A 72,047-nucleotide genomic window follows, 5' to 3' on the forward strand; every position below is an offset into this window, starting at 1 on the left:
TTTCACCATCTGGTTTCATATTATCATAAATATTAAGAAAGAAATCACACATACTCTCTATCCAGATATAATTAATAATAGTGTGCGCGTATGATGGATACATAATTTCTAGCTTATAACCAATTATAACTAAGTTTCAAAATCATACAATTTCATCAATGCAAGGTGAAGATAACGAATAGTGATCAATTTCAACTCCTAAAAGCAATACAAAATAGATAGTTGGGCAAACACGGATCCCCAGACACACCAGAGGTGGGATCTGGTGCCTAGGAGGAGTAAGCATCCCCTGTCGACCGCTCACACCCTCCGTGAACCCTATATCCTGATCAGGTAAACGGAGTTATGACGACACATCAACACCAAGACTTATTTGGCAGTTTTTGTCATGGCTTTATATATATAGAGCAAATTCTTGACAATAACAACGATACCACGAGTTATGGCAAATGAGTATACAAGGTGAATCAATGACAAATATAAACACCAATAATGTACAACGACAATGAGCTACACCGACTTTGTCAACAGTGTATGGCATAGCAATATCAATGAAAATGAGAAAATGACAGAAGCCCAATTATTGGCCCCAGACCCTGGAAATCTAGGACAGGCTTCAAAGTTCAAAATTCGGCCACATGTCGACGAGTACCTGCAGTGAAGCAAGGTGCGCGTAGACATCAGCCACATGCTGCAAATTTTGGCCCCTGCCATGACGAACTGCCCAGTATGGATCAACTGACCTCAATTAACTGCTCGAGGCGGAAAGTGCTGAACCCCCTCCCTAATAATAGTGAAAAGCCCCCCCCCCCCCTGAATGGTGTTCAGGAATATAGTTTGACCAACGTCAGTTAAGTGTACCCCGTCTCGAAACAAGACCAGGGAACATGATTTGAGATCAGGGTACGAAATATAACCCCCACCCCGTTGAATGATAAATGCACTCATTGCACTATTTATTCTCTTGCGCGACATTTCTGCTGCACTTAATAAGTACGAGGCAAGATTTCAGACCAAATGAATCTGCAATTTGGCAATAATTGATAAAGTGTATATATAGTTTGCTTCATAAATCTTTGCAATTGTTTAAGTGACATGGTCCCGATGCTATTACCACCGCAATGTAACATCAAAACATCGGGAGGACCAAATTGAACAACTAGCCTTTGTATCTTAGATTCCATATGCTCCCAGGTCATGCCCCTCTGACCAAACCATCTAATGGCAATGTTCTTGGATAGTAGGTTGAGGTGCTGATTACCAAAATAGGGTTTAGTGTAGTTGCATGCATGATATATCAAAGATGATCCGACTATCCATACGACTGTGTGGATACCTGCAAACTTAACGTACTGTTAGTGACCAGTATAATATTGCAAGCACCAAGCCTATAATGACAATTCATACACGAATATACGATTTAACTGCGTTAGACTTCCATCTACCCTTAATTTTGATATGTTCTTCTGGGACCCCCGAGAGATGCATATGGGTTGCACCCCCTATTCTAAATGAATGGGATTTAAATGTAGATGTGTCGACTTCAATGAACCGTAATGCTTTGTGCAAGATTGAAGTAAACTGATAAGAAGTGAGTGGCTTACCGTTTAGGTGGAGTAATAAAGGGCCAGGTGATGTTGGTCTAGAGTGCAGATAATGTTGTAACGATTGAAATAGTGTAGAGGTTTCATGATTGAGATCTATCTGAACAATGGAACCCACTGCACACTGATCAGTCTTCGAACCCCTAATACGCAGTTTAATTTGGTTCTTATAGAACCCAAGATCATGAAAGGAAATTGCGTATGAAGTGTTTGTAGAGACTGTTAGCTCGCTAACTCTAAGTAATGCAAAGAAGGCCAAATGAAAAGCAACAGTAAACAAAGTTGCCTCGTAATAATTTTTACAGACTGAAGGAAGTGCCAATGTAACCCGATTTAATAGGGGCAACGAAATAGGTGCCCTTGTGTCCTTTAATGGGTTTAAACGATGCATGCCTTCTAACATCTTCTTAACAATGAAAACTTTAGTTGTGTCTTCTTTACCTTGAATTTGCAAATGGTAACTTAGCCCGCTTAAGTAGCATTTTGCTGTGGAAAATGATATGTTCTTTGCTGATAGATAAGCTAAGTAATATACAATTTGGTCCACAGAAGGTGGCCAAAAGGATGGAAGGTTGTACTTAGACCGAAATTCTGTAAATGAGTGTAGAGCCCTGCTATAAGTAGACGCGGTGTTTTTGGAAACTGCAGCTGCTAAAAGTGCATCTATTCGATACTCAAGACTTGCCATATTGCTGGAGGTATCCGTGACGGATATTTCTCTGCCTGTGGGGCAAGGGATTTGAAGCGGTCCCACTGAAAGCGAGAAATAGCATCAGCAATGGAATTCCGACATCCAGGAATATGAACCGCTTTTATTTGTATATTGTGTCTTAAGCAGAGCAGCACTAATGGGCGTACTAACTGCATGACCCTTTCCGATTTGCTCGATTGTGAATTTAAGATGTGGACCAAAGCCAAATTGTCTGTATGTAGTAACAATTTCTTAGACTCAAAGCTACCCGCCCATACCCAGAATGCACACAGAATAGGAACTAACTCGAGGAATGTTATGTCTCGGAGAACCTGAGAATCCCAGGTACTAGGCCACTTAATAACAAGCCAACTGTTGTTGTAAAATGCACCGCCTCCGCAAGATGCACAGCTATCCGTAAGTAGGTTTAACGCAGTATTTGATGACCATAGGAGATCTGGAAATGGAGCACGGCCATTGAAGTTTTCAAGGAAGTCTAACCAAACCCTTGCATCTTGTTTCATGCCTATTGTGACACGAAGTCGAAAGTGTGGTTTACGGATACCAATGGTAGAATTATAAAATCGACGGTTGAATGCCCGACTACCTGGGACTGCCTTTGCAAAAAAAATTAAAGAACCACACAAAGACTGCATTTGTGTAAGTGTGACCTTCTTGGACGACGATAAATAGACCAAGGCTTGTTTGAGCTCAATGCACTTCTGTTCAGGGATGAAGATTGTTTGGCTAATTGTGTCAATGCCCAAACCTAGAAATGTAAGTTTGGTAGTTGGACCCTCAGTTTTTTTGTCAATGATTGGAACCCCGATTGCTCTACAAGTTTGTCTGAAAACTAGAGAGAGGTTATAACAATGATCAGACAATGGCTTACCAACAAACAAGAAATCGTCGAGGTAATGAATAATATTACTGTTGTGTGATTGGGTAGCTCCTATCCAATGTAGTAATGAGGAAAACTTCTCAAAAGTAGCGCAAGCAATAGAGCAACCGAATGGCATGCATTTATCAATGAAGAATTGATCACCTACACAAATACCCAACAAAGAAAAATCAGTAGGATGTACTGGTAACAACCTAAAAGCACTAGATAAATCCATTTTGCACAATAGTGCCCCCTTCCCTAACCTTTGAATCATTTGGATTGCCTGATCAAATGATGCGTAAGCAACTGAACACAATTTCGGGTCGATAAACTCGTTTACACTATTTCCAATTGGAGCAGATAAGTTGGTGATTAGTCGCCAACTCCCATCTTTTTTAGGCAAAACCCCAACTGGGTTGCACCTTAAATTTGACAAAGGGCGATGGTGAAAAGGACCAGCCATACAACCTAAACTAATTTCTTTATGAATTATCTGGAGTAATTCAACCTGATGCTGAGTTGCAGATTTCAAATTTTTTGCCGAAACCAAGAGTTTTAATCCTGTGTAATTTAAACTGAAACCGTGTCTAAAACCATTCACAACGTGCTGGACTAACTGAGTATCAGGATGATCACGGAGGTAATTTTTCAAAATGGAATGATTAATGGGTGTTGAACCTAGGTCCCATATTTCTTTGACGTTGATGGGAATTGGATTGTGCTCGGGGGTTGAAGGGACGAAAATTGTGCTGACTTAACGGTTCCCTGGGTTGCGGGTTGGATGTTGGGTTTGGGGTGTTAGCCTGAGGAGATGGATTACTTTGATTGACCCAACAATGTAATCTAGGATGCGACTTATCACAATACATGCACAAGTGGAGGTAATTACAGGGCTGACGAAGGCATGAACCCTTAAAGTTAAAGTCGAAACATTTATGGGTCGGTTGAGTGGGGGGGGGGGGGGGGGGTAATTGGCTTTGGTTAGAAATAAACAAGAGCCATAGCTCAGCATCAACGGAACCCCAGGAAATGTTAGGATTCTTTGACAGGCGTAGTCTGAATTGCCTATCATATTCGATCCACCCACTAACTGATCTGTTTGCTGCCAGTCTAACTATGTGCATATACTTGAGTATGCCCTGGAGATCAACAGGGTGCCTCGTTAAGTATATACTTGCGAAGATTAAAAATGCATCTGTCCAAGTATGTATTGATGTAATTCGTTTAGGTGGATTTTTTGGTTGAATGACAAGCTGGCCGTTGACAACTGAAACCCGTTGTTCCTTGTAAATTTCAAATTCAGACTGTATTAACTTAGATAATTCAATGTAATCTCGGTTCCAAATTTTTTCCTTGATTGTTTGTTCAATGTGAACGGCCAACTCGTCGCCAACACTAACTAGTGGTGCTATGGCAGGCTCATGATAAGAGTGCATGGTATTGGTAACATTTTCACCTGAAATTTGTTCTCCCCTGTTTTCATTAATCGGGAAGTTAGCCATAACCTGTTGATGAGGGTCCACAACTGGCGGAGTGCTTAGAGGGATAACTGGCAGGCTAGGCTGAGTAGGGAGGTCAATGGCCATGTGAGATGTCACCGTTGTAGGTCTGGCAGAGGCGTGAGCCGTCGTCGTCCTGGATGCGGCTCCTCTTGTCCCAGCCGCTGGACCAATATATGGAGCGTTCCTGGTCCTCCGTTTAACTCGGAGCATGATGAACTACAGTATACCTACAAGTGAGACCGTTGTTGGTGTCTACAAGGATACGCCTTAGAGATTGCCTGCAGATTCGGAATGTTAAACACGTCTTAATCGCAGCAGCTACAAGTTGGAAAAGGAAGCTTCCTCGTTACGCATGCTCTTATAAGCATGTACTGAAGACGTGCATGTCATTCTCATTACACGAGAGTTATCTTTCTTTGTATATGTTGATGATGAGTTGCTGGTCGGCATAAAAGGAGTGAACTCTAAGGAGTTAACTCTGATTATCTGTAGTCAAAGTCAGTGTGCCAAGAACGGCTTAACAATCGGTATGAAACACGTCAGACAGCATTTGACCCAATGCGAGGTTGTATTGACGAACTAAATCTTTATAACGACCATATAATTTACGAAATGCTGAATTCAATCTCGACTGTTGAAACCCCTGTACCATCAACTTGTTTGTCAGTAACTTACCTCGATTTAAAAAACTGACTATACACAGAACAAGCTCTTGCATATCGAATCAATACATTCTCCTGATCAGGATATGGGGCTCACGGCGGGTGTGACCGGTCAACAGGGGATGCTTACTCCTCCTAGGCACCTGATCCCACCTCTGGTGTGTCCAGGGGTCCGTGTTTGCCCAACTATCTATTTTGTATTGCTTGTAGGAGTTATGAGATTGATCACTGTTCGTTATCTTCACCTTGCATATTAGAGTTTGATAATTATATTGTTTATCTAAAACTATATTCTCGGATTTCAGAGCCTGCTAACTCACAACAACTGTCAAATATATGCAGTATTTCCTGTCCCAAACATTGTAAGAAATCACTTTCAAAAATCTTCAACAACTTACCAATATTACATGATGCTCAGGAACAACAGATAAGAATGAAATCTTAATATTGCTAATGTTTTATAACCTTTTGCAAGATTTTTTTCCAATGCACACCTCAGTCATATGATGTACGCTTAAAAAAGGTTTTAATAGTTTAAATATATACCATCACATTTCATATTATCAATTCACTATCACCACTCAAATTCAAAGGTGACCAGTCTAAATTATATCACACGTACATCATGCATACATCAAATTCGCAGATTGACTATAACTATCATTATAGATATAATGAACTATGCAATTAACGTACACTGTACAGTATTTACAAATCAACTTATTCCAAAATGCTTAAATGAACATTTTAACATTTATATTATGGTTGCAATCATATGTCCATAACTATCAAAATCTATCCTTAGGTAACTCAGTGAATTTGCATATAACAAGCCTTTAAACAACTATGATATACTTAGTCTATTGGTATGTTGATATACAACTATTATAATGAATTTCAAATGAAAGTCAGCCCAATTACACAACATTTCAACAGTAAATTTCCAAATAAAACACGGTACAATTAAACATAGAAAAAACATACAGCACGTTTAACCTACACCAATACCCCTGTATCAGTTCTTGCACAGCAAAAATACACTACAATTCACAATATCACTTACAATATATGTGTGTTATATAACAATAAACGTTATGATAAACAAGATACAATTTACAAATAACAATTCACGAGATTTTTGTCACTATAATATTGAACGTTTTCTTACATTCAAAATCTACAACACATTTCAAAAGCAAATGGTGAACAAACACATAAACATTTTTTATTGGTTTTTGTACACATAATAAAGTGCATGAAGATATAGGGCTCACGACGGGTGTGACCAGTCGACAGGGACTACTTACACCTCCTTGGTACATGATCCCACCACTGGTGTATAGAAGGGTCGGTGTTTGCCCAACTGTCTATTTTATATTGCTTGTAGGAGTCAAGAGATTGATCACTGTTCGTTATCTTCACCTTGCATATTTGTGTGTTTCATAAAATAATCGCATTTGTGATATTGCAGCGGGCAAATTCAAAGGTTTCTTAGTGCATCTTGCAGTATAAACATAATACTTCAGAAATAAAATGACAGTGTTTTGTATATCACTATTGTTTTCAATACATGCTAAAATAAAGGATTTCTTTGTAGTTGTTATCTATCGCTCAGTCTTATCTTCTAAATTTTTTTTATTGAATTTTGCTAAAAATAGTTGTAAACAATCACATTCCCATAAAATATGTTTGATTGTTTCCTCCTCAGAGTGAAAAAAGTTGCAATATTAAGAATCTATTCTTTTTATTTTGAACAATAATGAATTTGTTGCTAAAATTTTGTTTATAATTCTGTACTGAAAGCAATGGAGCCTACAGTCTTTTGTCACTCTGAAGGGTATTTTGTGGATCATTTTCCATTCCATACCGTCTACATCTGGAAACTCACTCCAGTTCCTTTTGCAAGCTGTTACTGAGTTATTTTTATTAAGAATTTCATAGAAAAAATTGAATTTGTAACATTTCAAAATTGTGTAAGTATTTGTCATAATTAATGGACTTGTGAGCTTCATGATCTTGTTTTCCAGGGTCTGAATTTTTCATCCATGCTCTTACTGCATGGATAATGCTGTTGTATTCTAAAACAAATTATCCTAGTGTTTGTATAAATATCACAAAAATGATTAAGACTAAAAAGTAAACCATCTTCATTAATATTATCATTAATTAGTCTGATGTTGGTGTCAAACATTTGTTTATTAAAAAAGGGTTTTCCACCAATATGAATCTGTGGATTATAAAACAGAGGTGAATCAACAGCAACAGTAGACTAATCAATAAGACTTTGTAATGTAATGTAGGACTTGAATACATCAATCCTAAAAAAGTGGTGATGTATTCAACCCCACAGTTAATGAATTTGTTCAATTGAAAATTGGGAATAAACAGTCCAATACCTCTGCTGGAGAAAATTAGATGTCTTACCCAAAATAATTTCATAGAAGCTATAAAGGACGTTAGATTTACCATTTCAATCCTCCCTCCTCATATTTTTTAACTATTACTTCTTTTTGTACTCTGCGAGTTAAATTATTCCATATGAAAGAGAAACATATATATATATATATATATATATATATATATATATATATATATATATATATGTATATAATATATTTTATATATATAATAAAATATCTAATTTTATTAGAATTTATCATTCTAATTTATATATAGAATATAATTTCTAAATTTTAAATTTAAAAAAGCTTCTAAAATATAGAATTTAGATTTATATCTAAATCTATATATTTAGATATAATATATAATATATATATATATATATATATATATATATATATATATATATATATATATATATATATATATATATATTTAGATATTATATATATATATATACATATATATATTTAAATTTTATAATATATCTCGGAGGTCTTTGGGATTGACATATACATTTTAAATATATGCTACATTTCAAAATATTTAGTCTCTTCTTTACCGTCATCATCTTCTGAATATTTAAACCCAGGCTCCTTTTCAAGTCTTTCCATTAAACTTGGTGGTTTCTCCCTTTTGGGTGCCTCTGGCAACTTGTGTTTTATGAAATCATATGAACTCTCGAACTGGTTATGATTATGCGATGATGAATCCTTGGATGGGTACGTGTCAAACAATGGAAGTTGGCTATGTGAACTGAAGGATGGGCTAAGCAATGATGTACATGTTGGCCTCAGTACAGACAGTGACGACAATAATGTTGATGTGGGGAAACTAGTGGGCCCTTTCTCTTTTAATCGTTTCCTGTACTCCAAGAAACTAACCTTTTTTGTTGGATTAGGGGCTGGTTGTGTCTCAAACTCCATCGTGTTGGTTCCCTGTGTTGGTTCCCAGTCTGCTGGAGAGGCAAACGTCTCTGAAGGAGTAGTATTTGTGATGGAGTCTGAATCTGAATTATCATCTTCATTATGAACTTCTTACCCCATATTCTCATGTGAGGATGTCGAGGACAGTCCTTCAGATTGCCTGACCACAGGAAAACTGCCACATCGTTTGGACGACACTACATTATCCACCAAAGCTTGACCGATATCTGACACATTCTCAAGTTCTGCTTCCATTGTGATTGCAAATATATCTGACATAGAGCTGACTACCATATCATTCTCCAAGACTGAATTCTCCAAAATGATTACAGCTGAGGAGGTGACACTCCCTCCCTCTGACACATGCGTGAATTCTACGACAGAAACTTCCCGCCGTGACTCCCTGCTACTGCTGCTACTCACTCCTCCATATGCTGTTCTGCTGCCTGCTTGATCACTACTGCTATCCACACTACTATCTACACCAGCTGTACTCTCTCCTACTGCGGACACTTCCTGTTAAGAATCACTCCCTGCGGGAAGATCGTCTACTTCCATATATGTCTCCTGTGTCTGTGACGACAAAGTGCCTGTTCTGCTATCCACACATTGCAGCTCTACTAAACTAATGTAATTTTAGATTGCGATGTCATGGAAGACGTACTACATGAATCCACCGTAACACTGTTGTTATAGGAGTATGTCCTTGAGAACGTACCACTACCATAGGAATCTGAACGGGACGTACTGTCACACACATTTCTCAGTTCTTGGTATTTCCTTTGATCCTCAGTACTGTCAACTTCAACTTGGTCCACCTCCGTATTCACAGAAACACTTTGATCCTCCTCCTCAACTTCCTATAATACTGTCTCAGACTATCTCGGCTGCTGTTGTCCACTTGAAATGCTCTCGTTCTCCTCTACAACATTAAGTCCTACTGGTCTCTGAATTGAATTGTAGAGTCTAGTTTATCTACTTCCCTCTGTACACCACCGTTTATATTTAGATCCTCCTCCGATCGTTTGGTTGCTTCACATGTGTGATTCCTGTTACTTTGGTCACTACTAGAAGTCCTGTCCTTCTGACACTGTTTTTGTAATGCTTTCATATATCTCAAGGTCTCTAGTTGTTTGATTAATGTAAGATATTTGAGAATGTGCCTCAGCATCACTGCTATTGTCATCAGTATCACACTCCGAATGAAGACTGTCATGCTACGAGTAATTATATACAGCTGAGTCTGGGTCACAGTCACTTTAGATTTGAGTATGGCTTGAGCCATGGACTGTTGATTGTAAAAAATGTCCATGATCAAAAGTGTCAAGTTCATCAAAGGAAATGATGGTATATATGTTTTCTCTTATATTGCATCGTTATCATCTGAATCATGTATCAGTTGCTGTTGTGGTGGTTGCTGAGGTTGTTGTGATTGTTGTTATATTTTCTGAGGTTGTTGATATGCTTGTTGTATTTGGTGATGTTGTTGTTGTGCCTGTTGTATTTGCCGAGGTTGTTGTGCTTGTTTTGCAAGTTGCTGAGATTGCAACTGTTGTGGTATTTGCTGTGGGGTTGATTGATGTGATGCTGGTTGCTGCTGAAGTGGTTGTTGAGATTGTGACTGTTGTAGTTGTAAATCCAGTTTACTATTTTGAGGATATGCACCGAGTCTTTCCTGGCCAGTCGATGGTTAGGAACCGCTATATGACCAAAGAACTTCATCAGACACATAATGAACTGGGTTCAACCCCTGAACATTCTACGGTGGTGAACCGCTTGAAGTCTGGGTTGAAACATCAAGGAAATGTGGATAGGTTCAATCTGAACATCAGACGCTGGTGGTACAAAAAAACCCTGATACCATTGGGTAGCCATATGGTTGGGGAAACATGGATATGATACCCAAGCTTTTAAGGTGACAGACAATATGGCATAATTTGAGGCGAGTAGGATGGGAATTGATCCGTTTGTGGAGGCACTTCGTTATATGACATACCCACCCATATCTGTAGGATAGTTATACATGGCACTCATTTTGATTTCTCTATCTTCCCTCACTATTATTATATTCTACTAAACATATTCTTACAAGAAAACAAGAACAGTATTTAAATACTCTTTCAAAAAATATAAATTCGACTGAAAAAAAATGTTTCGCTGCTTTAGATTAAAAAAATTGGAACACTATAATGAAATATGTTATCAAAATAACAACAAAACAGTGTATAGCTTTATCTAGGAAAATCTAAACACTAAAGAATTGAAGGGAAAATAAATTATAATATTGATATTGATATAAACTATATAAGAAAGAAACAATTCAAAGAAAAATATTGAAAAGCTGTGCTTTGCTTTATCAAGGCAAAAGCTAAACACCAAAGGAATTGATAAGAAAGATAAAAAATAATCATAAATATCAATATGGGTAAGTCAAGAAAGAAAAAGACAATGAATCAAAATTGCAAAGTAAACTTCCTAAAGAAAGCAAAATGATATATGACAAGGAAAATATATGAGTATCTTTATTCTATTGAATAAGTTTGAAAACAAATAATCAACATTCAAAGAAAGAAAAAAATGCAATTAACATTAAACTGGTACAACGTAAGCAAACAAGTGTTTTCCTAAAACGTAAATTGATATTCACGTCACAGAAAACTGTGCTGTGCCAATTTGGCGCCAATAGTCGAGCGTGAAAAAATGACGCTCGACAAGACGACAAAAATATTTCACACAATGACAAAAATAGAAACTACGTTTCAAAAATAAACGATACCACAATTTATCGAGTTAACGTATTACGAAAGGCTCAAAACCGATACAAATGACAAAATTCAAATACCAGCAATAATATTCAATGAGAAGCGAAGTAAATTATCACCACGTGCTATTTGTCAACACGTATATAAGGGTAACAACTCTAATACAACAAACAGCAAAGTGGTTGAACTGCTAGAATTTCGTACATAATCGTTTCAATATTAATGCCCAATACCAGAAACTCACTTGCAAAATGGTTCGAATGTATGAATACATCGTGAGTATTCGCTATTAACTCTCAACACGACGAATTCAATATCGTTGGAATATCGTAAATACACGTTTAAATATTAAACGCTCAACAGGCTATTCCACAAAATGACAAAAAAATATACGGTGATAATATATCACCGCGTTTGCAAATATTGCAAAATAAATGTTCACCGGCGACCGCAATATGTGTAACCGAGATATTACATGATATAAGAACACAAGGCATATAAACAATGCCCTACCTTAATTCAACAGGGCTTCAACAAATGGCATGCAACTTGAATATCAGACATAACACTTAGGAACACATCATCATAGGTTTGGAGTAAATCGTCGACTGTTGGACAGGTAGGTAGAAAGGGCTGAGTGAACTGAAGCTCCAGGTCAAGGGTTAGGGATAGGACATACCAGGTTGAACGGTCATTTACAGGAGTACATACATATAAATAAATACGTTTCACTACAATATTATACAGTATATCCAACATTTTAAATTTATGCGCACTAACACCACTGTATACATGTTATGAAATTTATAGCATTGGGCCTATATATTATAATTTTAATAGGCCTAGTGGTTTGTGAATTAAATTTACGTAAGTCTGAAAATTAACAGGGGAGCGGGGGTTACATGTACCATGGATACTTAAACTATGAATATTATTTAAAAGATAATTAAAACGTAAGGAATTTTTGCCTTTGTAATATACTTTTACTTGTATATTTCTAAACATATTTTCACTTTACCCTGTTTTTGGCTACATCTGACAAGTCTTTGTTTCCACCGTCTGTCATTACTGATGCTCAAGCGCGTGAGGTATTCCGGAATCGGAAACGATAATAGTCTCTCTTTAGATACTACATAAATAAACCACGTGAAGCCTTGCAATCACTACCTTAAGCATGAAAAACTGCAGTATATGATAAATATAATATTGCATGCCAAAATCAAATCTTTTCATATAAGCCTCGGGCCTCATATCAACTCTTGGGCTGATATTGGGGCCATGTAGGCTGATCTGACATGTGATTTGGATTTTAGCATATGTTATTCTCTCTTTATAGCATTGTCAAACTATGTTTAAAAATATCTCACGATCTATGTAGAACAGTACCAAAGGTTTACACCCCTGTAAGAATATTCCATTTACTTCTCTGTATGTTGATGTCATGCAAAATTCTTACGGTTAAAAGGATTTTAGTCGTTTTCAACATCATTTTCAACTTAATTTGGGTTTTAACGTATACATAGCATTCTGTATCTTTGGATTTAAAACATAGCAATACAATTTGATTACAATGAAATATCTGGTATCCATGGTAATTAATTTTGATTAATGGATAGAATGTTGAATGTAATGTCATGCTCATGTAGGAAGACAGTAACTGCATCCCATATCAAGCTTTGAAAAATCCACGAGATATATTGATTTTCTGTAGATGGGTTTTTACATGTTAACTTCATTTAAAACGGTAAAAGATATATGACTAGTTGTGGTAGCTGAATGGTAGAGCTTTCGCATTGTGGCTCTTAGGAGGTTGTAAGTTTCGAGTTCTGCTGTACTTCACCTACAGCTGGTGATGTCTCAATACGAGTGAAACATTTACGACGGGACCTGTTAAAACAGAAAAAAAATATCTTGCAATTTGATTGGGGGATGTTGAAATGTTAATGACAAATATTATCAGCTTAACGTTTCATACACAATGTGCAGATGTAAAACAGTAATAAAATATCATAAATATGAATTAAATAGACACACCGCCTGCTGCCCCACAACTCACAGCTGCTGAACCTACGTCAGTGGATGAAGGACAGTCCGTTACATTACGGTGTACCTTGTCTACGCTGGGTAACCCTCACATCACGTGGAGCTGGGTGTGTGGATATGACACACTGACCACTGGAGTGACCAATACAGGGATCCAGTCCGTGCTGATATTGACAGCCAACAGAAAGTACAACCAGAGAACGTGTCAGTGTAGAGCCACAAGTCCCAGACCGTCATTGTCGTATGACAGGACGTCAGCAACACAGACCATCACTGTCTACTGTAAGTAAAGTTCTAAGCGTTTATACCCACATGAAGACACAGAGATTTAAAGTTTCATTTAATTGTAAACATATTTCATTTACATTTTAGTATTATGAAATGCTATACCTTGAATTGAAGTTCATTTTGTGGAAAATATTTTGACCTTAGCTCTCATGCAGAATGGCTTGAACCAGTCCTAAAATGCGTCTGCCAACTGAATTCCAAGTGTTGATTGTTGACTATTTCCTTTAAATTCATTGTTTACTTTTACTGATTGAAAAACTATTTTAAAAGAGTGTTTTAAGGATGTACCACTCTAGATATGGACTAAATCGAAATCATTTGCACTTTCTTCACTTTGAGGTGTTCATACGGTACAACGTAAAGCAAAAAAAAAAAAAAAAAAAAAAAAAAACCGGTTGAATTTAAAACTTTTTATTTCTAATGTTTAATACAGCTGAAAGTTGAATTTAAAAATGATCATGATAAAATAAAATAATGATGAGAACTTTGACATTCATGATTGTCAAATGTGATCTACGATCTGACATGGTCATGGAAATTGAATATTGTGAGTTTTATTCCAATAGCTACGAAAACCTCATGTAAAACATCTGAAAGTAGCCGGCATTGAATGTTTTTTTTTTAAATGGTCAAGAAGCAATATATATGGTCAATGACTGATCTTGTTATAACTTATGTTGTTCGTTTGCCGCTGACATCTATGTTCAATAAAGTATCCAAATAGGAAGCTGATTGGAATATTTAGATATGATGAAAACGAACAAGATGTGTTCGTGAAACAATGGTGTGCCCATATGACGGCGAAGTTGATAATGGTCAATGTTAAAGTATTTTTCAAAACGTATTTGAAACTCAAAGGTCAAGAGTACGAGGTGAACATTTTAGTTCTCAATGAAAGTTCTTGTCACAAGGTATACGGTTATGAAATATAAAAGACACCAAAATCCAGTTAAAAGTTATGGTCGGTCTTTGGTTTTTGCGGATAAACAAAACTATATGCCCCCGAATATCACAGTTATATAATCGATGTTATGTCATCTTTTTACTGAAGTGATAAACATCGACACACATCGAAACCCCAGAACAATCTAGGTCACAGGTGTCAATCAAATACAAATAATATACAACACAATCAATTATATATATTGAGAAATGTTGACAAGGGCACTGACTTCAATATTGTCCGACAGCATTTGCCCAAATGACAGGTTTTATTGGCAAAGTAGGTCGTTATAATGACCGCAGAAATCGCGAAATGCTGGCTTCAAACGGGAATTTTGAAACACCTGTAATATCGACTATTTTCATATGTTGCAAATCGTCAAAACAAACTACCTTTTCCCATGATGCATCAAAATTCACAGAAGTTATCAAGGCCATTCATAGTGTGCTATAATCAGACGAACGATTCCAAAATCCTGAAATTTTTTTTCTCAGCACCTCTTAGAACTAAATGATTTTCGATTTCGAGATAAATGTTATCTTACTTAAGGGGACTGCCCCGTGACTCCATCATTTTTAGAAGAACTCAAATAATGTTGATGTATATTGTTTTCATGATGCTTTCATCGACAATCACTTTTATTTCATTATCTAGAAATCTAAAATTCCTTTCAGATAACAACGTCATCACATCACACATGAGTGCAGAATATGTCACCAGTGAACACGGACGACTTAAGATAAAATGTGATATGGATGGAAATCCGTTATCTACTATCACTTGGCTGTTTGTTCCAAACAACACTGTTGTAAAGAGAGACTCTAGTGTAAACAGTAGCTCACTTGACATTACATCATCAAACTGCCAAGATCACGGGGATTACAGTGTTACAGCTGTGAATGGAAAGGGTCCAGCTGCTGTCAGAACAATCCATGTAACGGTTAGATGTACGTTTTCTTTTATTACGGACCAATGTTTAACTTATGGCAGGGGGCAATGGAATTAAAAACAGGCTCCATAGCCATTGCTTGGCCTTAAAATCTTTTTTTAAACTTAAGATTCTTAATCTTTATTAAAATTCCAAGAGATGGGAGGCGGCTTGCCGAGCATCTCTTCATAATTAGAAAAGTTGTTAAGGAACGTTTGAGAAAACCGGACATTAACAGACATGTTATGGAACCTGTTACGTCCATTATACCCATGCAGTTTATTTCTTCATTTTGTTACCGCCTTTCTTTCAACTGGTATTTAAAAGTCAGCTGATTCAAACCATGCCAGTGAAACCGTAAAAGAACAACTGCGCTAGAATTATGTAGCAAACTCAATACTGATAGGAACACAGTTATTTCAATTAATTGATTCGTTCATTTGTATTATTTGATACTTTTTATGCTTATGGTTGGTGGAACTTCATACAGTTGTCTATACCTCTCAAGTCAGTAAATCAATCGAAACAGGCATGATACGTCTTGTAGAACAAATCCATTTGGAAAAGCATAATTCCCCCTTTGTACATACTGCATAGATATTATTTCTAAGCAATTCAAATTACCCGAGATTTTTTCCGATCGTGTGTTTATTTATCGAACAGGTAAACCCCGACTGCATTACATTGATTCCCAAACTCCGGACAACATTGTCATAGGATACTGCGACTCTCTTAAAATTCTCGTGAAAATTTTATTATACCCACCATCGAATCTAACGCAATGGACTTTCATAGGAAAAAACAATTTGAGTAGGGTCATTCAGAATAATACAGATGGCTACAGAATAGCAGACGCCAGGGGTGAAAATGAACAAAACATCACTCTACACAAAATTAGGATCAATACTGAAGACTTTGGAAATTACATCATAATGGTTCAGAATGATGTTGGTACTTTCTACGGGAGCTATCAAGTGGACACAGCAAGTAAGTCAATTCAAACAGTATGATATGGAATTTATGTAATTAATCCTTATTTTTAGTCACTCAAATGCCGTATTGCTGCATGTTTTGTCCGTTGAATAATTTTAGCTTCTTCTGGAATGGCTGAATCAATTAAAAAACTTTAGCATGTAACATCGATGCATATAGGTCAAGGAACACTAAATAGAATTTGATTGGTGAGGCTAAAGTCATCATCTGAGTCACTGAAATGGCGTATTGTAGTATGTTTTGTCCGTCCTTGTGCGCCGGTGTTATAGAGTAAGACCCCCCCCCCCCCCATGGTGAGGCTTCCCCCCAGAGTCAGCCTTCCCCCCGCGGAAGTCTGGCTCTAAAGTGAGCCTTTCCCCTGCTCTTGCTCTAGAATGAGCCTTCCCCCCGGAAGTCATGCTCTAGAGTGAGCCTTCCCCCCTCTAGTCTCGCTCTAGTGAGCCTTCCCCCAGCAGACTTGCTCTAGAATAAACCTTACCCCCAGGGGGAAGACTCACTCTAGAGCCATAACACTTTCTTACCTACCTACATCTCTACCTACCTACCTGAAATTGTACAAGTTTAAAAGCATAACCGATATTTGTAGGCAGATGAGAAGAAACATAAATTCGGAATTTCCTCATTTCATTTTTCAAATTTCTAAAACTCACCAAGGAATAGGTATTATGTGGGTCAAAGTTCAAGGTCTATGGGTCAAACAAAATGACTTATTAATTCCAATGTGTTTTATTCACCATTTTCTTTTCTTGCGTTTAATGAACGGCTTAAGCAAAATCATTTAATGTCTTGCTGAAAAAGGTCTTGGTATCCAAACAATCTCCATAAAGTGATAGTAGTTTACCAGGAATAAATGAAGAGGGAAGTCCTGCTAGGGGGGAAGTCTGACTCTACAACTAGTGATAGAGTAGGTCTTCCCAAGGGGAAGGCTGGCTCTATAGTGAGACTTCCCCGGGGGTTCTCCTGCTCCAGAGTGAGTCTTCTCCCAGGGGGAAGGCTCACTTTAGAGCCAGGCTTCCAGGGGAAAGTCTTATTATGGGGGAAGGCTCACTCTAGAGCCAGGCTTCCGGGGGAAAGTCTTATTATGGGGGAAGGCTCACTCTACAACACCGGCAGTATACGTCAAACAGGATGCAAAATCATGCACTTAGTTTTGTGTACATCATAATTTAAAAAAAATCTAATTTGATAAATCAAAGTCTCAGGGGTCTCAGAGTCGACTCATTCACGATTTCCAACAAGGGACGCTATATATAACACCATCTTACGGGATTTAAATTTCTTAAACTTTAAGGTGTAGTAAAGCAAAATGTACATGTATAAGTATTATGCTTAACTAGATAGCTATGGAATTTCAAGGTCACAAACTTGGAACACGATACATCGGCTTGGGGAATTTACCCATAAAAGCTTCAAAAGTTTAAACATAAAGTCCAAGATCAAAGGTCACTATCCAAGGTACCCAGCACATCTGTATGAGATGATCACTTATCGGTGCATGTCAAATATCAAAAGTCCACCAGAAAAGTAAAAAAAAACAACCCAGCACAGACATAATTTGTAGCAGGAATCGATACAAATTATTCTATTGAAGTGTTTAAATATCTTGATCGCCTCTTCCTCTGTCTTGTTTTCATGAAGTATTCTTGCAAAAATGTACCACGCAAGTATTTAAATGATGTTAACTCCTTACCTGTAGTTGTTTATTTATTTACAAAAAGCAAATGTAGAATTCATTAATTCTTTTCAGATGCATTTTTGTCAGACTTCCATTAAAATATTAATTCAAGGATCACCATATCATTTTTTCACGGAAAGCTAAATACAATATATCAAGTAATACAAAGTCCTTACTCATATAACTCTCCTTATATTCATGCGCGATTAAGATATTTTTTCGATAGACTTTATAAGTTTTTCACTATTATTGGTTGGCTTAAATTTGAAGATATCATACATAACTTAATTGACCATGTATATATATATATATATATATATATATATATATATATATATATATATATATATATAATTCAATAAAAAAAGCAGGAAAATCTACAGTTGCAAAATATATTTAAATCACTAGCGCTTTCTGGATTTTAACATCCATCCTCAGGTGAATACAAATTTTAAATAATTAATACAAAGTTGTTTATCTTAGAGACGTCTATTGTGACGTCATGACGTCATGATAGTCTTTGCGAGGAGGGAATAGATACATGACGTCATAATACAAAAGTTCGGGAAAGGTGACTTGGATAATTTTCTTTAGCAATAGTTTGGTCGTAGTTTTAGATCCATAGGTTCACTAGTAGTTATGTATGTTTGATTTTGTTCTTTTTATTTTAATGTAAATGATAACATGTCATGCAAGTCGAAAAACTTACTATACTGCATTATTTGCAACGGGTGTGGCGAGGAATATATTGGACAAACCGGATCACAACTAACAGCGAGGATGCGTGTCCATCGCCAACAAATTAACGATCCCAGTACAAGAAATACTCCATGCAGCGAACACTTTGACACCTGTGCTAGAGGCAACTACAGCGTATTTCCATTTTATAAACTTAGAACAGAATCAACGTCCATGAGACTTGCTAAAGAAAATTATTTCATTAAACTGTTTTCTCCTAAACTAAACAAACTTTAATCAATGCATATATGAAAAATTCTGATTGTTAAACCTCTTAATTCATCAACTTTTATCATGTAAATGTTCATGCTTATTTTGTCCAAGTCACCTTTCCCGAACTTTTGTATTATGACGTCATGTATCTATTGCCTCCTCGCAAAGACTATCATGACGTAATGACGTCACAATAGACGTCTCTAAGATAAACAACTTTGTATTCATTATTTAAAATTTGTATTCACCTGAGGATGGATGTTAAAATCCAGAAAACGCTAGTGATTTAAATATATTTTGCAACTGTAGATTTTCCTGCTTTTTTTATTGAATTATTTTGACTGTGTGATATCAACTCTTTCTATTTGGATTATATATATATATATATATATATATATATATATATATATATATATATATACAGTATGAAATAATATATAAAGTCTCTTTTTTGGAAGTAAAATATAGAAAAAACTCCAAACACTTTGTTGAAATATTTCGACCGTGTTACCGGTCTTCTTTAGTCGTGTTTATCTCTCATAGGAACGTAACGCACGACTACATACGCGAAAGTAATATGACGTCACAGTAAGTATTATAAACGTCAAAGTTGATATTACGCGAAAAACATTTGAGAAAGGTAAGAGTCTAATAATAAAATGAACAATACTCACCCGACCTCGTGGACACATCCTAAAATATGACTATGCGTACAATTAGATATTTGGTATTAGTAATGTAACAGAAGTTTAGAAATGTTTTGTTCACAACGCAGTCAACTACTGGCCTAAGTGAATACAAACAAGAAATATTACAGTAAGTAGTTAATCATAAATACATCAATATTGTTATAATCAGTTATTATAACACGTTCTTTGCATACAAGTCTTACAATACATTAATTATTAAAGACAAAAAATGTTCCCGTTTGTTTATTCCGTGTGGTACATAAGTATTTAAATTTTCTCTAAAGCGACGATAAATGCCATCTTTGTAAAGTTGTTTAATTCCTATTATAGAATAATCGTCAATACTATGAGAATCCGTATAGAAATGAATAGCAACAGGGTCATCAGTTTCTCGTCTAATAAATGACAAATTCAAAACATGCCTTTGGTATAAAGTTACCCCAGTTTTTCCCACATATACAATTTTGTTGCATGTTTTGCAAAACAGTCCATGAACTACATTGCTGGATTTACAATTGCTATAATTTTTGATATGATATTTGTTACCGTTGCAGTCCTCAAATTGATTGGTTTTAATGACATAATGACATAAAGTACAATTTTCTTTATTTCCTTCCGCTGAATTTGATATTTTTCTTCTATGGAACAAATTCTACGCGCACGGAGCCCAAGTCCAAAGGGAATGGATTTTTTTTGTAGATTCGGGGTGGCTAGAGGTTTTATTAAGATACATATGTTTATCAGTGGGTTTGCAGTATAATGCAGTACAAAGGATTCCGTCTGTTATTGAGATTGTTACATCAAGGAAATCGATTTTGGTGTTTGATAGACGTAAGTCAAACTGAATTTTTTTGGACGTATTTCATTCGCGGTTTTATGGAATTGTTTAAGTTCTTTTTCTGTACCCGTCCAGATGTCAAAAATATCATCAATATAACGTACATAAAATAATGGTAATTGTTTTGATTTTTCGAGAATAATCTGTTAACATCCCCCATGTAAACACAAGCGTAGTTTCGCCTAAGTTTTGATCCAATCGCGGTCCCTTCAGTCTGCATGTAATGTTTGTTATTGAAACTAAAATTATTATTGTCAAGAACAGCATCCAGCAATTTTAGTATACGTTCCGTGTCTACCTCTTCTTCATGATGCTCTTGTAATGCTATTTTAATGATATCGCGAGCATGTTTCCTAGGTATACTGGGATAAAGTGCTTTCACATCCATACAGAATAAAATAGAAAAATCTGGTAATGGTTGCATTACACTTGAAAGTTTTAAAAAAAAATCTGTAATATCCTGGACATAGCTACCAAGGGATCTATTTGCATTCTCAAGTTGCGACTCAACGTTTTCGGTTATCTTTTCTGTCGGGTGTTGTCGTCCATTTACTATAGTCCTGAGTGGATTGTTATTTTTGTGTATTTTGGGGTTAGCTTGGATTTTTCCTGATGTTGCTTCGGTGGGTAGTAGATAATGTCTTAACTCAGACGAAATGGATCTTTTTTTAAAATACATTTCATTAACTAATTCCTTTATATTGTTGGTAATTTGTTTGCTTTTATCGCACTCTAATGCGCTCTAAGATGCGCTGTTCAGCATTTCATTCTCTATTTGGTCAACGTATTTATCCGTATCTATAACCACTATCCCAGATCCCTTGTCTGCAGGTCTTATTACTATATTTTGATACGTCAGTAGTTCTTTCATAGCCCTTTCTTCGGCGCGTGTAATATTACTAAAAAATTCTACTTAAACCTCTCATAACGTCTTCTTTGACTTATCTAATGTATTCATTTATCTCTTCCTTCCTCTGGTGTCCAATTCTTTTTCAAATTATTATTTTTTAAATTTTCATCATTATTGAAAGAAGATTTATTCTTTGACTCTGTCAAACAAATATCCACTGAGACGCATCTTACTCCTCCTAGGCACCTGATCCTACCTCAGGTATATCTAGGGGTCAGTGTTTTTCCAGCTATTTTATTTTGTATTCCTTAGAGGAGTTTTGAGATTGATCATTGTTCGGTACCTTCACCTTTCATAATAAAACCAGAGTAGCTATATTTTAGTAGCATGAAGTTCGAGTTCATACATTTAGTGAGTATGGATGTTGGATAGAGGACTTACGGCGGATGGGACCGTGCACGATCAACAGTGAATGTTGATTTCGTTCCTCCTAGGCACCTGATCCCAACTCTGGTGTATCCAGGGGTCCATGTTTGCCTTACTTTTAATCTGGCATTCTTTATCGGAATTATAAGATTGATCACTGTTTGTTATCTTCACTTTTCAAGTATCTTTCAAATATAAGGTTAGCTGGATATCTAACCAGTAGTAAACTAATTGATTGCTTATTTCAACTTGAAAGGTGAAGATTTTCAATGTGTTTTACGCATTACTCATAGGCATATATACAGTGCACATAACTGATATGTATTCCTTATAGGAGTAATGAGATTGATCACTGTTCATTATCTTCACCTTTCATTATAAAGGGATGCTTACTTCTCCTAGGCGCCTTATCCCATCTCTGGTATGTTGTGTCCATCGGTCCGTGTTTGCCAAACTCTATATTTTGTATTGCTTGTACATATATATTCTGGTGCATCAAATTTGGTACCGTATAAGTTTTACATTATGACCCCTGGGTCGAGGTCTCTGCTGGTGGACTGTTAGTCCCCGAGGGTCTCTACAGCCCAGTAGCTAAGTACTTCGTTACTAGCTTGAAAATGCGGATGTATATCTAATTGCTGTTATAAAATTTAGAAATTCATTTCAAAATTAAGGATTATCTCCCTCACGCATAGCTCTTATCCTTAGACGAATTTGACTCCACTTTTTTGGCACACTGTTTTTCCATATAATAGCTTTAAAACTTCATTGTTATTTCGGATTTCAAACATTTCGGTTGAGCATCACTGAAGAGACATTATTTGTCGAAATGCGCATCTGGTGCATCAAATTTGGTACCGTATAAGTTTTACATTATATTAGTTATAAGAGTAATCACTATTCGTTATCTTCACCTTACACAGGGCAACGAGACAAACGTATAGACATTGTATTGTGCTATTGTATGTTTTCTACAACATTGCGTTTGATACTTAATCTTGAACTAGAATTCTGGACGTTAGATTTCTTTATTTCCACAAATCATATATTATTACCAGTACTATATTAATTTCAGCACCACCAGTGATACCTTCCAATGTTACGCTGGACTGTGGCAATCCCTCTTCTATAACGATATCGTGGATTTCTAACTTTAATGGTGGAGATAGTCAGACTTTTAAGATTTCCTATTCCACTGTTGGGAATTCTACCTATAAAGATCTAGATACCATCAGTGACAAAGGATATGGCAGACGTCACAGTTACACTCCCAGTATTGATTTACGGAGGAGAGTTTGGTTTACAGTTACTGCCTCCAACATGTTTGGAAAATCTAGATCAGATGCTCTATATTGCACTGTTGCAAGTAAGCTTTTTCGCTATATAGTCTTTATTGATAAGTTTACATTAATTTTATTTCGAGGTTACAAGGAAAGTTCAAATAAGCATGATGAGAGAGTTCGTAAGGTTGGCTACGGCGATCGGATCAAATCAAGGATATTCAAAGTACATGTAGGTTGTGACTACTCCTTGGCCAAGTATGCGAGTTACGGGTCGTTCATATGGAATTTTACAATCCAAGATGGCGTGTCACGGGAAGAATTGGTGAAACCTCCGTAGTACGTCGATATAACTATTGCTGAATGAATTTCCTTTCATCTACAGCTGCTGACGTCTTATTATGAGTGACATATTCGCAAATGGGAGGCAATTAACTGCTTCTTTAGTATATGGTATGTTGGGATGTATCCTTAGTGTTCTATTTTATTTGTATGAAATGCTCAGGACCTTTTTGTTGGACATTCATTGTCATGTAATGGCATACCTATTTCTTTAAAACTCAGCGGCGATGTTTCTGAAACACGCCCACCTACACCAAAAAGCATGTGGTTCTTGTTGACGTGTAAAGTGTATAACATATAGAGTGAAAACAAACAAAACAATGATCTACATACACAACACAACATATTTTGAGAGAGAGAGAGAGAGAGAGAGAGAGAGAGAGAGAGAGAGAAAGAAAGAGAGTAATGCTAAAGTATTCCGTGTTGATGTGAAAGCATTCTATATTATTCCCTGATGTTTCTGTCAGTGCTTGCGTTATTGTGAATTTTAAGTTTACTTGTAAAGCGGCAAATATTTTGATTCTGACAACGGTTTAAGTTTACAAAAAGAAAACGGTTTTCCACTGGGTTAAAATTTAGCGATTGCACCAACAAGAATCCATATGCAATGCTTTGCTGTCCAAAATACTGAGCGAGGGCTCTTTTAAAGTGGATAAATGAAGTTGTATCTTTAAAATCACGATGCATTGTTGTCACTTGTTATTCCACAGAAATAGTCGATTGATTGATTGATTGTATCTTGCTTAACGTCTCACTCGAGAATCGTGACATTAACACCTAATGCCAAGCATTTGGCGATGGAACTGTCACTATCTGTTTTTAACGACTTAGGTCTGTCGCGGTCGGGAATCGAACCCCGGCCTTCCGCATGCGGGGCGAACACTCTAACCTCTCGGCCACCGCGGAAATGGTCGAGTCATAATTCCAAAATTAACGTTCATAAGAAGACCTTAAACCTTTCATATAATAGATTGATTGAGTGAATATTGTTTAACGAGAATATTTCACTCATATGGAGACGTTACCACTGCCGGTGTTGTAGTGTGAGCCTTCCCCCATAATGAGACTTTCCCCCGGAAGCCTGGCTCTAGAGTGAGCCTTCCCCTTGGGGAAGACTCACTCTAGAGCGGTAGAACCCCCGGGGAAGTATCACTCTAGAGCCAGACTGCTTCGTGGGAAGACCTAGTCTATCACTAGTGGTAGAGTCAGACTTCCCCCATAGCAGGACCCCCCTTCATTTATTCCTGGTAAACTACTATCACTTTATGGATATTGTTTAGATACCAATACCAAGGTAGGTAGGTAATTCCCTGTCCGATAAATTATTATTTATTTCATAGTTTGCGCAGAAGGGGATGAAAGCAGGGGTGTCCCTTTAGAACGAGACTTCAAAAGTGTGGTATGTCTCTAGAGTGAGCCATCTCCCTGGGGTAAGGTTTATTCTAGAGCAAGTCTGCTGGGGGAAGGCTCATTCTAGAGCCAGACTTCCGGGGGAAGTCTGGCTCTATAGCACCGGTGAAAGGCTGCAAAATTTAGGCCTATGCTCGGCGCTTATGACCTTTGAGCAGGGACGGATCCTTATCGTGCCACATCTGCTGTAACACGGGACCTCGGTTATTGCAGTGTCATCCAAAGAACCGTCACATTTAGTCGCCTTCTACGACAAGCAAGGGGAACTGAGGACCTATTCTAACCCGGATTCCCACGGGACAATGCAATAGAAAAACAGTTGACAATTCAATTCGTCTGATTTTAGTTCTAAGTAATTTGATGTGATCATCATGTGAAAAGGCACACTCATTCATTCTTTTGAGATAGTGTTGGGTGTGGGTGTGAGTGTGCGATGGAAATAATCTTAATTTTCAACGTTCATATACATATCAGTGTATATACGCCTTGAAAATGAAGAGTGTTGGATTTTATAAACACGAAACACCATTACTATGTAAATGCTTAGGATAACCCCTTTATAATTGCAATTATTTTGTCGTTAGAATTCCCAGAATTACAGGAGAGCGTAGGGAATCAGACCGGAGCAGCTGTTGGGAGTGTCGTTGGGATCGTGGCCCTCATCATCATTATCCTAGTCCTTGTAATCTTTCTCCGCAGGCGTTATACATTCATAATAAGTAAGTATACCTATTTTAATCTGGTAGTAAATAATTTAGAGAGTTATGATGAAAATGCTCGTAAACGAATATGCACAATTACGTCAAAGACTAGACTATTTGACATCATAGACAGGGGCTTCTTCAATAAAATAGAAAAAGACCTTTGGTGATCAACCCTTCCAACAGTCTGTTGGAATTCCCATGGGCACGCATTGTGCTCCTGTTTTATTTCACCTGTTTTAAGATTCTTATAAGGCATTATTTATTCAAACCTTCTACTTGAGAGGAAAACATTCTCTTGCTGTGGCCTTATTTTGGACTCTTTAAGGGTTGTAACACCTCTTTTGGGATGGAGAAATGTATTTGCTCACAGGTGCACTTTAATTAACAACCCATCTCATATCTAATAAATTCTGGATCCGCCTCGCTCTGGGACATACTTAGGAATGAACTAGGCTATATGCCAGTCTTAAACCATTTTCTTTATGTTTCGCAAATTCTGTAGTCGTTATAATGATTTAATTCGCCAAAAATATCTATCATTGGGTCAAATTGTGGCTTATGTGTTTCATACCGCTTGTTAGGCCGCCCCTGCACACTGATTTTAACTACGGATTACTCTGTTTGTCTGATCAAGATATAGGGCTCACGGCAGGTGTGACCGGTCGGGCCGACAGGGGATGTTTACTTCTCTTAGGTACCTGATGCCATCGTGTTTGCCCAACTCTCTATTTTGTATTTTTTATAGGAGTTATGGGATTGATCACTGTTCGTTATCTTCACCTTTCATTGATATCTATTATATACGTTTTGCGAAAACGTTCAGAAACTAGAAATAATATATCGGTAAAATTTGCTTAAAGTCATTCTTTCATGAATTTACAGAAAAATATGAAAGTTGCCGCGCAAAAATATGATTTTTTTAAAACTTTGCCAAAGAAAGACAACGTAACGAAATATATGCATAGAAAGAGTTCACGAATTACATATATGTATGTTCAATCTAATATAATCAAAAAGTCATTAAATGATTAATCATCGATCGCATCCATATTTGTATAAAATTCTGATTTTGTTTTTCTTGCAGAATTGGAGAGAAAAAACACGTAAGTTCCACCGGCATATTATTACAATCATTGATCACTAATAGTCCAACTTGATTTGAATTTTTTTTTAGCTGGTATACCCAATTTCAACCAACTCAGGCGTACGAGAATTGGAACATACACAATTTCTAATGTCGATGAATAGCACGACATCATTTCGAAAAGCTATCATATACATGTATATCATTATTTTATTATTATTATTATTATAATTAAAATTGATAAAGCTCACAATTATACAAAACAAAAATGCAATTAATGGCGCTCTACATGCAAATTTGAATCAAAACATACACAAGTATAAGACATTACAATTGACTAGTTATTAACATAGCAATGTCCATGAAGGAATAATAAGTTAGTTGAAAGCACTAATATAATAAAAAGATAAAGATATCACAATCGCTGATTGTCGTAATGTGTGTAGGTAGTTCATTCTACACGGTAGATCCTGATATGGCATATGACCTTGAAGCCAATGGTTTGCGTTTGACGGCAGGGACATTTAGTGTTTTAACGTCATTGTTTGGGGAGTAAATGTTGTATGACGATGTTCGAATGCTCAGCATTTCTCTGAAGTATGCTTGGCTTTCTCTATCATTGATACACTTAAATCAACACATGCAGCATTAAACTTGATCCACAAATGAACATGTAACCAGTGTAAATGATTTAAAGGCTGTGCAGAACTGTCTGCTGACTTCCACTTTAGCACAAGTTTTGGCGCACGATTTTGTAAGAACTGCAGCCTTTTGATGGTACATTTGGGCAATCCGTATAGTACACTGTTGGTATAATCCAAATGGGTAATGACTAACGATTATACTAACTGCTTGCTCGAGTCATCAGTAAGATATTGACGAATGTGTTAATGTAATATAAATTTAAGGAAATTGTTTTACATTTTCAGTTGCAAATTTCTTAAAGGTTAAATGTTTGTCTAAATACCATCCTAGATACTTGATGCACGAAGACGTATTTACATTTTCAACAATCACATTTATTGATTTGGTAGAAGACACTGATAACATTTGTTGACTTCAAAATAGAATAATTTTCGTTTTATTTTTAAGTCATGCAGTTGTTGATATCTACCAAAACTGTCTTCAAATTTTTATAATAATAATAATGATAATAATAAATTTGTTTTGTAAAGCGTAAAATCCATTTTGCTCTAATCGCTATTTACATAGCAAGAAAATAAGTAGTATAAGAACAAATGACTAGTAGGTGAAGATAAAGAGTCCGTTATGATTGGACAACATAATAATTTTGACTTAGAGTTTATCTGCACAGATTAGTTGTAATTAATCGCATACAGATGAGTCTTTAGTTAAGATTTAAAGATACAGAGACTAGCAGCAGTTCTGATATCATATGTAGAGCATTCCACAGTTTAGGGCCAGCCACACTAAAAGCTCCAGTTTGAATCACAGATGAGGTGGTAATTGGCACTTGTAGTTGGCTCTGATCACTGGAACGCAAATTTCCGGAGGAAGAATAGGGTGTTATGAGTTCCTGCAGATAGGATGGAGCCATGTTGTTGACTGTTTTGTACACTAACACCAATCTTGAAGATGACTCTTTGCTGAACTGGCAGCTAATGGAGGGAGCGTAATACTGGTGTAATGCTGTCATGTTTGAGGGCGCCTGAGATGATTCTGGCTGCATCGTTTTGGATGGATTGGAGCCGCTGGATCTGCTTTGATGGTAAACCATAGTAGAGAGAGTTACAATAGTACAGCTTTATTGTTATGAAGGCATGGACAACACATCCCTGCGATTCCCCGTCCAGATGTCTCCTTAGCTGGCTTAGGTTCTTAAGGTGTATGAAGGCACCTCTGCTCACTGATGATATGTGTGCCTCCATGGTCATGTGACAGTCAATGGTTACACCAACGCCCTTGGCCTTAGTAACAGGAGTGATAAAGTCGTATCCTACTTGCAGTGATGGTTTGTGTAGCTTAGAGGCCATTTGTCTGGAGGATATCACTAGCACCTCAGTCTTGTCTGTGTTGATATTGAGGTGATGCTGAGCCATCCAGGTTTGAACTGACCTTAAACAAGACTCCATCTGACTGACTACAAGAGCGGCTTGTTGGACTTCAAAGCTCATATACAGTTCATTATCGTCAGCATACATGTGGTACAAGACATGGTTCTTTTTGAGAAAGGCCCCCGGGGATGCTGTGTAGATGTTGAACAGAACGGGCCCGAGCAGCGATCCCTGGGGACACTGCAAACCAACTGAGTGGCACCAGATTTCGCTCCCTTGACTTTGACAATCTGGGTCCGATTGGTAAGATAGGACGCGAACCAAATGTGCACAGTGTCCTTAATTCTAAGGTTCTTGAGTATTTGCAGCAAGCGTGAATGATCTACAGTGTCAAAGGCAGCCGATATGTCCAATTGCACTAACAAGACAGTCTTCTGCTCTCCAAGGACACAAACCACATCGCTGTGAACTCGCAGGTGCTGTCTCAGTACTATGCTCCTGACGGTAAGCACTCTGGAATGGCTCCAGTAGTTTGTTCTCCGTGATAGGCTTGTATCTGTGCTGCCACAACTTTCTCAATCAACTTGGATAGACAAGGTTAGACACCAGCCGGTAGTTCTTTGGTATGTCAGGGTCCAGTGAAACCTTTTTTAGAAATGGTGTCACAATAGCTCCTTTGAAAGATTTTGGGAAGGAACCACTATCAAGTGACTTATTTATGATAGAAGTGATGACGGGAGCAAGAGCTGTGACTTCTTGCTTCACAGGAGATGTAGGCATAGGGTTCAGTTCACAGCTCTTGTTGACAGATGACCTAATCAACTTTGTGACCTCATCCACAGTAATATGTTGGAAATGGCTAAGTTTAGTTTCATCACCGAGTGCTGGTGGGTCAACAAGTGGATTGTCACATGCAATGGAGCTTTTCATCATTTTAGGTCTTCGGATTGAAACTGTCTTATGTGGATTGGTCATCGGCATAACCAAGTAGAGAGACATCGGAGTCTTTGATAAAATATTGTAAAGTACTAGCATAAACAGTGTAAAGAACACGCCCACATATACCGGTACTACCTTGTGATACAGAAAATTCAACGTCTCTGAGTTGAGATTTAGACGAATTAATATGCACTTCTCCCATTCTGGGGAAATATGCTTTAAACCAATCCAATGCTGAATTAGACATCCCGACAGTAGTTTGTAACACTTTGGCGAATATACTATGATCAAGTCGAAAGCAGCGAAAAGATTTAACGCAACTATCGCGATTACCTGTTGCCATTGCATTTTCCAAAGAACATCAGATGAGAGTTTAAGAAGAGTTGTATCTATACTAAAGCCCCTTCTGTATACACTTTGCTAATAGGGTAGTAGTTTTCGCAATTCCAGGTATTTCGTAAACTGGTTTAGTATGTATTTTTCGTCAATTTTTGAAATATAACAAGTTATTCACCGGAAGATAGTTTTTTTTAAAATCGCCTCTTAGCCACTTTTTTCAGTAGTGGTCTTATGATTGCTGTTTTCCACTCATTTACAAAAGCACCTGATGTGAGGGATTTGTTGACTATGGCGGTTATTGTTGGTAATAACACCTCAGAATACTGTTTTATCAATTTTGATGGAATGGGGTCAGTGAGGCAGGTGGTAGGCAATGAGTTTCTGATCACACTTAAAACATCTACACCAAACACTGAATTAAAATCATTAAAGTGATATGTGCATTTGAATCCAAGATTTGGATCAAATTGCTCGAAATCGTTTAAAGTATTGCGAAGTTTTAAACTTTTATCCATACAGAATGAACTAAATTCGTCTGCTAATCATTTGACGGCATAGGATTGCTTTTACTTGTACCCATCAATCCATAGACTTTTTGTAAATTTGTTATGCATCCTTACCGCACTATTTGAATTGATGTGCTTGAATTTGTTGTATTTAAGATGTTTTCTGTGCACCCGTTTAGCATATCTGTATGCGTAATCATGGTGCGCAGTCTTTTTTCCTTTCCATTTTCTGTCCGCTGACCTACAACGTGCCTTAACATGACCCGATTCCTACGTAAACCACGCTAAAGTAGGTCGAATCGTCACCAATTTCTCTTTTACAGGAGCATGATTGTCCAAGATGTTTCAAAGTTCAGAATTGTAAAACTTTGCTAAATCTTCCGGGTCGTACTGTTTGGTTGCATTTGCATTAAATTGTATGAGATCATCCTGAAGGGTGCTACTATGTTGCTGTTCGTTCCTCGCAAACTGTTCATCGTTCCGTGGAAATCGTTTCCTACCGTTCCGTGCAAGTGGTAGTACGTTTTAGGATCTGTATATTGTATTTATGTCTTTAAGTTTCCTCACTTTCCAGATTTCTCTAGTTATCTTAAGCTTAGGTATATATATATATATATATATATATATATATATATATATATATATATATATATATACATGTATATATATATATGTATGACTGAAGCTAGTGTCACTTATTTGAAAATTTTCGGTTGGTTCGGACCAGACTATCTTATCAATGTTCCGTACCGTGATAAGATAAGTATATTACCAGATGGACGTGTCTGACAATTTACAATTTGAATCCCATAACTTCACAATTGTGTCGTCAACTTTATTGTAATGAATTCTGAAATCACAACAAATGCTAACAATGCAGTGGTTTGTTTCTCTTCTAGAAAAGATGTAAATTCTTCAAAAAACACCGTTGTGGTCACTGGATGCGCTGTTGAGTAAGAATGACGATCGACCGTAAAAATATGTTTTGTTGTCATCCATATTGTAATCTATATATTGAAAATTCAAAGGAATCTTTTTGTCCAGAATTCACTAACTTTACATCAAGAGTGTTTCTGTACATGATCCCCGTTCCGCCACCTGATCGTAAATTGCGGGGAACATCGATAAAGTTATAACCAGATACGTTAAGATCAGATCTGACAATTGTATGTTTTGGATTACCGTCATCTAACCAAGATTCCGTTACGCAACAAATAATCCGCAGACAAAACTATCAAACGTCTTCCTGAAGTCTTAAACAACATGGTGATATAAAAATTCACAGGTTTGCACTTAAAACAGCACTGAAAGTTTTGATGTTAACAGAGAGCTCAAAAACTTGCTGCCATTCACGCGGCGCAATGGAACTAAATATAGTAGTATTGAGCAATCAGTAGATAAATATAGTGATAATCACCATTAGCTATTTTATTCTCCTACAGGTTTACACCTCAGCGTGGGGCTAAATAAACTATACTAAGAACTCGTGAAAACCCTACCAATTATTGTAATTTCATTCTAATTTATATCAAACTCTGTGTATATTCACAATCATAAACATTGATATCTTTAGAAAATTACAAACTTTTGAAACTGTGGGTTAAAAAGTCTAACTCTGGAGTCAGGCTAAACCAATTTTCTACTTAACCTGTAGTTATCTAGTCCAGCGATTTATTTTTTATGTATAAGTTAAGTTTATACTCTACAAGTAAATACATTTTTTTTCTGGGAACTGAACATTACATCAGAGGAAATGTACACTGAACATTAGACTTGTTCCTGGCCGTCTAAAGAAATATGTATGTGAAAAGCAAAGTTCATCCTTTTTTAGTTTTAGGATAGTTGTTACAAACATAATGTACCGTTGATATGTCATTCAGTTTTGTGATGATATTAATATGACAACAACTGTGAGAAAAACAAAGATATTGTGAACTTATAAAAACACGTCGCTCAGTCGCACTTCAAAACGGTTGTGGAATGACATACAATCCTAATAATGTTTCAGTTTTGTTGTTATGGTAAATACTGCTTTGTGGCATATAAAGCTTCAATGATTTTAAAGATAAGCATGCGTTTATGAGAATTGTATCCTAAGAAAAAAGCAAGCTTTGCTCCTACAAAATACAGCCAAATACATTGGTATCTTTTCATTTCAAAACGAATTCAAGTACACTTTGCCTAGGAATAATCATTTCAATGATAGTGTAATGTAATTATAAGGTGTTTTTGTTACCAATGGATCGGTAGCATAAACATAATTACTGAACCATTAACATGCGGGGTTTTATCTTACAGAAACAAAAGTGTAAAAGTAAACGATTTAATGAAAGAGGAATCCAGTACTCCGATGACAGGTAAGTGAAATTTATACATAATATTTCTATCTTTCGCTTCCGGAATTACACTGTACCTTTCCATTCACCAGGAGTAACGATAGATGATATGAAATACAAAAAAAAAAACTATCATTTTTGTGCCTAAAAAGGCGAAGGTAACAGTGATCAATCTCATAACTCCAATAAGGAATACAAAATTAAGAGTTGGGCAGACACAAACTCTTGGAGTTGTGAATCATTTTTCAAAGATATGTTTATGTACTAGTATATTTTCTGTGCGCATGAGTAGCTTTTTCGAAAACAAAATCTTGGTCGATAGATAACACGGGGAATGTTTGATTGGGGTTTAATTTGCTACAAAACTTAGCTCTGCATCTGATCTATTAAACTGATATTGACTTTACCAAATAGAAGTAAGGGTTTCGATCTGTGTAGAGTTATCTCTCTGATAAAATTCTCTAATATTAAAACATACCCACATTTTCAATAAATACATGGGAAATGTTTGATTTTGCTACAATACTTAGATGCAAGGTGGATATAACGAACAGTGATCAATCTCATCTCATAACTCCTATAGAGGTGAAGATAACAAACAGTGATCAATCTCATAACTCCTGTAAGCAATAAAAAGTAGATAGTTGGGCACACACGGACCCCTGGACACAGCACAGGTGGGATCAGGTGCCTAGCATCTAATCTATTAAACTGATATTGATTTTACCAAGAAGTAAGGTTTTTGGTTTGTGCAGAGGTTTTTTTAAGGCATATATATAATTTATATAAAAGTACAAAACATCACTATATGTATAATAACATATCTCAAATATTTGTTACAGGCATTTTTCAATTCATAGAAATATCATATACAACAGTAGAACAGCATAGGAATTACTTAAGGAATGATGTATATTAAACAATGTAGTCGTAAGCTAACCGTATAGTGTTATAATGATGAATATTTAAGGATAGTGGTTTGTGCAGAGTTATCTCTCTGATCAATTTCTTTACTATTAAAACATACCCATATTTTCAATAGATATATTGTTCCTCTTATGGTGTCACTATGCGCTTTGAAATTGAACATACAATTCATAAGGTGGTATGTAAAGGTTAAAAAGCAAATTCACGAGGAACCATCTGGTACGAAAGGCGAAGATAACGAACATTGATCAATCTCTTAACTGCTATAAGCAATACAAAATAGAGAGTTTGGGCAAATACAGATCTATGGATATACCAGAGGTGGATCAGGTGCCTAGAGAAGTAAGCATCCTTGTCGACCGGTCACACTCGCCGTGAGCCCTATATCTTAATCAGGTAAACGGAGCTATCCGTAGTCAAAGTTAGTGTACCAAGAACGGCCTAACAATCGGCATGAAACAAGTCAGACGTCATTTGACCCAACGATAGGTTGTATTTGCAAACTTTATTATTATAACGACCATGGCATTTGCGAAATATTTAGTATACAGTGTCTTCCAAGACTTCCCAGATTGATATTTATGTAAGTTTGTACCAATACCAAATTCAAGGAACGATATTAGGACAAAACATTGGGAATATTTTGGAAGATTCGATGAATCAAAATTGATACAAAACACTAAGTAAACAAGACGGCAAGTTATCTCAAACAGCCATTTTCTTTCTCACTCCCAAATGTACTTCTACCAGACGGAGTTTATGGGAAGTGAATATGAAATGTAGACAACTAGTTATACCATGCATATTTGCTTGGAATCTTCGTTAACCATGTTTTTACACTCAGCACAGAAATGCACAATATTTTCTAGGGAAAGATAACTTTCGCAGTGATAAAAATTCAGTAACAAATTCATTATTTTCAATATCGCATAGTCTAGATAAGTGTAAATAGTAGAGACAGATTTGTTAACCCATATTATACACAATATTGTTCTTATTAATATATAAGTAGTTCAATTATATTACAATATAATGTATGTTGTTTATGTCCGTTCTTCCACTAAATAGGACATAGCCACACTCAGGAGCCTATTGTTTTCCACATGTATTTCACTAAACGTTTTTCACTGTAAAATACAGTTCTTGTCTATATTTTCAGAGCATACTGTGCATCAACACGGAGAAAGGTAAATGATAATAGGAAGAAAAGGTGTTGTCCATTTGTAATTGATGGGGACTTTGTTCCACATATTCTTATTCGTGATCGCCTAAGAGAGATTTTCTGAGTTCTCTTTTTACATCGTCAATCTGTCGTCTGTAAACCTGTCACATTTTCGACGTCTTAGAACATCATGCAGTGGACTATTGTCAAACAAGCTTGGTACAAAGAAAACTTGGATGAGGAAGATTCGAGTTTGTTTGAACAAGGGCGGCGTCCTTTCGAAGGGAACATAAATAAGGAAGATGATTACGAGATAATGAACATGGGTCGAATTTCTTAACGAATCATTGAACTATAGAAATTAACTTACTTGAAGGTATCCTTATATAATTTAGATTGTATCATAAATCAATATTTAACTGTGACTCTAATTTCAATTTTCTATTGACTCTGATCCAACGCACAAATACTCTGAAGTTGAAATAAAAAAAATGCTGGAGTTCCTCAGTAACAATATCTTGGTGGCCTTTGATGATCAGGTCTTCCAACAGTCTATTGGAATTCCCATTGGTACGAATTGTGCTTCTTTGTTAGCTGATATGTTTCTATATTCATATGAAGCAAAATGTATTTAAAAACTTCTACGTGAAAAGAAAAAATATCTTGCTGTGGCCTTCAATTCGACATTTAGATATATCAAAGACGTTTTGTCTATTAACAATAATAACTTTCATTCCTATGTCGATTCGATGTATCCCTGTGACCTCGTAATAAAAGAAACCACAGAGTCGTCCACGTCTGCTTCATACTTAGATATTTCATTGAAAATAGACATTAATGGCAAACTGACAACTCAACTGTATGACAAACGGGCTGATTTTAGCTTCTTCATCGTCAACTTCCCATATTTATGTAGCAATATTCCATTATCACCTGCAGATGATGTTCATATCTCTCAACTGATTTGATAAGTAAGAGTAGGCTACTGACAAAGAAGTTGATGGTACAGGGGTTTGAACAGTTTCCATTGAAGTCAGCATTTCGCAAATTTTATGGTCGTTATAACGATCTAGTTCGTCAATACAACCTATCATTGGGTCAAATGCTGTCCGACGTTTTTCATACATATTGTTAGGCCGTTCTTGGCACACTGATTTTGACTACGGATAACTCCGCTTACCTGATCAGGATATAGGACTCACGGCGGATGTGACCTGTCGACAGGGGATGCTTACTCTTCCTAGACACCTGATCCCACCTGTGGTGTATTTAGGGGTCCATGTGTGCCCAACTATCTATATTGTATTGCTTATAGGAGTTATGATATTGATCACTGTTCGTTATCTTCACTTTTCATTGACATGCTTTTCTATCTGTCAATTCGCAGTTCTTTTATGTTTTAAATCGTTTATTGATTGTGTTACATTAGAGTAAACCAGCTTTAGTTTAAAAACTTTAAAAATAGAACCTCAACCCAAATCGGTGCATTTGTGACAAAGATGTATGACGAATGAAACTAAACTTGCTTATGCCTGGTTCACTCTGTTGTGCATTACGTTACGAACACGATTGACCATGAACATTTCTCGAAATTCAGGTTTTGATACGAGATGCTGCGAGTTATTATACAATTTGTTGCGCTATGATCCCGTTAGGTCATAGTAAATACATTTCTGTTGTCACGATGTGTCACGAACTGAACACCTGTTCAGATACGATCACATACAGTATAAGATTGTCCCGATCAAGTTCACGATTGAACCTCGATCTTATACAATCATCACGATCGGGAGTTCTGATTTGGGAGGATACTATATAGTAATGTGCGTGCAGATACGTTCGTATTCATTACGATATCTTAATCATTAACCGATGCGCTATATTGCGATAGGATACAATTATGATCGCGATGTCTTTCACGATCAGGATCGAAGATACCAATGTTTGACTTACGATTGTACCCCGATGGGTAGAGATACAGCCCGTGACCATTGACTTCATTTTCTAACATCTAGAAAGTGAACAAAACAACCCACAATTACTAAAAATGGTGGAAGTTTAGGTTGATAACAACGTGGTATTTGCAGCATTACTGTATAAATATATTATGATTATCGTGACAGATCATGGTGCATAACAACGAATCGCAACTAAACGTGGTGTTTACCTTGTAAAAGATTAACTGGTATCATCACGATTTGGGAGCACGATTAGATGCAATATAATGCGGTTTGTTACGATGCAATACGATTTTATGCGGTTATAGTGACTGTAAATTAATTGTGGTGATCGTAGAAAAAAAATTGACAGGCAAAGTATTTTCTTCTATTGACACAATTGTCACGACTGACCTCAAGATCTGATATGAATTGATATGATCCAAGTCCACGATGAAGACCAGAATTTCAATCGTGGTGCGAATGGTGATAGCGAGAACATGATATTAAATAGACACAGTTATCATTTTTCCTTTGCTTTTAATTCTTGTAAAATTTAGTAAAACGCAGAACAAAACTTTAGAATATTCACTAAAGTTACTTTCTTGTAATCTAACTGCGGAACAAATAGAGTAATTGAATAGGACAAAGCATTTTCACGAGCTTTTTTTGTCTTTTCAAATTAGTTGATGATTACATTAAGATGTGTATGTTTTTAATCAATTTGGATATTTGTCTGAATGAACTGATATGAATATATGCTTGCATTCATTGCATGGTCTAAAAATCAGAATATTTAACTTTTTTTTATACAGAGGTATATATGACGACTTAACAGAGACAGATAATGGCAATCAGTACGAGGGTCTCTCCACTAAAGGTTATGTAAAGTTCTATTTCTATCACTAGGATTTCTTGAATTGATAATGCATATTTACATCTCTTTGGATATTGATGTATTTGGTTGAACATGTCTGTGTTTTAATCAATATTGAAATTTATTCATTATTTTACACAGATCAACAAGAAAGTGAGAGGTAAGGTATACATATATCTCTTTTGATCTCGATCTAACATTGACGTGTCTGTATCATTTTTAAGTCCCCGTATGGTAATCACTGTGTCAGCCTGACAATCTGTAGACGTTTTATGAAACAAGTAAATGTATTTGTATATTTTCATAACTTTCTGCTCAATAGGAGAAGTATACCACTGGAGTCAACAAGATTCTAATTCCCAGAAATCAGAACTATTTAATTATAATAAAATCTATATAGCGCCTTATATAGAACAAATTACTCCAAGGCGAATTTGATTCCTATCTTAGACACCCTATGTTTTTTTTTTTTTTAGTTCTTACAAGTTTGTTGTTATTTCGGATTTCCAATATTTCAGCTTGAGCATCACTAAAGAGACATTGTTTGTCGAAATGCGCATCTGCTGCATCAAATATGTACCGTATAAGTTTTACATTACGACCCTTGGGTCGAAGGCTTTGTTAGTGGACTATTAGTCCCAGAGGGTATATACAGCCCAGTAGCTAGGTACTTCGTTACTAGCTTGAAAATACGAATGTATATTTAATTGCTGTGATAATATTTATAAATTTATTTCAAAATTAAGGATTATCTCCCTCGTGAATAGCTCTGATTCTTAGACAAATTTGACTCTAGTCTTTGGTACTCTGTTTTTACAAGTTTATTGTTATTTCGGATTTCCAATATTTCAGCTTGAGCATCCCTGAAGAGACATCATTTGTCGAAATGTGCATCTGCTGCATCAAAATTAGTACCGAATAGGTTTTACATTAGTATAAAGAGAAATAAAACATTAAACACATTTAAATGAAATTAAATGGGATAATATTTTGTATCTGTAAAAGTACCAAAATAAAACACAATGATTAAGATCCATAGCCAGAGTTTTTTTTTCTATTTTCCAAGGAGACCTTCAATCAATTGTTTTCATATTCAGCTTGGCAATTGTCATAGGAAAACACGCATATATTTGAGTAAACAACCAAATGTCACTATGCAAAAATGGCTGACATTATATCAAGTTGTTTCATTTGTATTTGGTGCACAGTAGGTGATGGTCAGATAAAAACAGCTTTACCATTTGTGCCATCAGATCAAGTGTGAAGATCAGAACAGTACATTATTTCAAATCAGCTGATGGTGGGGCCCAGTTTAACTTTGTCAGTTCTCTGGCTTGCAATGTTATCGTTAATATTTACAATAATGTGTTATCTTAAGCAAACATTTGAGGTCAAAGGATAAAGGTCACAGGGAGAATTTGATTTCAAGATCACAGGATATCCTTAATCCATTACTTTATGTTTAGTACAAGGTAAATAATCGTGGGGAAACAGCTGTAAAATCTGGGTCTTTAGGTCAGAACAAGATCATCATAAAAACAGCACATTATCAAAATGAAATTATGGCGGGCCTTGTTTGACTTTATCTATTTTCTATTTAACAATGTGATAATTGTAATCATCTTCAACCATGTATTATTGTAGGCAAACTTACGAGAGCATTCAAGGGCCCAGTGGTGAAAATAAATATGAGAAACTTTCAACGGTTTCTAAAAAAGAAGGTACACTCTTAAGTCATGTTATTATTATAGCTTACATCATTATTACTTGGAACACATAGTTTAGGTCGCTTATAAACTTTAGTTAATGATCATAAATCAAAAGATCATAGTTATTGATGTAATATATTCAAGGGGTTATCATAGTGAATAAAATTTTATGTTATTGACATTATGTTGGATTTAGGAATAGAGCAATGCCATTGAGCAGTATAATATTCCCAAAAGTCATCTAATCAACTTCAAACAAGCTTGCTATATTAATCTATATAGAGTATTCAATTTTCATCAAATGAAGGATCCAGTTTCTTTTCAATTGATATCAATGTCAGTACAGCAAATTTATGCAAACTATTTATCCAGGATTGCGTGGAAAAAGTTTTTAAAACATATAACCAATTGAAATTCGAATTATGACTCCCAAAAAGGAGTCAAGTTCCAGTTTATTATTCCTCTCAAACCCATTTATAACATATGACAGAGATACAAGTAATGCAATTTGAATTCAGAGGATGAAAGTAAGATTTAGTATATAAGCCTAAAAATCCCGGAGGAGAGACTAAATAAAGTATCTTTATGATAATTTTTTGGGTTTTCTTTTTGAATGACTTGGGATCTGGTTTTGACATGAGATCGGAGATTTCTCTAAAAGTACATTAGTCTAAATTTTGTTTAAAAGTACTGTTATTGTCAGCGCAACGCATTTGAGCCACCTCTACATAATTTCAGAAAACTTATATACTAAGGTTTTATTGTGTACGGTAGATTTTCATATTTACGGTAAATTCCCATTTGAATGTGTTTTTGGGGGGTGGGGTGGGGGTGGGGTTGGTCTCTGTTATTCCTGTTTTTGTCAGTGCAACTCCCCGGAAACCGCCTAACAGAATTCCAGGAAACTCTCTAGCTAATAAGGACATACTGTGTAAATGTGCATATTCGTAGAGAATTTTGATCCGATCTTTTGCTGGGAGTTATGCGCCTTCTGACCCTAGAAGTCTAGAATTAAAAACACTGCTACTGAAATAATTTACCAGTGCAACTAGTCTGAAACCGCTGAGAAGAATTTCGTGTAATTTTGTATGCAATATGGGCACAGTGTGTAGATGTGCATATTCTTTGAATTTTTTCTGGGATTTTCTAGACCATCCACTCTTTTATTGATGAAGTAATTGGACTGAACTCTTTATGCAGTTGGACTCATATTTAATAAACACCCCGATAATTAAAGTATTATTAACGGTTTACATAATTATGACTACTTGAAAGTCCGAATGCATTGGCATTCTTTAAACTTATCAAAAAGGTTAATACTTTCTCATACATTTTTCCATGCTTCTACAATATATATAAATAATACTTAGTGTCACTAACAACGTGACATTATCTCCAAATAAACAATTATTTATCTACTACATTTGCTGACTAGCAAGTAATAGATATAAGTTTCTGTATGAGCACAAACCAGAGTTTGGTATATCGTAGAAATTAACGTATGGATTACAATATTCAAATGCCAACATAGTATAAACTTTCATTTGTCAAAATGACGACATTCAAACATCTTTAGACAGACTGTTATTGTATAATAGGTGTTTCTGATGAACTACCAATGTTCCATTGTCATGGAATATGGATGAACGAGGTGTATCCGGTCCAGTGATAAACTTTCTTACATTCTGATATTGTATTAAATTATATACAATTCCTTTTATATACATGCTCATGACAAATATACATATTTTGCTTCAATAGATGATGACGGCAAATACCAGACTTCCCTCAAACCGAAGACGTCAGGACCAGATGATGTGTACCTCAACACCTCATTTCAAAATTAAGAATCTCGAAGGAGGTCTTAAGCGGTAGTTTAAAATAATAACTGCTTGCAGAATTGATCTTGAATGCACCGAAATACTTAACGCACGGACAATACCTATACGCGCTTTAACTTATACATACACACCTTGTAAACGATTGTAGTTTAAACTTGATACAGTGTATGTATAATAATGAGATACACTTGATACACTGTATGTATAATAATGAGATTTACAAAGTATATAACAGAAGCAATTCCGTCAGTTCGAGGCCATATTGGTTAATTATCTTAATCATCAGTTTGTTAAGAATCGAATTTTACATGAGCCTTTAGACAAACGCTGAAGATGATTGATTTCCTTGTTACACTCGTATTTCAGCGAATCTTTTGATATTTGATAAAGTAATCTTTCATAAGTTGAAAGACACATTGCATGTTACTAAGCTTTTAAGTTTTTTTTTTAGCAAAATCAATTCAATATATGACTAAAAAGTCTTTGAATTTGTTTTGAATAACATATTTTGTGCAATTTTCGAATTCACCGTACACAAGGTCACCACCGAGGGGTCGTCACTGTGGATAACAGGGCTCCTAAGTGGAGCAAACGCAGTATCAGTCAGTATGAAGTCGATTTTCGCATAGCATACACAATGTTTATGCAAAAATCATATTGCATAGAATGTCGTAGATACATCTTGAACAATCAAAATCACCAAACTTCAAAAACCCGTACTTGCCTCAAACACTTCGTTCGCGTTTCACGAGTAGGTCTGTAGCGTTGAAAGTGATGATTTAAACCCATCTTTATTGGTCATGTCATCTCTTTTCTTTTTGATTTGTTTGATAAAGAGCATCTATATGCCGATGACAATTAGTAATGATTATAACGCCCCTTGTGACACATTTCACGTGTAATTCGCAGAAAATTACACGACATTAAAATTTGGTGCATGAGGGCTATGATTTGACATCCCGCGAGGCCTTTGCTCCATGTTTTTTTTAACTAAATTGTCAAGCTTTAATAATTATCCTTTGGGCGTCTAAATGTGAAATTTTATTTTTTATCCTTTTAATATCTCATATTTGTCAGACGTACTTGGAAGTACCGAGTTCTACAACTAACGGAACGTATATATTATATTGTTTAGGACACGTTTTTATACTAATCGATCATACATGTATTTGTGACAATAATCTACTATCCATTATCATATCTTTGAAAAGGGTGCAATGAGTAATTCTGGGATGCTGTGTTGGGGTGCCCATCTACTTGCCATTTCATAAAAAATCGTACTGTGATGTCGTCATGTTCATTTATATATAAAGGTATCTCGACTGAATTGTCATGTATTATACTTAGCGTTATTAGCAGCCGTAAAACCAAAACACCATGGTAGAGCTATGGCTCAAAATATCTAAAGTCTTCCTTTAAAGCCTGTGTAACTGTTATTTATTTTTAACTTCATGTAAACATATGTATTCTTTATCTACTGATCTTACTCTGTTTCTATTGAATTTATGCATTGTAATAATATCTAATATAAAGTGTATATAGCTTGCAATCTCCATTAAGTGAAATAAAGATTGATTGACGTAATGGATGAGTCTTGTAATGTTTTAAAGCTGGTATTACTGACGTATTCTGTATATCTGTTTCATTTTTCTTTCTCATCATCCAAAGTGTCAGTATGTATCAGCGACTTACTCTATAACACCATTATACATGTAGCTCCTAGACAGGCACAACACTTACATCACCATTGTGGTCAATCCATTAAAATCATATATTACAACGTATCAGATAAAACTGTCAAACACTTTGCATACTCACCCAAGGGATTCAATGGAATAACGAGTTGCTTCGCCTTAGTCTAGTGCGAAAAGGGAAACTCTGACTATTCAAATAAGGATTCCTCTAGCTTGATGAATTCCTGGATTGTGGGGTTCTCTTGAAATCGAGCGTATAGGAGAGATCAGGGATAAATATGCTTACCCAAATATCACGTGAAAGGTGAAGATAACGAACATTGATCAATATCATATTCCTATAAGCAATACAAATTAGATAGTTGGACAAACACGGACCCCTGGACGCACCAGAGGTGGGATCATATGCCAAAGAGGAGTCAGCACCCCTGTCGACCGGTCACACCCGCCGTGAGCCCTATATCCTGATCAGGTAAACAGAGTTATCTGTAGTCAAAATCAATGTACCAAGAACGGCCTAACAATCGGTATGAAAGACGCCAGACAGCATTTGACCCAGTGATAGGTTGTATTGACGAACTAGATCGTTATAACGATCATATAATTTGCGAAATGCTGACTTCAATTGATACTGTTGTTTCGAAACCCTGTACCTGTCAGTAGCTTGCCTCGATTTAAAAACTGACCATACGCAGAACAAGCTCTTGCGTATCGAATCAGTTGAGAGATATAACACCATATGCAGGTGATAATGGAATATTGCTACATAAACATGGGAAGTTGAAGATGGGGAAGCTATATTAACCCTTTGTCATACATTTGAGTTGTATTGTGCATAGAGACAATGTAATAAAATTGGGAATGCGTGTGTAAAATATTGTCTTCAAGCAAATTGTTGGCGTTTATTCAATACACCTATCCAACGGGGACCTCGTACACGATATTGTTAACTATAGTCAAATGTATACATAGATATGTAAATCAATGTCAAAAAGTAATAATGACGTTGGGCACAGTATGGACGATCTTTTTGATTTTGTACTTTATAACTAAAACACGATCGGTTATTGTCTTCAATATTTTTGCAATTGGTGAGGGTCCACAACCGTGTGTTAACAATTGAACATTTTTAACATCTTTACATTAGGGTTAGTGCCGTCTACCTAACCCTAAGTCTAACATCGTATTGAATTAGGTATGCAGCATCTTTTGGACAAGGATGATGTAAATCGTAAATTTCAGGACTCCTGCACTCCGCTTTAGGGGTGAGGGACAAACTTCTTCAATTTCAATCATCTTTACATCCGCACATCTGTAAACATACTGAATACATTGTGATGTAGAGCAGGAAGGTCTCTACAAAAATTGTAAATTTTATGACCCTCATAGTAGGGATTCTGACTCCAGGGCGAGGCCAAACTTGGTATATGCATGTGGTATTTATGTGTGAAACATTTAAAACATCTTCTAGCTATTGATGTTAAATCGAGACTAAATGGACATTTAAAAAGAGTAGGTAGTCTTTTACAAAAATTGACTACGCAACATATATTTTGTAAATTTATTGGCTACGATTGGCCATGACCGCTTATAAATGTGGGAGCTAGGTATCAATTCTTGCCTTACAGGGCATCTATAAACAAGCAAAATATTTGAGCCCTGGGAACAGATGCTCAGATTGCTTGCTCACCTAGTCCACAATAGAAAATTTAAAATTTCAATTCATGTAAAGTTAACATAGAAGCACTACTGGTAAGCCAGAATGCCGCCACAAGACGATGTTGGGCTATGAGCTACGCCCCAGTGTTTTGGGGCTTTTTTTCTATCAGGGGCCACTGTTCACAGCAGAATGAACAAAATAATACGAAATCTGGGCGAGCTTTTAAAACCAGTAGCATTAATAAAGTTAAATTTCCATGATATGGAGAGCGCCCTCCCCCAATAATAAAAGAAAAAAAACCAAACAAATGATATGGCGCCCTTGCAGGGGCACACATATTAAAATGTAAATATGTGTATATATAGGTACAGTACCCGCAAAGTTATTCTTGAAATTCCTATCGTGTTATATTGTGCGTGTATCCTATCGTATCGTGCGTGTATCCTATCGCATGGTGCGTGTATCCTATCGTATTATGCGTGTATCCTATCGTCTCCTGTTTTGCATTTATCAATTTTTTCCGTTTTCGTTTTGCGTTTATCAGGTCTATCGTGTATCGTGTTTTGCGTGTATCAGGTTTTCCGTTTATCGTGAAAATCCTTTATCGCGTAGCTTCGGAAACTATCGGTATTGTATATCAAATCTAATGAAAGAGTACGATAATTTTCGAAAGCTTTATTTGTTTTGTTAAAGAAGCTATTTTTAGGAATCGAGAGAAGACAATATATTTGAAGGAGAACATAAAGCTGTCAATTTTAAGGCAGAAGAGAAGAGTTATGTGTCTGTCCAGAAAGGGTGACAATTTATCACAATTTCATTCTAAGTAGTATGAAAAGTAGGCAGTGGTTTGCCGAGGAAATCGTGGACAGTAAATCTGAAAGCCCCTTCATCTAAAGTTCATAAACATTTGCTTGTGTAGAAACAATTATTTGTAATCAACACTAACAGAGAAATATGAAGTTCGATTTGAAAGTAAAAATCAGTAAATTACATTGTTTATTACATATATTTTAATAAAGGCTTCTTTTCTTCCGATTGTTTTCCACCTGTGTTCTATCTATATACCCACTACTGAATTTGTGCGCGTCTGTGTATCACCCTTTTTTGACTGAAAGCATTCTCAGGGACATTGCATTTCACACATTTAGAGGATTAAGTTTTAAAAGGGTGCAAGGGTGTTGCATCTCCGAAAAGTCTGTCCAACTGGGCACGATTCGGCTATCATCGTTGGTTTTTTTTTACTTGTACTTGTACACTAATAGTAGTACGGTTAGATACTGGAAATTAATGCCGGATTTGATGATTATTTGGATTTTGTTTACATACTAAACACAAACTTTTTTAAGCGTTTCAAAATTGTGAATTTTGAAAAGCCGCGTTTTGTTTATTTTTTTCATAGGTTATTTTTTGTTATTAATTTAAGATATCAATTCAAATACACATGTTCCAATTACTTATGAAATCAATTATCACTCATAGTGTAGAAATATATAACGTATAAATAGTTGGTGTAATGCAGTGGATCTTTTTTAAAGCGGTCATGATGAAAATAATTGTAATTGTTGAATGACCGTTGAACTTAGAGCTTGATGCAAAATAACCCCCTCCTCGCTACACACAAAATATTACTTGGTTTTATTTCATATTCAAGATACATATAATAGACATTAGAATAAAAGAGCTACTGAAGCATGATATCACTACATTATATTGCATTTAGTTAATTCCCTGTATAATTTATATATTAAACATTAGGTGACAATATAATCTTAGAATCATTGGATAGGAAAATTCATATAGATATCAAATAATGAATTAAATACCGTATATAGTTTAGTTTTCTGATTTTAGCTGTGATGGCGTAAAAATTGATTTTTTTTTTAAAAGTACGACTTTGTATTAAAGAAATTATACGTTTTAGTTGTATAATGAATATTGAAATCCTTCAGTATTATTATTATGAACACAATGTAATTATGTTGTCGGTATCAAAATCTCGTTCTGTCTAAATCGCATCTAAATTTACAACATTTCTATCAGGTTTTCCGTTTATCATGAAGATCGTTTATCGTGTTTTGTGTTTATCAGGTCTATCGTGAAGATCGTTTATCAGGTTTTGCGTTTATCAGGTTTATCGTGTATCCTATATTGTATCGTGCGTGTATCATATCGTATCGTGTGTGTATCCTATCCTATCGTGCGTGTATCGTGTTCTATCGCTTATCATGTCAAGAATATCGTTGCGGGTACTGTATACATTGACGGTTTAATCCCGCTTATAATAGTGAAAATGAAACAAACAAGGTAGTCTACATCCGTCATAGCAGATATATCATATATGGTAGACTGGACTAGGTGAAAAGAAAATAACATATCATTGTCAAGTATGACACACTATAAATAATAATTATAATAATAATAGCCTTCATTTATCCAGGATAACACAATTTAGCATATACAGCTAGTTTTGATTGTGGTCCTGCATTAAAACATATACACAAACATAAAATTAACATAAAATGAGTATCTAAACATGCAAATACGATATAAAAGGAAAAGGGGGAAAATATAGCATAAGACACACCTAATTAGAGATAGAAGTATTACCTGAATATGAATTCATGACATATAAGGAAAGAAGAAAAAATAGTATAAGACACACGCACACACAGTGCGATATCACGACTACATTTGGCACACCTGAAAAAAAAGAGGAAAGTACGATGTTTAAGTGCTATTTCTTTGAAAATATTCCATCAAATACACTGCTTGAAAAATGACAATCGAACTAGAGTTTCGAACATTTTGAGACAGTTTGTTCCAAAGGAATGCAGAAGAGTAGTTGGATGAACGTTTAACATTTTCAGTTTTAGGTGGCAGGGGACAGTTTCTTTGGTTCTGAAACATGTGGATAGGGGTAATACATCAAAATCAGATTATGACAGACTAATGAAAAATCATATTTCCCTTTTATATCAATACCTGTATTACATATTAGTGTAGTTAATAAATTATGACCCTACATTACATGTAATCTATAAATACTGGTGTTGGTGTACAAAACATGCTCTGAGCAGGTTCCCCTTTTTTGCTTTGATTTTCTCTCATTTGGGCTAATCCGCACCACCCCCACCCTAACATTGTGCACAATCAAGAACCATATCCACCCTTCTCAAAAATCTACCTTTCATATGGGGTCATCCACCTTCCCTCACAGCTACATACCTTTTGCTGGACCCTGCATGTTTTCACCGGAATTTCTTCAGCAACTGACCACGTGTATTAGTTTCGCATTTGCACCCATCTATATGCTAGGAATCATGGTGACACCTACATGTTGTATATCAACATTTTTATGAAGGATTCAGCTACATTTGACATGCATCCTAAAATTATTGTATACATTTTTACACATGTAATATCACTTCAAATATGGGGTATTTCCATTTTTTGAAAAAGTTGACCGGGCCTATAGTGCGAAACTGTCCCCTGCTACCTTAGCTCTCTGTAAATATGATAAATTAGACATATAATCATTCGACCTGGTTTGGCGGCAACTCACATCTCTTGTATATTTAAACACGTTTAGGTATTTTGGCATTTGATTATTTAAAACTTTGAACAGAAAGATGACCTTTCTAAACATAAAATAATCTGTAATGAAGTTGATTCAGGTTTGCTGATTTAGCGTTTTGTATTTTTCGTTTGTGTTGATTTTGATGCGAATGGGTTATCGTAAGAGTGAGTCGGGTGTGAGTTATTTTTAGTTGCTAGTGTAAAAGAGACTGGTTTGGCTGGCTGTAAGTTAGATAGGCCACGGTAACGACATCAGCTGGATGCCACGTTGACAGGTCCTAGAAGGTCAGGGGATGGTTATTTTCCTGTCATATTCTATGTAGGACATTTGAAGAAATATAACTACTGAAATAGGAGGTTGTTTTGGAGAGCACATCTTTTTCCTAGCCGGTAAGCGTGTTTTTGTTTGTATTCTGATAGTTCGTGAGTATTAATAATTAGTCTAGCACGGTCTTGTTATTTGTAAGTTCTCGGTTTCTTATTTAGTTGGAAGTTGGTAATTTTTGTGAAATTAATTTCAGTGCGTACATGGGTGTTTAACAAAACCAGTTTCAACCCGAAGGCAGGCAGACAGTTGTGGAATTCAGATATACGGAGGTTCATGCGGATATTGTACTACAATATGGAAGGGTGTGGTGTAGCTCCGTAGAAAATAACCCGAGACTTGGGAGGCATCGGAACCCTGGTGTATTGTCGGGAGTTGACGATAGCTCGTGCAAGGCTTGCATGGTGGTTGATTGGTTTCCGTTCTGGGCTGGGCGTGCTTATCACAAGTTGGCGGGAAGCCGAAACATTGTCTTCAGAGTGCAGATTAATTACATTATAAAGTTAAAGTAACTCGAAATTTAGAAACAAAATCAAAGAATATTATATTACAGAAAAGGAGAATTAAATATTTGGAACTTTTTCTAAATTATACTACGTTTGAATATTGTTTTAACTTGAAAAGTTAATAGCTGTACATTTGCTTTACATCTGATACGTACTATTGGACTTTTCAAAAGAACTGTTTACAACGTATCAGATATCTATATTGTCAATTGCTTATTCATGTAAAGTTGTGTTGAGAGTGAAAGGAGTGAGTGTGGATATTTTTTTATTCATTTATTTGATTAATAAATGTTATTGTTATCGCTAGTCTTTGCTCAATCTGACAAAATCCAAAAAAAGAACTCATTACATAATCCTTAATTGGCATCCAGTTCAAACAAGAAAATAAAAAAGCTAGAAGAGGTCCTGATATCTCGAATATTTAAAAGTATTCTTGCGGCCCTTTTTCGCAGCTTGGAATTTTTTCCTAAATATAGTTGATTCTGTACTTTACACCAGACAGTACAGCAGTAACTAAAATGTGGAAAAAACAATACTATTAAAAACCTTTCTAAGTGCATTTGGTGGCATAAAATAACTCACTCTCTTATATACAGCAAGTTTTCTTACAATTTTCTTTGAACTCCACGTGTGCATCCCATGAATAAGTATTATCTATATAAACACCTAATAGTTTAGCCTGCTTCATAAATTCAATTTGTACACCATTAAAATCTATATTCAACATTCGACATTTCCGTAACCTTTGAGATGTGCCTGTCACAGATGGACGAGCAGGCTGTAACCATGCCAAGCTAACACATTAAAAAGTCACAATGTAGTTTTAAAGAGTTTATTATGTACAATATTTCTTATATGAACATGGTCCTAATTTCACAAGTGTCCATGATAAGCTTAAGACCTCAGTGGGGTCCCCTGACCGATGTACCCACTCCTGGAGCTTGGTTGTCCTGGTACTATACTATTACTCTTCACGTCCTGCATACACTGGCTACATCAGGATAACTGTAGTAGACCACAGGGAGAGGACTTGTTTTGATACACATACATAAAATGTAATATATTACTTGTACGCACTGAGTTGTGTTACATTACACATAAATACACACACAACCTTATCTTATTTGCAGATAATATCCTGGACATGCCTTCTGTTGAAGACAATGCGTTTGCATCTTTGTCTATTGGAAAGACTCCACAAATACATCGAAGTTTTACATTACATTGCTATGCATTTACACATATTGGACAAAGTCTACTCTATGACTATAATACTGCTCCATACATTGAACACTTGTTTCAATTAGTACCATTTTGATACGAATGAAAATCACATCTATGAAATTAAGTTAACACTAAGGAACTCCATAACTGGATGTTTTAGGACTGTTAAAATAACATAAAACAATAGACATATTGCTGAGTAGTAGATAAAATACCTTTCCTCAGAAAAGCTGGACCATATGCACCACTACGTATATGCCATGCATAGAACTGGAAAGTTTGCTGATTATATTAAACTGATATGCAGAGAAGTATAAAACGTCCTTCCTGCTAGTCTGCAGTGTCCAAACTGACTGGCGGTTTAAAGTCCAGTGAAGTGAGGTTCCAATTAGGCACAGTAAAAAGATGCTCCAAACAGGATTTGGAGTATGTTCGATATATACACAAAATAAGAGCATATTATTTACAATACATACAAAATGAGAATAAGTGGGAATTAATGTGACAGTGCCAATAAGCATACATTGGGATTTTTGAAGATTTATACTGAGTTTATTTTTAAGCATCCATTCTGCATCCAACTTAAGGGTCCTCTTCCAATTTTGACCCGATTACATCAACATATTTATCACTCACGTCCTGTGAAGTGTCGGCTGCATATATTGTAACTGAAGAGTGTTTAAGACATTTTGGATAATCGTTAATCGTTAATGTACAAAATAAAAAATAATGGTCCTAAAATTGACCCCTGAGGAACTCCTAAGGATATACTTTTTTCTCTAGATAACACACCTTTTCAACTGAGACATTGCTTACGATTTGTCAGACATGATTGAAACCATTTAAAAGTATGGTGACAAATTCTAAACGACATAAGTTTATGCAAAAGTACTTCATGGTTGACTGCATCAAAGACCTTACGCAAGTCAATAAACAGAACCTCTGTAAGCTTTCCATCGTCCATGTTTTTTAACCATTTATCAGTAAGATTATTCAACGCTGTCTCACATGAATGACTTGGCCTAAATCCAGATTGACTATCTGTAATTAATGTGTTTGTGGATAAATATTAATAAAAGGAATTGAAAACATGTCGTTCAATAATCTTACTGACAACTGGTAAAATAGAAACTGGTCTGTAATTATTTACCAAATGCTCATCACCTGCGCTGTACAATGGAACTACGCTAGCTCTTTTCCAAGCATCCACAAATGTGCATGAGGATATGGATTTGTTAAAAATAAAATGTAAAGTATCACCAATATGATTAAATGACAACTTTAAGAGTTTTACAGACAAACCATCAATACCTGTGGCTTTCGAAGATGCCATTTTGATCATTTCATTTGCAATAAATTAATTTGTAGTTTTTGGAATTTTAAATGAACCTGGTGGTTTTAGATGTTCCACATCCGGTAAAGAAGAATCAAAATGCTTTCCTATTTCATGTCCTACATGACAAAAGAAAGCATTAAAACAGTTAGCCATTGATTCAAAAGAGGTAATGGTACCGTTATCAGTTCGTAAATGTGTACATGGTGTCGAATTCTGCTTTGATGGTAAAACTTGTTTCAATCTGGACCACATATCCTTTGGTCGAGTGGTACATTGATCAACTGCCTCCTCAACAAAGGCCCATTCCGCTTCTCTGATCTTAAGAGTGACACGACTTCTGATTGCTCTGTAGGAACCCAAATCATCCTCTAATTTGGACCGTAATGCTCTTTCATGTAGGTACTCACGATTATGCATCTCATTGAATATTTCATCTTTTATCCATTCCTTTGATTTAACCTTTATTCGCCTATTTTTAAAAGGAATATGTTTTTCAATGACTTTGAAGAAACGAGAGTTGAATTCACACCACATTTCATTTACATCACTCAAATTTTTGATATTATTCCAATATACTTCATGGAGGTCACGATGGAATTGGTCCTCATCTAAATTGCGGAAACTGTGGTATTTTACATTAATGTGACAGTTTGTACCACACTTTATTTTCCCACGGACAGCATAAACTAGATGACGGTCACTGATGCCTATGTGTATTACGCCAGATTTACAAACATTCCGTGGTTCAGACACATATATGGTCAATGAAAGTGATGGAGTCCTTTGTTACTCTTGTGGGCTCTTTAATTAATTGAAGAAGTCCGTACGTTTTCATTAGCTTTTTAAGATTTGAATTCCTATTTTCATCGATGTTAAAATCGCCCATAAATACAATATTATTTTTAATAGTAGTTAATGTCTCCACATTTTTTCTCAAACGGTTCAAACCATTCACATTTACAACTTGGCGGCCTATAGACAATTGCAAAAATAAACCTTGGGGAGTTACCTATTTTGATGTCAAAATATAAAACCTCAATGTATGCATGGTGTTGCACACCAGTAACCTGAAACTTATTTTTGATGTACACAGCAATTCCTCCACCATTCCTGTCCCGGTCCCGTCTTACGAGCCTATATCCATTAATTGATAATTCTGAATCAGATATACCACTGTCTATTTTACTTTTTGTAACTGCAAACACATCAAATGAACCTTTACGTAACACGATTTACCAAATAAGCCATATACATTTAAGTGTCCAAAAGAAATTCCTTTCGGTAAAGACTGGATGATACCGTCTACCGGTTTGTCAAGGTCATAATTCATGAATATATTTTCTATGCAGGAATCGCAAATTCATTCCGAAATATCTGGGAATGGAATAATTAGGGACATGAACTACGTACACATGTGTTTACTCAGAGAACATACTTTATATACTGTATCAATTCAAATAAATACACGTTTTCAAACAAATGTATGGAATGTGTTAATGCTCATCATTGTCTTACCGAATAAGTAGTTTCTTTTGGAAACAGCAGTTCAGTACAATGACCAGCGAAACAGGAACATACCCACATTCTTCGCAGCGAGCTCGTGCATACAAACTTATATATGTGCCCTTAAAACTATGACACTGGGTCGAGGCCTCTGCTGGTGGACTGTTAGTCCCCGAGGGTCTATACAGCCCAGTAGCTAAGTAATTCGTTACTAGCTTGAAATTACGGATGTATATTTAATTGCTGTTATAACATTTAGAAATTCATTTCAAAATTAAGGATTATCTCCCTCACCCTAGCTCTTATCCTTAGACGAATTTGACTCCACTTTTTTGGCACACTGTTTTTCCCTATAATAGCTCTAAAACTTCATTGTTATTTCAGATTTCAAACATTTCGGTTGAGCATCACTGAAGATACATTATTAGTCGAAATGCGCATCTACTGCATCAAAATTGGTACCGTATAAGTTTTACATTATGACCCCTGGGTCGAGGCCTCTGCTGGTGGACTGTTAGTCCCCGAGGGTCTATACAGCCCAGTAGCTAGGTACTTCGTTACTAGCTTGAAAATACGGATGTATATTTAATTGCTGTTATAAAATTTAGAAATTCATTTCAAAATTAAGGATTATCTCCCTCACCCTAGCTCTTATCCTTAGACGAATTTGACTCCACTTTTTTGGCACACTGTTTTTCCCTATAATAGCTCTAAAACTTCATTGTTATTTCGGATTTCAAACATTTCGGTTGAGCATCACTGAAGATACATTATTAGTCGAAATGCGCATCTAGTGCATCAACATTGGTACCGTATAAGTTTTACATTATGACCCCTGGGTCGAGGCCTCTGCTGGTGGACTGTTAGTCCCCGAGGGTCTATACAGCCCAGTAGCTAAGTACTTCGTCACTAGCTTGAAAATTACGGATGTATATTTAATTGCTGTTATAAAATTTAGAAATTCATTTCAGAATTAAGGATTATCTCCCTCACGCATAGCTCTTATCCTTAGACGAATTTGACTCCACTTTTTTGGCACACTGCTTTTCCTTATAATAGCTCTAAAACTTCATTGTTATTTCGGATTTCAAACATTTCCGTTAAACATCACTGAAGAGACATTATTTGTCGAAATGCACATCTGGTGCATCAAAATTGGTACTGTATAAGTTTAACTTTATGCAACACGGAAATAACGTGTACATATTGGCGTAAAAAGTGAAGACTGATTCTATGTAACAATCAACATTCAGTGGCCACGGTATCTCACAGATTTTGATGAAACTTTGTGTGTAACAATATTATGATAGGCATAAAACAAAAAGAACATGCAAAGGTTTGACTTAGCAACGGTTGCCGTGGAAACCGATCCTCTAACAACAGCTGAACAAGATATGTACATGTATGTTATATTTTGAATAATTAAAAATTAATCGCTATTGTTTATAAAAACAACAATGGTTAAAATTATGTTGAGCTGGGTTTTAGCTTTTAGAATTTTTTTGTATTTATTTAATCCTTGAAAACAATGGAAATGATTATTTTTATAATGTATAAGGGTTTGATATATGTAATTGTATAGAGGGGTAAAATATATTTGCCCAGTCATTTGGTGTAAACTCACATTCTAGTAAAATGTATTGTATCTGACTTTAAAAAAGTACAGAAACACATCTGTGGAGAAACCAAAGATAAACACATAAACCAGTACTTTCCTCTGGTGCACAAACCAAAATACACCAGAAAGAGTCATTGCCCTTTGTAACACTCTCTTACATTGGAGATATGAACAGCCTTCATTTGTTTTCAGTATGGCAGGAGGTGGAAATTGCAGTTTTTATTCAATATTGTTCTTCAGAAGTTTATCAATATCAGATGCTATTTGTTCACTTAATTCACTACCACGATCTTTATCTTCAACTGTGCTAAAGGATTCCGGTTTATTTCGTGGAATACAAATTCTTTTGATCTTTGTCATTGTCACCGGACTCTTGCATCCAATCGTCTACGTAGTCGTAGAAAAAGTAAATGTTGTGAAATTTGACGCTTTATTGCATTTTTCCCTATAATAGCTCTAAAACTTCATTGTTATTTCGGATTTCAAACATTTCGGTTGAGCATCACTGAAGAGACATACTTTGTCGAAATGCGCATCTGCTGCATCAAAATTGGTACCGTATAAGTTTTACACCCGACTATAAAAATGACAAGGGAAACAGAAGGCTGAGAGACATATTCATAGAAAATATGAAAAAACCCTTCCTGTTGCTGTGTTGGAACTTGTATTGACGTAAGTATTCTATTTGATTTAGAATCCAAATTCTAAAGTAAAGGCTGAATAAAATGTATCAGAAAATTGGCTTAGAGTAAACATATGAGAACCCCAATTTATTTTATACTGCCAGCCAGGCTAGTCAGCTATACTAGTGGTATACATGTAGATTGAACATTGTAAGTAGTCCTGTCATTTACTGCATGGGTGTACAATAGAATACTAGTTAAGTATGTCCCCTACCTAACATTCCGATCATATTTACACATAGTTCAGGATCTGTAAAATTGGGGAATACTTATAAAATCATGTTTCATGTGAACATCTTCAAAAGGACTAAGCTTAATTTATGATAATACATGTAATCCTAAGTGTGATGACCTGTAGCTCTCTCTCTCTCTCTCTCTCTCTCTCTCTCTCTCTCTCTCTCTCTCTCTCTCTGACTGTCAAGTTTACAATAAAAACAAACATGAGAATGTCCTGTGTGCATTCTTGATAAAGATTGTTAAAATCATATATATTGGTGAGCCAGGCTATCTTCAAGTTTGTTTACCTGTGGTAACCCCCACTAAAATGTGATGGTTCTAATCTACAGAAGAAATCACAAAAATACTATTATGATTTAAAGTTTTCTCATCGCTGTAATTATGAACTTTAGGACACTTGATTGGGAAAAATTAAATGATGAAAGTAGGAGAAAATTGATAATTTTGAATTGGGTCCTGTAACTGGGCCTTCAAATTTTAATACATGTAGGTCCTGTCAACTGAAGTAAATTAAAAAATAATAAATGTAAATTGTAAATATTCAAATATTTTTGAATTCTTACTTTTTGATCCAATAATCACATATTTTAGCCAAAGTACATGACCACTATTGTGTGTAATGTGTGCTTTTCTGTGTTTCAGTTGTATGCGCATCATACTGTGCAAATCACCTAAAGATGGAGTTAACCAACTTGCTGACTTTGAGGATGTCAGTATTCAGCATTAATACATACACATTGAGTGCATAATTTGAAATTCAAATTTGAATACCAGTATTATAAATCCTAAAACAAATTAATAGATGTGGGGAATGTGGTACATTGGGATTTGGTTTCTTGGTTAGAGCCTGCATGGAAACTGAATTCTCTAGAATAATCACATGATACCATCTATTTTTTATTCGACATGATGACTTGAAACGTTTTCATCACAACTTCCTAAAACAATTTATACTTCACTTAGCATACTCAAAAAGACTACTTGTTTTGTTGCCAATGACGCACATATATATGTACACATGTGTATGAACTCAGTATCATTTTTAAGAATGATTAATTCTAATTAGGTCAATGTTGAGAATCACTCAAGTGACCTACATATTACTATCTGTCTGCGTCAGTCATCATACGACGTTAATTGAACATTAATATTTTTTCTTGATAACCACCCTTCCAATTCTTTTCAATTTTCTTTTAAGCATATTTGGGACAAGGGGAAGATATATTGTAAATCTAAGGACTCTGGATTGACGGTACTTTTAAAAATCCTCTTTACCAAAATTGAGGATTTTGTTTTAGAACCAGGGTTTGATTTCTTCGATTTTATGGAGAAAACTTTTTAAGATATACACATCGTCAAATTGTAGAGTTGGGGAGAGGGGGGGGGGGGTATAAGTGTATTTGACATTTATTTGTGTCCAAATTATGCAATTAATACTGAGGATTTCAGTAGTAGTCTGTTTTTAAAACAACATACACCTAGAGTTAAGATCACAATGAAAGCATACATTTGATAATGAGGGGGGGGGGGGTGACTTCATAAAATTGCGTGAAAATTATTGACAAGTAATTTTTTTTTAAATCCAAAGCTCAAGAAGGAAGGTGGCAATGGTTGATCTTTCAGTTCCATTCATCTGTTAACTTTTAACATTCATGACAATGCTTTTTTTTTTTTAAAGATGGGGAACAGCCTATATATAGAACTATATCTGCACGTAAAAAGTAACCAACTTTGTAATAATAAAAGGGGGCAGATCCATTGTTCAAATGTTGCTATGTGTCTGATGATTGTTTTTCTGCTCATTTGAGTAATTTAAGAGGAAGAAGAGCTGTAAGTTGATGTACACAAAATTTAACTTTCAAAACATTGAATCGCATGCAAAAAAAATATTTTAACGAAAATTTTACACTAGAGATGCCAATTCGAGATAATTAACATGCTTTGTTTATTGGCATCTGGTGTACATTTAGCAACAAGTAGTTTTGTTCAGTGTGAAATGATAAATTGATAATGTACATGTATGCGTTGGTTGTACATGTGTTTTTAGGCATATCTTATTGCATTTTTTTTTGTGTTTGGTTGTCGAAAATATTGATAGAAATTGATAATGAAGAATTGCTGATATACTAAGGACATCATGATTCTGATCAAAAGAAATCGAGGACTAGTTAATATTTACATACTTTGTTACATCGTGACCATACATTGCTTGCAAGAAAAACACACAAGGGCCGCATACATGTAATCAGTGACTAAGACATTTTGTTCAGTTATACTATTTTCAAGTCATTACACTATATTCTTAGAAAAAATCCTTAACTGGCAATTGATTGCAATCAGAAATTGCAATTTTTCTATTTATTTCTTACTTGACACCATCAAATGAGGACAGCAATGTGATGTACACTCCCTGTAATCAGGGGGAAATAACTCATATAGCATTGTGAAAAATATAGCTCATTAATTATTCATATACATTTGAGGAGAGCTCTTGAGAATAGGAAAAAAACCTGCGAGTTTTACAGCCAATGAATACACCTCACGACACAATTCCATCCTGATTCAGTAAACTGGTAGTCTATTCTTCTAAGGACACACCATGACTTAGTTAAGATCAAGGTTTGGTGTCAGAAGACTGATGTAACTAAAACATTGCAAAATTAACCTGCAAGTGTCTTATGTGGGCCTACGGAATAAGGATTCATTACTAAACAGTTGAAGGAAATTCACTATTATAATGATTTAAAAAAATATGATTGTGTTGTTTGGATAACATTGTGATCCAATGTGTCCAATGTGTTTGTTGAATAAACAACTTTGCAAAAAATGAGTTGTTTTGTGTTAATATTATAAATTTACTAATTTCTGGTATGTCAACATAGAATACAGTAACACTGAACAAACTTCAATAAATTTTAAAGTTTCGTGCAATTTCTGCAGTAGAAAATGACACATTGATTTTCTGGTCCAAAGGTCACCAGGTGCACTACAATACTTTGTACAATTGATGTCTGACCAGTTTCTTCAGAACCCTTTGATTGATAGTGATATCTCATACAGGGGTTGGTCACTGGTAGTATATGACTCCCATTGATTTTCAGGTCAAAAGATTAAAAATGACAGGGGCCTCCGTGGCTGAGTGGTTGGAGCATAGCGCTCAAAATCACACGGCCTCTGTCGGTGCGGGTTCGAATCCCGCTCGCACCGGTAAGTGAGAAAGTTTCCCAGTTTACTTTCGGAAGGTCGGTGGTCTCTTCTCAGGTACATTGTATCTGGATTCTCACTTCCACCAATAAAAACTGGGCGCCACCAGATAACTGAAAAATTGTTCAGTGTGGCGGAAAACATCAATCAATCAATCAATCAATTAAAAATGGCTAGGTGCAATGTAGCTAGTACTTTATGCAATGGTGCCCCCCCCCCAATATCTTGAGCCTGTTGTTCAATTATGATATTTCATATGTTGGTTGGTTATGAATAGTAGATAACCCTAAACAGGTCAAAGGTCAGCAAATAGAAGGCAGTACAATGAACAATTTATTGGTATCTGCCCAATATCATGAGAAAACTTTTTTAAACAGTTATTGTTAATAGTTTACATGGCAATACAGTACATGTAATATACCTCGTTTATGGAAATGATTGCAAAATCTACTTGGTGTTTGGGGAGGGGGGTCCTAGTGGATTACAGTTTATGTTTGCATGTTTTTTTTTAATCACTTTACCTAATTTTTATTAATATGTTAAACTTCTCCATGTTTGTTTTTGAAATATCAATTGCTCATATTGTTCATTTTGACTGAAAATGGTGTAGGTTGTATTATTTGTCATTAGTATGAATTTTTGGCAAAATGCCCAAATCTACAGTTTTCGTACTACAAAAGATCAATTGCACTACGTTTCACCATTAATCTTTTTATATATATTAAGAGTCTTTTATATGGACATCCTTTGATGATAGTTGATTATGCTGTATGTATTTTCCAAATGATCTAAATTCATCAACGAAATCCAACAAAAAATCACTTTTTGGCAAAATGCCCAAATCTACAGTTTTCATGCTACTACAGATCAATTGCACTACGTTTCACCATTAATCTTTATATATATATTAAGAGTCTTTGAGATGGACATCCTTTGATGGCAGTTGATTATGCTGTATGTATTTTCCAAATTATCTAAATTCATCAATGAAATCCAACAAAAAAATCACTTTTTGACAAAGTGCCAAATTCTAATACATTGGTACAGCGGTCAGTAACACACTCTTTACCATAGGTGGATATAGATATCATAAATAAGTAGGGAATTTTAAGGGGAATCGAGATTTATGGAGAGAATTAGTTGTCGTTTTAAATATTTTATATACCACAAGGACAACGCATGGGTAAAACGGGCTGAATATTGCAGTTCAATTAGCCCTCATAGACTGCTGTCTGTTTCCATGGCAACGGATGGTAGAAATTTGGCGGTGGGGTTAAAATCATGTAAGATGGTGCAAGTAAAGTTAATACTGTGAAAATCAAAGAAATCTGTGACATTGAGTGGCCAGACCCTATCTGACTTCTTTGATTTTTACATAGAATTGATCTTAAATGTCGAAATTGGCTGCTACAACCCAGCCACCTAATTATGGAGGTCAATGCGACACAATTACAACTACTGCACATATGAACTCAAATAAATAACGGTAATCTACTTTTAAGGATGCACAGGTGTAGTAAGATATTCAGCGGACAATATCTTAGTGGATTGACTCTTGGTTTTTGACCATGTAACCTCAAATTATGTCGGGCCATCTACTCTTTAGGATGACAAGTGTACCAAGTTTGATGTCTATCAAGCAAAGGGTTCATGAGATTGAGTGAACATTATCTTTCTATACCCAGTTTGACCCTTGATTTTTGACCATGTTACCTCAAATCAATTAGTGTCATCTACGCTTTAGGATATATCAGTATACCAAGTTTGATGTCCATGAAGCAAAATGTTCTCAAGATATCGAGTGGACAGTATATTCCTATGTCTAGTTTGAACCTTGACCTTTGACCATGAAATGTGAAGATAACGAACAGTGATCAATCTCATAACTCCTGTCAGCAATACAAAATAGAGAGTTGGGCCAACACAAACCCCTGGATATACCAGAGTTCTCAAAACTAATACGCATCGTCTACTTCATAGGATGTACTAGTCTGTCCAGTTTGATACTTTTCAAGAAAAGAATTTTCAAGACATTGAGCAGGCGGTATATTCCTATCTCCAGGTTGACTCTTGACCTTTGACAACGCGACCTAAAAATCAATATGTGTCATCGACTTCTTAGTATGTACTAGTGTGTGAAAGTTAATGTTTGTCAAACAAAGGGATTTCAAGATATTGAGCGGACAGTATATTTCTATACCCAGATTGTATTGACCCTTGACCTTCGACTTCATTATTAGGATTTCTCTTCTACTCATACTCAACAACATATGAAATATCATTACGTTTAAGTAAATGGTTCTCAAGATATTGAACGGACATGTGGTCTACCGGCCAACAGACCGACTGACATACCGACCGACAGGTGCAAAGCAATATATCTCTCTTCTTTGAAAGGGGCATTAAACAATATCAGAACGTTTTACTATCAACTAGTTAATGATATTTTGAACAATAATGTATATTTAAGTAAATGGGACAAAAACATATATCAATTATTTTAAGCTTGCAATATAGATGAGGACAGAAAACATCTTTTGTATAGCTGCAAAATTGTCAAGCATATTTGTGAGAAAATTAATTTGATATTACATGGAAAACTGGTGTACTGGAATGATATAATAAAATCAAGAAAATACACAACCTTATATCCTTTTGTACGTTTTTCTATATATAAGTATGGAATGTAATGCAGATTACAGAAGGAGAAAATGTTGGAGCAAGATCTCCTGCATAAGCTTGAAAAGTAACTTTTGGTTCAGAATTTGGTTCTTGCCAATATTGGCAAGAATGAAATTGACTTTTATAAAAATACAGAAAACTGTTTACCTGATCAAGACGTAGGTCTCACAGTTGGTGTAACTGGTTGACAGGGGATGCTTACTCATCCTAGACTCCTAATCCCAGGGATCAGTGTTTGACCAACTCTTTATTTTGAATTCCTTATAGGAGTTATGAGATAGATCATTGTTCATTATTTTCACCTTTTGTAGCTAAATGAAAATATTAGACAAATGAATTTCTTTTATGCAGGATGCATTATGAAATTATTGTTCTGATGTATGATATGCATTACGATTTTCTGGTGTGTTCATTATCAAATGAGTCTTCCTGTCTGCATTATAGAATTATTTTCTTCTTCTTATTTATATTGTTACTGATGTATGATATGCAGTATAGGATATTTTTTGTATCTGATGTGAGATATGAACAAGATTTTCTATGTATGGGAAGCATTTTGATAAAATATTGTTTTAAAAATGCAAATTTAATGATCCCAGGGGTAGGGGTTTTTGGTATCATGGTGGGGTCAAAATTGTCAGTAATAAATTTGTTAACAATCTTTATTCTCTTCATAGCTACTAGTACCATTCCAATTCGTTTCAAGTCTGTCATCAATATAGGCAGCTTCAGGGGCGTTTTCAATGTATTCACAGTGTTCCGACGATTCATATATTGGGTTTCAGGCCGTTGAACGTTTAGAGCTTTCTGCCAATTCATTCACCTTTAACGCCGCTCTTTAATGTCTTTTTTTTTTTAACACTCTTTATGTGTTTTAGACAGAAATAGTCCTGTATTCTGAACCATTTTATTTATACAGTACATAAATCATAAATTAACACAATAGAGAGTGATATTTAATTCTTGAAAGAGAGATACCTAAAGTACACTCATTCGCCCCGATGTTCAATACATACACCATACGCTTATTCACCTCTTTAAAGATAACATTTTATACACGCTTACTATATTAAGAACAAGGAATTCAATAACCTGACGAAATGTATGCGGGATTTTGGTCTCCGTTGTTTGGATATAGTGCCTTTTCATTAATTTACCTCATTCTACATTGCTTTGGTAAGTAATATCAATGATATGTGTATATTCAACATCTTAATTAATATTTGACTGTCATTTTTCCGGCGTGGCTTTAATAATCTGAAGACGATAGATGTATCTGTTGCAATCATACAGATGACAAGAAAGTTATGACACTGCAGATATATGGACAGTTTCATACATGTATATGTATATGTGATATGAAATGTATGAATGAATACATACAATGTATATCTCTGAACGTTTACAGATACAAACCGAAGGTACACACTTACAATGTAGAATCCGGAACGTCCCGGCATGTACCAAAATGAATTTAGAATTTCCGTGGAACTCATCATTGCATTACAAATAGTCAGACTGGAGTTACAAGAATTAGAAGAAAGCGTCGTTTAAAGAGAAAGATCTCCATGATCTTTTGAAAAGCAAAATTAAGTCAAAAGAGAGACAACTCTAGGATAGCAATGACATTTTAGACCAGACGAAATTGTCCCTGATTTGTGTGTAACAATTACATGATATGGACTTATCTGTTTAAATAATCTTCTATTTTTGCCAAAATTCAGGTATGGCAATATGTTTCCAGGCATAAAATGGAAAGATTTATTTTGCTTCAATAATATCTATATTTCTACTTACACATCTGTATGACCCAAGAGTATATACAGAAACTTACCGTCTTCTGCCAGTACTTTAGAAATTGTATTCCATTAGTTTAAACTGTATATATATAAGAGGGTGTCCATTATGATACCAGGCAGAGGTTGGCCATGTTATCTTTCAGATTTTCATGAAACTTTGTGGACAGGTTCCTACTGACCCCAATATCAAATTTGACGAATAAAAAGTTTCTATCGTGTTTAGTTTAGCTTCAACATGGAATATTACTTTAACCCTAACCCCAACCCTAACCCTAACCCTAACCCCTATAATAGCTTTAAAACTTCATTGTTATTTCGGACTTCAAATATTTCGGTTGAGCATCACTGAAGAGACATTATTTGTCGAAATGCGCATCTGGTGCATCAAAATTGGTACCATATAAGTTTTACAATATGCCCCCTGGGTCAAGGCCTCTGCTGGTGGACTGTTAGTTCCCGAGGGTCTCTACAGCCTAATAGCTAAGTACTTCGTTACTAGCTTGAAAATACGGATGTATGTTTAATTGCTGTTATAAAATTTAGAAATTCATTTTAAAATTAAGGATTATCTCCCTCACGTATAGCTCTTATCCTTCGACGAATTTGACTCCACTTTTTTTGACACACTGTTTTCCCCATTATTAGCTCTAAAACTTCATTGTTATTTCGGATTTCAAATATTTCGGTTGAGCATCACTGAAGAGACATTATCTGTCGAAATGCGCATCTGGTGCATCAAACTTGATACCATATAAGTTTTACTTTGAGATAATTTTCGGTGTAAAATGGTCACGAAATTTTGAGAAAAAAAATTGCTACGTTTCAACAGCTCTACAATGTCATATAACTAAGAAATAGAGAAAAGCAATATTGTATGTGTTAGATATACATCACATGCAATAACTAAGAGAGTTTTTGTCTGTATATTCATGCAATGAATGAATTTATTAATCGTTAAAGTTGCACACATTTCACATGAATATATTTTACAAGATAATAATCAAAATTTAAGATTTCATAAAACTCAATACAATGTCTCAACAGAAATAGATTATGTATAACCACAAAGTTGAAGAGGTATATTTGAATTTACAAAAATAAATTCAATGGGAAAAGTAAGGTCCGATGTTGAAAAGTTGAACTGAACTATCTAGATTTTCAAAAAGTGCAAAAAGGTCACTACTTAAATGAGGATTGTTGATCTACATAAACAGAAATAAATATGAAGTAGATATAACCAATCAATGATTAAAATTCATGAAAACCTATGAACATTCTAAAGTATATTTTCATGTCGTTGTATACATTCTATGTAATAAAGGCACACTAATGCTTATGTAAATCATTATATAAAATTATACAATGTTGATTATTAGGTCATTTCTGTACACAGGATTTGGAATAGCAGTCAATTGATTAACACACACATATGAAGTTAAAATTATCAGTAAAGCAATTGCCTATCAGTTCAGAACTTGTCAGCACTTGCCGTCATTCCCATACATTTCCATTTACTCAATCCTGTGTGTAATCATGCTTAGCAACTATCCAGTATGTTTCTGTGTAACATATACTCAGCCATGCGGATGTTTTTCGTTAGATGTCATTTTTCTCCCGACGAGTGAGGGGAAACCATCCCCTTACCAAACAGCCTGTAGATAAGTAAATGTTATGTGATTGAACTCCATCTGATCATCAATTTATATATATATATATATATATATATATATATATATATATATATATATATATATGAATATTTGATTTAAATAAATACATATACTCACTGCTACAGTCTGATAATTGGCTTACAGTAGGGGTGATTTGAATATCATTATTTTCTAAATCTGTAATGAAATTGGTGTTCTAATTCATTATCAAGCTTTGGTATATACAGTAATACACTATGGTATCTGTGTGCATGCATGTCAATCATCAGATTTTATGTCATGTTAAATCACCTGAATTTTATAATCCACTCGGTATAAATTTAGAGAAAGTATAATTATTCTTATAGTTGTGTAGTTACATGAAAATATATATATATATTTTATTCATGCATTCTGATATGTACATAGCTTGCAGGACAATAAACATTTTTATAAAAAGTTATTGAAATTTTCACCTCCTTGATCTTGTTCGTGTGTGATTCCATTGTTTCTTAATTCAATGATTTGTTGGTGAACATTGTGTTCTAAAGGTTTTACAAATCCCTACAGTGACAGAAAAACAGCAACAAAAACCAGAGTAATCATTATTATTTTAATAAGATTCATTTCATGAAAGGAATTGTTGACAATGACACATCATGAAAACTTGCTTCAAAATTGTCTAGCAAGCAAAGAGATAAATAACACAAAAGATTCGACATTGATACTTACCACTTCCAACAGGAATAACCACTGACAACAACTGGAAATAAGAAAAATATTTCCCTCCTTTGAAATGTTGACGGTTACTGCTCTGTCTGCTTTACACTTCCCTTTGTGTAGTAGATACCAACATTTGGTGGTGAGTTGCCTCCAGTAAATCCCCAAAGGAATTGCGGTGACCTCGACATACTAGTAGGCTAAAGTAGTAACAGTCATCTACACGATAGTTCTACGTCTAAGTACCCCGATCTTGTACAGCAGGAAGTCAATCCCGGTTGAATATTACACACAGTTCCAACCTTAAGATATCTTAAATATCCACCTATGTCTTTTCAACAATTATCAAGGGTTGACAAGTCCCTAAAACAAGAACCACTCCTAGAAAAACTTCACGTTTCCATCATTTGTCAGCCGTATCTGTTTACCCACGAAACTTGGATAAGGTATTGGCTGAATATTTATTTTTCACCATCAAATCCCCCCCCCCCAAAAAAAATAATAATAAAATCCACGTTTACACTTGATAAAACATATCGACGTAACTGAAATATGTTCTAAATAAATACTCTTTTCTGCAAAACTGACAATTTATGCACGTTTTGGGTCGTTTTATATTTTTACGCCAAGGGAGATGACTCAAATTACAGGCTTTTTAGCTACTTCTGTCAGTAAATGCTTAACGACAGCATGATTTTCCAGCAATTTCATTGTTTTATCTTAATCATTAATGGGTTTCCCTCATATATTGTCTATACTTTCTGGACAAATTTTTCTTCTTTTTTTTTGGATATTATTGTGGCATCAGTGGCCTAGTGGTTGGACCGTCAGACTCTCGACTGAAAGGTCGTGGGTTCGAGTCCTGGCCGCGGCAGGGTGGACGTTGTGTCCTTGGTAAAGGCACTTTACATAAATTTCCTCACTCCACCCAAGTGTAAAAGGGGTACCTGGCTATAGAAAGTGAAAGATATTGTTAGAATGTTAGTGCTCTAGCGCTTGTAATGGCACCTTGCACTGTAAGCTTCCTAGGAGGCTGAGAAAGTTCTAGATTGATATAAGGTCTGCCGGGGTAATAATGCATTGTAAAGCGCTTTGAGCAGCATACGCTGGAAAAAGCGCTATATAAAAACCAATCATTATTATCATTATTATTTAAATTCCAAAAATGATTGTTTTTTATAGATTATATCGGATCCTCAGATTAATGAAATAGGCCAAATGTTGGCACTTAACAATGTTTTTTGTGAAATTTACTTTACATACGATAAAATTGGCGTATAATCTTAACTTTCATCGAGTATTAATAATATTGTGGGAACGGTATGTGACAGCCATATTATAGCGAATACCTGATATATCCGTGGGCAGAAAATGTTCTGTAAAGACCTGTCATGCCCAAAAATCTCATTAACTCTTTCAATATAGGCTTCACATCCTTGAAGCTCATTTAGAAGGGAATAAATCACCCGCTGAAAGGTCGCTGGAGCATTTTTCACACCAAACGGCATCACTTTGTATTGAAAGGGATCATCGGGAGTCACAAATGCAGAGATTTATTTGGCTCTTTCCGTCAATAACACTTGTCATTAACCCTTCAACAGGTCCAATTTACTGCCAAATTTAGCATTTCCGATTTTGTCAATACAGTCATCGATTCTAGGAATCATATAAGAGTGTTTTTCCGTGACAGAATTCAGTTTTCTAAAGTCAATACATAATCAGATTTCGGTACTTGAATGTAAGGTGAGCTACAGTCACTTTTACCTGGTTCGATACTGTCATTATCGAAGATGTACTGAACTTCTGTTCTTAAGTATTGCAATTTTAATGGATATAAACGATAGGAACGCTGCTTAATATGCAAAGCGTCACTAACTATAACATAACGAGAAGCGGCATTGGTCTTTTGTGGAATATTGTCGTTCTCCCTGATGAATATTTGAATGTCCAAGTTTCGTATCCAGATTTGCAAGAATTATAGAGTTCTTTAAACGGATATTCTGGTTTAAGTCTTTTTCACAAGTTTCTTCACTAATTTCGTTCTCGGTACAATTTGGTAATGTCTTAACATTGGCTAAAGTGGAAATCGGTTTTACAGAATTTCGGTCATATCTATCAAAATACTCTTTCAACGTGTTAATGTGACAAGCTCGTTTTTCTTTACACCAGCCAGGTGTCTTAACTACATAGTTCACATCACTAACCTTGCTTTCAATTTCATAAAGACCATAATACCTGGCCTGCAAAGGATGACCAGCAACAGGCAAAAATACAAGATCCTTTTCACCTGGTTAAAACTATGTTCCTAGAATCTTTGTCATACCAAATTTTCACTTTTGCTTGAGAACTCTTGAGATTTCCCCGTGCTAATTTACAAGCATTATGAAGTTTCTCTTTGAAATTTGATACACAGTCTAAAATATTAAGAGCACTAGTTGCAGTTAGCCATTTCTCCTTCAGCAATATTAAAGGACCTCTAACTGTATGGCCAAACACTAATTCAAAGAAACTGAATCCTAGAGATTCTTGAACTGCTTCTCTTGCAGCAAATAAAAGAAGGTGAACCCCTTCATCCCAGTCTTTATCATATTGATAACAATATGTTTTTATCATAGTTTTAAGGGTTTGATGGAAGCGTTTCAAGTGCCCCCTGATACTCGGAATGATAAGCAGTAGACTTATATTGTCGAACACCTAACTCATGCATGACCTGTTGAAACAACCTGACATAAAATGTGAACCTTGGTCTGACTGAATAGTCTTGAACACCCCGACAAAACTTAAAAACTTGGTAAGGGCCTTGACTATGGTTTTCGCTTTAATATTCCTAAGAGGTACATGTATAGTCTCAGGAAATCTAGTGGGCGTACACATGATCGAAAGGAAATACTGTTCCCTGACCTAGTTTTTGACAAGGGCCTATAAAATCTTTAACACCCGACTGAATGGTTCTTCAAATGCTGGAATGGGTTGTTGAAGGACAGATGAAATTTTCTGATTAGGTTTACCTACCATCTGACAAACATGACAAGACCTGCACAATTCAGAAACATCCTCTCTTAACTTAGACCAATAAAATGACTCAAAATCCTGTTTCAAATTTTAATGACTCCTAAATGACCTGTCATGGGTGTATCGTAAGCCAACTTCATGATGTCCCTTCGATATATCACTGGGACCACTATCTGGTGAACGAGCCGTCATACTTCATCCGGTGGTGCTTCAGGTGGTCGCCACTTTTGCATAAGGATCCCGTCGTTGGTATAAAACACCCTCCAACTTTGGCGGCCTCTTCTGGTAGAAGTGCCCTCTTGGACAGTTGAATGATATCAGGGTCCTTATTTTGCTCGGACAGTAGCTGCTTTCTACTGAGGGTGTGCTTACCCTGGTCTAACTGTATATGGGGACCATCATCGTCACTGCTTTTCAGTGGAGACTCGCTGTTAAATGGCCGTCTGTTTTCATTTCAACTACCATCAAGGTCAAACAGGAAAGTGTCACTGAGGTCAATTTCATGAGATGAACCAGCTGTGTTGAGAAGTTGAACATCGTCAGCTTCGCCTTATTTCTTCTGGTCATCGATCTAGTAACAGCACAGGCTGGATACAGGTCATCGTCTTCTTCATTGGCCGCGACAGTGGAAGTGATTTTCTCGCAAACTATAGGATCTGGTATAACTTTGCCAACAGCTAAGTCTTTGCCTAGTTACAAGGAAATGCCTTGAACGGGGAGAGTAAGTCGAACACCTATGATAACTGATCCAGTAATGAAATCTGATTTCAGATAAATTCTATGTGAAGGAACATCAATGACGCCTAGCTCAACACCCTGTAATAAAACGGACTCATTAGTAGAAGTATCTTCAGACAGAGGCAAAACATTTTTGAACAACAAAGTCTGTGCAGCACCAGTATCTCTCAAAATCTAAAAAGGTTTACTTTCACTAGAGCCATTGAGTGAAACAAATCTCTGAGACAAAAAGGGCTTATAATCCTCCATAGAATTAACAGAACTGAACTTTGAGCCCTGACCATCGGGAGTGTCAGAACAAAACGAAACAAAGGCTTTCCTATCATTTCTAAATGCTGTACAAGCATGTGGTTGTGGTTTGTCAAGATTTTTTCTCTTAAGCTTAAAACATTCACTAATCAGATGACTTTTTTTCTTACAATAAGTACAAGTAGCAAGCAATCGTACACCAGAGGAACTTTCAAAACGTCCTGACCTTGGAATGGACGTAGAACCACTGTGAGGTGGTTAATGAGAACTAAATTGAAACTCTGAAGCACTCTTCTTATCCGAGTTTACACTTTTTGATGAACTACTCAGGGGCGGATCCAGGAATTGCAGTTACGGGGCGCCACTTTATGAGACAGGGGGTCTGAGGCCATCTTGAGGCTCCCAGTGGGTCCAGCGCAAAACTCTGATGGGAGCCCAGGGGTCGAAACCCCCGGATTTTACAGATTTTATAGGATTTCAAATATGTCTACTATTTAGTCATTTGTACTATTTTCTATCATTTCTTATAAGGTGAAATTAATAAAATTAAGCAAATTTTAAGGATTTTTCGAAAAAATTAAGATCTCCCATTAAAGTAATTCAATAAATCAAAAGACTTTGTCATTTATTTCTCCGGGAGTGGAAGAAAGTATTGCTTCTTTTATCGTTTAGTACATTGTTCTAAATAATATACCACGATTGACGTTAAATTTGAAAATTTTAGCCTCCCTCCTCCATTAAATCCGCCACTGGTTGACGAAATTTGTATAAATTGTTATGAACTCTATTAGATCTCAACCATTGATCAAATAAATCTTCCTTTTCTCTAGCAAACTCTTCATTATGTTTGGTTGTCAAATTTTCTGTATTTTCTGGATTTTTGTCTGTACTCTGCGGGTATTAATTCATAAGCCTTTACGATAGTGGCCTTGACCTTGCCATAATCTTAAATCTCAGCGTCGAGTAAACATCGGATGTTTTGCCAATCAAAACACTTTGAAACAAAGTGGACCCAACCTGCCGTGGCCATTTAAAATTTTCTGCAACTTTTTCAAATTGCGGAAAATATCTATCAACTGCTTTTTCTTGAAATTTCGGAACTAACCTGATATTTTTAGCTGCATTGAATTCATTTTTGACAGGTAAGGCTTCAGATTTACGTTCATTTTCTGCTTGCATTTTCTCTCGCTGAAATTGTCTTTCTTTTCTTTTTCTTCTTTTCCAATTTCTAGTTTCATTTTCTTTATTTACATTCTCTGACTTTTTCTTTCTTTTTCTAATTTTAATTTTTCTAATTCTAATTGAAATTCGAATTCCGACATTTTCACTGGTTCAACTGTTTGTTTGGAAAAAATCATATGACTACAAATATTTTCCTCTACAAGTTTTTTAGCGTCTTTATCTCTAATATCTTGTTTACGCATTGCAGATTTCGCGGATTCTGTGGTCGTTATGGCGGTCTGGTTTGCCAATGCGACCTCTCGTTGAGTCAAGTGCTTTCTGATGTGTTTCGTGTCGATTGTTGGGCCGTTCTAGGTACACTGATTTTGGCTGCGGATGGCTTCGTATGCCTGATCGGAGTGTGGGGCTCGCGGAGGGTTTGGTCGGTCGACGAGGGATGCTTACTCCTCCTAAGCACCTGATCCTACCTCTGGTATATCTGGAGTCCGTGTTTGCCCAAATCTTTGTTTTGTATTGCTTATAAAAGTTATGAGATCGATCACTGTTTGTTAATTTCGCCTTTCTCTACCCTGAAGTGTACAGCTAAATTTTTCAACTCATCTTTTTTAAGGCATTGAACACCTGAACATTCGACGAGACAAGAAAATATGTGACAGAAAACATGATAAACTCTGCTGTCTATGAAATTCAATAATTCTGAAAAAAAAATTGAAATCTTAAAAAATGCGATATATTTTGTTTCTTATCCCAGAAGAGTCCCCAAATTTTGTTTTGGGTCAGAACAAACACTTAATATAGCGCAGCAGAATTTATTAACAAAACACAATTTAACAATTGATATTTTAATGATCTAATGTATATACATTATCACAGTAGCTCAATATAGAGAGTTTATTATTTGTTTTGTAAACAAGGACTGCAGTATGCTATTGTTTACGATGTTTTCAAAAGAAATAAATATCGATCTAGGTTTATTACATCTATCACA

At 35.6% G+C, this 72,047-nt stretch overlaps 2 protein-coding genes across 2 annotated transcripts; both read left to right on the forward strand.

Moving 5' to 3' along the window:
- The first annotated feature begins 10,129 nt into the window (after positions 1 to 10,129).
- Positions 10,130 to 28,407, forward strand: LOC130048664 (hemicentin-1-like). The gene is made up of 7 exons (XM_056145677.1): positions 10,130 to 10,535; positions 13,459 to 13,755; positions 15,379 to 15,651; positions 16,296 to 16,619; positions 23,130 to 23,420; positions 25,671 to 25,805; positions 28,355 to 28,407. The coding sequence occupies exons 1-7, from the start codon at positions 10,130 to 10,132 to the stop codon at positions 28,405 to 28,407; spliced, it is 1,779 nt and encodes a 592-aa protein (XP_056001652.1).
- A 4,566-nt stretch (positions 28,408 to 32,973) lies between these two features.
- On the forward strand, positions 32,974 to 43,037 carry LOC130051324 (uncharacterized). Its single transcript, XM_056153288.1, has 6 exons — positions 32,974 to 33,030; positions 35,096 to 35,123; positions 37,851 to 37,915; positions 38,054 to 38,072; positions 39,557 to 39,633; positions 41,383 to 43,037. Exons 1-6 carry the CDS (start codon positions 33,000 to 33,002, stop codon positions 41,466 to 41,468), a joined length of 306 nt encoding a protein of 101 aa, XP_056009263.1. The 5' UTR covers positions 32,974 to 32,999; the 3' UTR covers positions 41,469 to 43,037.
- Positions 43,038 to 72,047: the final 29,010 nt, after the last annotated feature.

This window comes from Ostrea edulis, chromosome 1 (assembly GCF_947568905.1).
Source record: "Ostrea edulis chromosome 1, xbOstEdul1.1, whole genome shotgun sequence".
Taxonomy (NCBI): domain Eukaryota; kingdom Metazoa; phylum Mollusca; class Bivalvia; order Ostreida; family Ostreidae; genus Ostrea; species Ostrea edulis.

Excerpts from the sequence above, each read along its gene's own strand:
- LOC130048664 (XM_056145677.1), top strand. The coding sequence starts at position 10,130 with ATGCTTGTTGTATTTGGTGATGTTGTTGTTGTGCCTGTTGTATTTGCC. Across the intron at positions 23,421-25,670 it reads TCTATATTGCACTGTTGCAA|AATTCCCAGAATTACAGGAG; the intron begins GTAAGCTTTTTC and ends TTTTGTCGTTAG. Across the intron at positions 25,806-28,354 it reads GCGTTATACATTCATAATAA|TTGGCTCTGATCACTGGAAC; the intron begins GTAAGTATACCT and ends TGGCACTTGTAG.
- LOC130051324 (XM_056153288.1), top strand. The coding sequence starts at position 33,000 with ATGAAAGAGGAATCCAGTACTCCGATGACAG. Across the intron at positions 33,031-35,095 it reads ATCCAGTACTCCGATGACAG|AGCATACTGTGCATCAACAC; the intron begins GTAAGTGAAATT and ends CTATATTTTCAG. Across the intron at positions 35,124-37,850 it reads GTGCATCAACACGGAGAAAG|AGGTATATATGACGACTTAA; the intron begins GTAAATGATAAT and ends TTTTTTATACAG.